The following is a 72,089-nucleotide window of genomic DNA, read 5'->3' as shown; positions in this document are numbered from 1 at the left end:
TTATTATTTGTGGATCAGCAATGAAATATTGGGGGAACTCCTGGATATCTTTTTTCTGTGCATGAAAAAAAATGTGAATGCTAAATAGTTCTCAATGAACACAGCTCCATATTAATATAATGAGTATCTGAATAAATTCATGTAAACCGTTCTGAGCTCTCTTGGGAGAACGGTATAGAAAATTGAATAAATAAAAAAAAAAATATAATCAAGCCTTGACTAAGCCCTACTGACCACCATTTTGTGGTGCACATAATATCTCAAACTACCTGTACCCAACTGAGCATCCCTAACTGGACATCAGTGGTGTAGTAAAGAAGGTACGGGAGGCGCCCCAGGCGCTGTCTTGGTGAGGATGCAGGCAGATATCCTGCTCTCCTCCCTCCCCCGCTCCTTCCTCCCCCCACCCCACTGCTGCACTTATATGCTGCTTCCCTACCCCGTAACTCTGTAATGTTCCTGGTGTGAACAGCAACCCCCAAGCTGCTGTCACACCAGCGTTGGTTCTTCCTCTGATGTCACTTCCTGGACCCACACCTAGGAAGTGACATCGGAGGAAGAGCCGACGCTGGCACGACAACAGCTTGGGGGGTTGCAGCTTAGGCAAGGAATGTTACAGAGGTGCGGGAGAAGGGAAGCAGCGTGCACGCGGCAGGAGGGGGAGGGGAAGGAGAGTGTGGATGCGGGGGCAGAGAAGAGGGTGGGGGAAGGGTGCCTCCGCCCCGGGCGCCTCTCACCTTCACTACGCCACTGCTGGACATGTTGAATATAGCATATGTGATAACACCACAATGAGCAAAACTCCCAGAAATGTTCATGGGGTGGCTGAAAGAATTTATAAAAAAAATATTAATTTAAAACAGGAATCTTTTATTTCATAAAAGAAAGTATAACTGCATACAATGTAATGGAAAAAGCATTGGTTTCAAGTAATGGTTAGTCAACTTGTGCTTACAAGAGTCTTTCAGTATCCCAAAGCCATTAAACAGAAAATAAGATAGCATTTCTCTTTTTAACCAGCTTTTGTGATTAAAGCCCTGCCATCCCTCTCCATTGTGGAGCTGAGATTTAAGAAGGATGGGGACAGAGGGGAGAAATAGATAATTTACACGCTTTTTTGGGTCCCAACGCTTCAGTGAGAGCCAGAAACCTTATTTTGTAAAACAATTTCAAACCATGCAACTGAGTCCATTGATTTAGCCACAAAATCAAATTTTACAGGGAACTATTCTTTGGATGGGGTTTTTCCCCCCACCCTCAAAGGCAAACTTGTTACATTGCATGCCTTTTCAGACTGGGAGACGATGGTGGAATTCCTGTGTTTGGCAGTGTTGCTGATGTAAATGGGTTGCACACAGGTCAAAGGTCTGCTAGGCCCCTACATCTGCAGCTTTGTACAGGCCTCACCTCCGAAAGCCTCAAAGTGTGTAGCCAGGCACAGCCTAATGTGTATTAGCAAGACAAAAGCTCAAGGAGGAGGAGAAAGAGGATGAGCTTTAATTTACTGAAGATTTATTAGGCCTCATGAAATCAGCCTGAGCCGCCTATTTTCTCTATCATTTAGCCACATCTAAAGGGGGCGGCTTTGTTGGGGGAGATGGTCATTTAGAATTATCCAGCAACAAATCTTATTGGAGTAAAGAGGATACGAGCAGAAGCAGGGTGCTCAGAAAAGTTCACCCTCTGTACACAGAGCGTCAGATCTGGAAATGTGGGAACTAGAGGTGGGGGGGGGGGGCTGTCCATTCAGACCTCATCGAGCCCTTCCTTCTGCCTTTACTGAGGAATTCTGGCTAATGCAAAACAAGAATCCAGCTCATTTATTTCTTTATATAATTCAGGTGACATTTAAAACAAACCCACTGCCAGTCTGCTTTCTCTGCTTTGAGTCCTCTGCTTTATTCTTTTTAATGCATTGGTGGTGAATGTTTTGAAAGCTCCTTTTGTACAGCCACACCCGCTAGTTAAAGAGTCCAGGTACATTTGGGGGGGGGGGGGGTGATACAGAATTGATCTTTCTTTGTGCAGACATCACATGGGTGGTTTACTACAGGAAAAAAAAAAATAAACATGTTTGAACACAGGGAATGAAGACATTATTTATATATTTATTTTTAGTATTTATAGGGTTACAAGACGTCCGGATTTACCCTCAAATGTCATCTTTTTAAAGGACTGTCCGGGCGGCTTTTCAAAACCCAGCACTTTGTCCGGGTTTTGAAAAGCTGTTGAGATCGGAGCCGAGTCTGGAGTGCATCTGCACATGAGCGTACGTGACGCAGGGAGGTCACATGCGTAAGCGCATTCGTGCGACATCATCACGTATCTAATGTATCTGGGACATAGAAGAATAAAGTGACTTGCCCAGGGTCACAAGCAGCAGCACGGGATTTGAACCCATAGGCTCGTTAGAGAGTGTGAGTATAATAGAAAGTGTGCACTTTTAATTACTGTATAATAAATAGATACAAATGCTTCCAGTATAATACAGAATAGTCACCTTTACTTAGTAACATTTTACATAGCATGAGAAAAAGGCCACCTAGTTCATTCTGTCTGTCACTTTGCCGGGTTATTCATGTCCATACATTGCAGTAGAATATATATCACTCAAGATGGTCCACCTTCTTTAATAGCCGTACCAGTGCAAGGGTAATAGCTGTACGAGGCAAACAGCAACAACCAAAGAAACAGAGTGGACAGCACACCAACGGAAACGTGGAAACATTTGGCAGTAGCAACAGTTTGGCACCTTTCACATTTGTGATTTCTTCACACTTGAGCTGCCATTGTGTATCACACGAGCTTCAATACATTCACCATTTGTGTACTGACAAGTCAGAACATTTGACTCCTGATGCAGGCCTGTTGGCCAAAACACGACTTGTGTCGAGTCATTTAAGCTTTCATCCCAGCCCGACTGGTGATTGTTTCCAAGTTTCCGTTGGTTCACTGTCCACTCCGTTCCTCTCATTGCTGGTGTCTTATTCGTGGAGAAGTTTTTTTCTTCTGTTTCTTCTGCACTAGGCAAACTTCGGCCTTAGGCCTGACCCTCATCCCAACTCCCATCCCCAGAACCCCAATTTATTTATAGCCACTTTTCCTCCTCCTCCTCCTTAAGGTCAACACTGCAATAATGTTCAAAACATGATTGATGAAGAGCGGACAATTAAATATAATAAGCAAATACAAAACACTTCATGATGCTGATCTCACATTTCATGAGATCAGTGGAGGGCTGGCACAATCATTAGGCAAGACTAGATGGTCACCTAGGGCAGCAGTTTTTGAGGGGGCGGCAAAGAGAAGCAGTCAAAGCAAAGCAATAGATCCTGAGAGTGTACAAATGCAAAGAACCAACAGCGTTTGCTTTTACCTGCAAGGAGAGTGGACAAACCAGGGTCTGGACCCTTGGCCCTGCCCCCCAGGCCTGCCCATTTCCTCCCAGCTCCGCCCCATTCCACCCCAGCCTCACCCCCTCAACCTGTTCTCTTGCTCAGAGCCATGTCAGGAGGGCATCTGTGCACGTACAGGTGTGACATGATGATGTCATGTCATGAAATGATGATGCGTATGTGCAGATGCCCTCTCCACGTGGTCATGAGCTAGAAGCTTTTTAAAACCCGGACAAAGTGCTGGGTTTGATAAGCCATCAGGATATGTCCGGATAAATCCAGACATCTAGTAACCCTAGGACCAAAACATTGTCACTTTGTCAAATGTGACACGGACAAGAGGTCATGGACTGAAACTGAGGGGCAGCAGGCTCAGGACAAATGTCAGGAAGTTCTGTTTCGCATAGCGAGTGGTGGACGCTTGGAATGCTCTCCTGGAGGAGGTTGTGACAGAGATTACCATTCTGGGTTTCAAGCGCAAGTTGGATGCACACCTCCTTGCAAAACACATTGAGGGATACGGGTAATCATGTTCTCCATCTGGGAGCACCTGACTTGGCCTCCGCGTGTGTGGGTCGCCGGACTAGATGGACCTAGGGTCTGATCGGGTGAAGGCGTTCTTATGTTATGTTATGTTATGTTATATAGAAAAAAGTAGAAGTCCGATATTCGGCCAGCAGCAATTAACATTTTGATGACTGCCACTGGCACTATCTCCAGAAATTCAGTGTCTGGCCATGTCCAAGCTCCGACATTGAATTTCTGGGTATATAGAGCTGGCGAAAACATAAGAACATAAGAATTGCCGCTGCTGGGTCAGACCAGTGGTTCATCCTGCCCAGCAGTCCGCTCACGCGGCAGCCCCTAGGTCAAGACCAAATGAGTCCAGTCTCACCAGTTTAGCACGAACTTGTCCAACTTTGTCATGAAACCCTGGAGGGTGTTTTCCCCTACAACAGCCTCCGGAAGAGCGTTCCAACTCTCCACCACTCTCTGAGTGAAGAAGAATTTCCTTACGTTTGTACGGAATCTATCCCCTTTCAACTTTAGAGAGTGGCCTCTCGTTCTCCCTACCTTGGAGAGGGTGAACAGTCTGTCTTTCTCTACTAAGTCTATTTCCTTCAGTATTTTGAATGTTTCGATCATGTCCCCTCGCAGTCTCCTCTTTTTATAGTTGGATAACTGTGATATTCAGCACTTAACTAGCTACGCTGAACTGCATAAAGATAGAACTGACTTTTATGTGGTCCTATTTATGCCATGAGCTTGACAAGTTTAGCGCTGAATGTTGGTACTTAACTGGTCAAGTACTGAATCCACCCCTAGAATATCCCCAAAATAGCCAGTGTTGTGTTGGGTGCTATTGTAGGCCGCTATGACTTGCACTAGCGGGGTATCAAATACTTATTAAATATACACTTAAGCATAACTAGACATTCTAGCGGCAATATTCAGTCAAGTGTTTCTAAATATGACCAGTTAGCTTTGAACAGGCAATTTAAATGACCAGAGCTATTTTTGGCCATTTAAATCACTTTGACTATCAAGATATCCAGGGAGGAAAGGCAGTATATCAAATAAAAATAACTGTAACCCATAAATATTTAAATGATGTCCAATTATGCATTTGTAATGGATTTTTTGGGAGGAACAGTGTTAAGATGATCATGATTGTGATAAGAATCTTGAAGTAAGGGGTTAAGGCTGAAGGTTTGCCTAGGGCAGTGATTTCCAATGTGCGGCTCCTAAAGTCTTCTATTATGGCTCTCAAGCAGTTGGCTGAAATGCTCTTCAAATCCTGTAAATAAGTTAATTTCAGTCTTTAGGAAGGCGCCAAAACCGCATCTGTTTTCATCATAGTCTTGCTATGATTCATAATGTCTATATTCTAACCTTATTAATTTTATGTAAGCCGCAATGTTTTCCAGTTGGCATTTGTGGGGTATAAGAAACAATTTGATATGGCATGGTTTGCCTACTTGATATAGCAACTTCAGTCTCTTGAGTGTGTTACTCAGGTGTCTCATTTGGGGAATTTGCTACTGTTGACAAACCAAAATAAAGTGAGTTTTTAAAACAAGCAGGTCAAGGCAGTTTACAAAATTAGTAGTATGTGTAAACTTGAAATCTTTTTGGTGGCCTTCAGATCTTCTCGTATTCACACCGCAGCCCTTTACATGAAAAGGTCAGGTTTTCAGGATATCCACAATAAATATGCATGTCATTTGGAAGCAGGAACTTTAGATCATTTATTATTTCATTGCCCATTTATTATGAATTTTTGGAAATCAATTTGGGACCAAATTAATAATTTGTTAGATAATCCGGTGGCATTATCCTATGATACTGTGATATTTGGCATGGAAATGAGAGCAAAAAGTCAGATTTCTATGAATAACAATAAATTATTACTCATAATGACTGGTGTTGCCATTCAGCAAATCACATATAATTGGAAGGATTGGAGAAGATTGAATTACAACTTTTGGTGGAACTCTCTATGCCATATCTATAAAATGGAAAGATTTATTGCATTACAAAAGGGTTATTTCAAGAAATTTCAGGATGTATGGAAACCATTAACAAAATATTGTACGGAGTAGTAGAGTTTGTTTCCCTTAAATTTATTAGCATTAATTGGGTAGGGTGGGGATATTTTATTAATACATATTTATATTATACTGGATTATATGGTAGGGAGGGGGGAAGGGGGAGGGATAAGATTTTAAGTAATGTGCAAATGATAGTCTGTAAGTGATATATTTATTGTTAATGTGATTGAATATATGTAACACTTAATGTAATCTTAAAAAGGAATAAAGAATTTAAAATAAATAAATAAATAAATAAATATGCATGAGATAGATTTGCATCTCAAGGAGATGCAAATCCATCTCATACATATTCATTGTGAATATCCTGAAAACCTGACCTGACTCCGGCTTTCGAGGACCGGAATTGCCTACCCCTGACCTACATCATGGTGTGCTTCAGTTCTGACCAAAAAAATAGGAAGAGAAACACATGTTCTGCTTTTATTAGAAGACACCTTTCACAACCATCCAAAGCCAAGGCGTTCTTGCTGCTAGATACTACAAATAGGTTTGTCAACCCTAAGCCCATACAGTGCTTTACACAGAGAAATATCTTTATAAAATATCAGCCTAAATCACAGGTGTCAAAGTCGGTCCTCGAGGGCCGGAATCCAGTCGGGTTTTCAGGATTTCCCCAATGAATATGCATGAGATCTATGTGCATGCACTGCTTTCAATGCATATTCATTGGGGAAATCCTGAAAACCCGACTGGATTACGGCCCTCGAGGAGGGACTTTGACACCCCTGGCCTAAATACATAACTAGAGCTAATGTGTGAAGGGAAAAATGCTTGAGTACCTGAATAAATTAATGTAAACCGTTCTGAGCTCTCCTGGGAGAACGGTATAGAAAATTGAATAAATAAATATTGGTAAATAAGACCCTATGGATGAAGTTATCAGCATGGGCTACCCTTAAGACATGTTACTTTACTGTTAATCCTAGTTATATCTAGATTTCACTGCACAAAATAGCACAAATTAGTGCTTAACAGCAAAGCCCATATTGATAACTTCCCTCCTTAGGGCTCCTTTTACGAAGGCGTGTTAGCGGCTTTAGCGCGCGCAACTTTTCATCATGCGCTAACCCCCGCGCTAGCCGAAAAACTACCGCCTGCTCAAGAGGAGACGGTAGTGGCTAGTGCGGCTGGCAGTTTAGCACACGCTATTACACGCGTTAAACCACTAACGCGCCTTCGTAAAAGGAGCCCTTAGTGTAAAGCATTTAAGCCTCTAGTAACCAGAGCTGATATAGTGATGTCATAATGCCTCATTCCATCAATTCCTATCAGCCAGTTCGTCAGTGATGCCACAATGATTTGATAACATACAACAGTAATTTCAAAATCTAGAGACACTTATTTTTATTTATTTTATTTCTTTTTTCTTTAATTCATATAAACCGTTCTGAGCTCCCTTGGGAGAACGTTATAAAAATTGAATCAATCAATTAATTAATTAAAGGGAAGTTATCAAAATGAGCTATCATTAACATGTGTTATTTTACTGTTAACCTCAATTATTAGCAACTAGGTCTCTGAGTGAAATGAGACCTGAGCTAAAATATGAGGGGTGTTCAATAATTTATTTACCTGAGTATGAAAGAAAGTAGCAAGCATGCTGAAACAATTCTGTGCGTGTTGTGACATGTTTCAAGGTTACTCATACACAGTTGCAGCTCAGTGCGAGTCTAACATTCCAAGAGACAGGATGTCAGGAGAGTCCTTGTGCGAATCAAGTAAGAAACTGCTAGATTCAGAGCATCGTTCAGTGATAAAATGTCTCATATGACTGCAGTTTGTGGTGAGTCTGTTCCATCATCCTACAAAGTAAAATTTGGGAGCAAGCAGTTTAAGTGGGGTAGAGAATCCATTGAAGATGACCTTCAAACTGGACATCCTGTGGAAGTAACTTCTATAGAAATGTGCAAGAAAGTTGAGGATTTAATTTTGTCAGGCAGATGTATTAAGGTTTCCAGAATAGCTGAAGAAATGGGCATCTCGGCAGGTGCAGTTTGGAAAATAATTAATGATGTCCAAGGTTAGTGCAAGATGGGTTCCAAGAATGCTGATGCAATGTCAGAAGGCCACGAGGCACCAGTGCTATCAGGAGAACTTGGAGATACTCTTTGAAGTCCAAGTGATTTTTTTTTCATTGTTTTGTGACTGGAGATGAGACTTGGGTCTATCACAGATATCCTGAGTCCAAAATGGAGTCAATGAAATGGAAGAACAAGTCACCCCCCACCCCAAAAATAAGTTCAAGGCAGAAAAATCTGCAGGCAAAGTCATGGCAACTGTCTTCTGGGATGATGAAGGACTCTTGCTTCTGGAGTTCATGCCACACAAGAGAACCATAACTGAGGAGAGTTACACCAACACAATGATCACTTTGTGGGAGTCCATCAAGGAGAAAAGATAAGGAAAACTCCCAGCGGGGCTGCTGCTTCTTCACAATGCGGCAGTGCACATGTCATGACAAATCACAGGCTGCCATCCGAAAATGTGGGTTTCAGCAGCTGAACCATCCACCCTACAGTCCTGACCTGGCTCCCTCGGCTTATTTCCTCTTCCGAGTTCTGAAAAAATCTCTTCGTGGACAGTGGTTTTCAAATGATGAAGATGTCAAGGAGGCTGTTGACATCCTGGTTTGAAGGTCAAACAGAAGAATTCTTTTCAAAGGGGTTAAAGTCATTGCAGGAAAAGTGGATGAAGTGTCTGGAGCTATCGGGTGACTATATTGAAAAATAAAACATAATTTTTTTTTTTTTTAAACCTCTTCTTTCCTACTGAGGAAGATAAATTATTCAATGCCCCGCATAGCATGACTTAGTGGTAAAACACACAGTAGCCCACTTTGATATCTGTGTCCCTAAATGTGTCATTGCTGAAATGACTCTGTACCAAGCAGAAAAATACAGCTTTACAGCCGAACCCCAGTCTCCATTAACCTTTTCTGACTAATGCAAATTAATCCTCAGTTGTGTTGTTTGTAATTGTTTAAAGTAGCAAACTTTTCCTTCTTTCCCATTTAGAATAATTGTCCAAATTAAACACTTTGCCTACCCTCTAAGGGCCTGCTGCAATCTCTTTCCTTGTGGTTTTACAATATTAATAAGATGTATTTCTTCTGCATTCAAGAGAAATAAAAAGTACATTTGCAGAACAAAGCTGACAATAATGTATTCTTCTGACACACAGAAAAATCACCCAGCCTTTGTCTCCATGCATTAGTCTGAGCTGAAAAGCTTTCTATGTCAATGTTGAAGAGAAATATAAATTATATTTCATCCAGATGTAAAGGAGTTGGAACCTGCATTTATATACATGTAGATCTGGAGATCCAAGTTCCAATCCCACGTGTGCACTCATGTTTGACCTGGAATCAGTCACTTAAGGATCTACGTACTTAGGTGCATTAGATATTTAATGCAGATTTTAACACACATTAAAAAATCCTTAATTAACCGCAAAAGTCCCTGCCATGCATTAAGTCCCATGGTTAAACACCTAAGGGGTATTCAATAAATGGGCACCTCCATTTAGCACCCCGAGGCTATGAAATAAGATCATATTCTTTAATGAAACCTCAATATTCAGTGCCATTTAAATGGCCAAGAATAGCTACTGGCTAGCTAAATGCAAAGCCACTTAAGTGCAAGATGGCCACTGAATATTAGGGGATATGATGTTCTGCTTTTTCTTTGTGGTTTACATCTTTTAGACAGGGACTTATTTTGTACCTGGGGTAATAAAGTGTTAAAGCCTGGATTCGCTATAAGGCACCGATATCAGTGCAGCCTAGAAAGCGGAGGCCGATCGTGTGTGAATCTTGAAATGGCACCCTACAGAGAATCGCACCTCCACGAAAGATAAGGCGCTGGAAGTGTAGGCCCGTGTCGTGAACCGTGCCTCCGTGGGCGTTTTAGGCCGCCTAATGCCACGTCTGACGTTAGCCATGCCCATAGTGGCGTTCGGCGGCCTAAAATGCCTATGCAGGCACAATTCCAGTGTGTATTATTTAGGCACCGGTAGGCGCTTTTACGGTGCCATTTTTAACGGCATTTGTTACTTAACTTAGGTGCTAGTAGAGCACCTACCAAGGCACCATTTCTAGGATTTCCCTTTAAGTGACTTGCCCAGAGTTACAAGGATCAAACTCACAACCTCAGAGTGCTGAGGCAGCTGCTTTAAGCACTAGGCCTCTCCTCCACTCCAATATTAGCAAATAGTGGCTAATGGAAAGCTGGATATGTCTCACGACTTAGCCAGCTATCTACGCAATTCACACTGGCCCGCGCTAAATATTGACATGGCTGGCTTTAGCAGTCAAAAGTAGACTGGATATTCAACGCAGGCTGATTTTTTTCACACATTTCTAGACAGGTAACACATCCAGTCCTATCTCTTTTGTGGCTAGGTAACTGTCCACCCTGCAAACTGACTGATATATTTAAAAGAACAAAATTCTGCAAGTTAAAGCCAATTTCAACTGCATAAATTTTTTCGGCATCAGCCTCAAAGGGGTCAACATTCAGCCCGTGTTGGTAAGTGGCTTGCAGGCAGCGTCCAGCCACGGGTTGAACATAAGAACATAAGCAGTGCCTCCGCTGGGTCAGACCAGAGGTCCATCGTGCCCAGCAGTCCGCACACGCGGTGGCCCAACAGGTCCAGGACCTGGACTGTAATCCTCTATCTATACCCCTCTATCCCCTTTTCCAACAGGAAATTGTCCAATCCTTTCTTGAACCCCAGTACCGTACTCTGCCCTATTATGTCCTCTGGAAGCGCATTCCAGGTGTCCACCACACGTTGGGTAAAGAAGAACTTTTAGCATTCGTTTTGAATCTGTCCCCTTTCAACTTTTCCGAGTGCCCTCTTGTTCTTTTTTATTCGAAAGTTTGAAGAATCTTTCCCTCTCTACTCTATGCCTTTCATGATCTTGTAAGTCTCTATCATATCCCCTCTAAGTCTCCTCTTCTCCAGGGAAAAGAGTCCCAGTTTTTCTAATCTCTTAGCGTATGAAAGGTTTTCTATCCCTTTTATCAGATGTATCGCTCTTCTCTGAACCCTCTCGAGTAACGCCATATCTTTCTTAAGGTACGGCGACCAATATTGGACGCAGTACTCCAGATGAGGACGCACCATCGCCCGATACAACGGCAGGATAACTTCTTTCGTTCTGGTTGTAATACCCTTCTTGATTATGCCTAGCATTCTATTCGCCTTCTTAGCGGCCGCTGCGCACTGTGCCGTCGGCTTCATTGTCATGTCCACCATTACCCCCAAGTCCCTTTCTTGGGTACTCTCCTTCAATAATATCCCTCCCATCGTATAGCTGCACCTTGGGTTTCTTCTTCCCACATGTAGTACTTTACATTTCTCAACGTTGAACTTCATCTGCCATCTCGTCGCCCATTCCCCTAGTTTGTTCAAGTCTCTTTGCAATTCTTCGCAGTCATCTTTAGTCCGAGCTCCACTAAATAGTTTGATGTCGTCCGCAAATTTTATTATCTCACACTTCGTCCCTGTTTCTAGATCATTTATGAATATATTAAATAGCAACGGCCCAAGCACCGAGCTTACCCATAATTCAATACCAATACATAAGTGGCTCCTGGCATTGAATATCCTGGAAGTCAACCAAGCACTGGCCAGTATTCAGATTGGTGACTAGTTAACTCGTAACAAAGTTTTGTTCTGCCATGGACCTCCGGCCCCAACCTAGCCACTTAGGCTGAATACTGGCAGCCAATTTGCTCATTGGGGTTTCACTAAACAGAAGCATCTCCTGCCCGATTAACCTTTTGAAATATTGACCCCAAAATGTCCAGTAATACATTCTTGACATAGATATATTCATGGACTTCTTGATCTATGACTATCACCCCCCCCCCCTAATCAAGCTGTGTAAGGGTTTTTTTTTTTTATCACAGACAGCTGCAGTAAAAGCTCTGATGCTCATAGGAATTCTGTGAGCATCAGAGCTTTTATCCGCAGCGATCTTCTATACAAACCCTTACGCAGCTTGATAAAAGGGGGCCTGAAACATTCTTTAGCTCTGAAGACCAGTTTGACTGATATGTTCCGAATTAATGTTACCCAGTGGTGTACCAAGGTGCACTGAGCCAACCAACTTCCCCCACCAGACATCAATTCTGACAACAGATAGGAAGTTCCGGGCCCGTCAATTGCTGCCTGGCTGGCCCGGAACTTCCTCTCCGACTTCAGAAATGACGTCAGGGAGAGGAAATCTGGGGAAGCAGGGAGAGCTTGGGGCGGCGGTGGTTTGGAGGCCTGTTCCCCGATGGCAGCGGCAGTGGCTTGGGAGCAGGCAGGGAGACAGAAAGGAAGTGGAGCAGGGAGACAGAAAGAAAAAAGGGAAAAAGAAAGAAAGAAAGAAAGGAGGGACAGGAAGACAGAAGGAAAGGGGACATGGAGAGAGAAAGACAGACAGAAAGAAAGGGGGGCAGAGAAACAAAAAGAAATAAAGACAGAAAGAAAGAAAGGAGAAGGGGCAGGGAGAGAGAAAGAAAATGTTGGCGGAGGAAATGAGGTCTGGAAGTATACAGCAGGCTGAAAAATAGAAATATTGGATTCACAGTCAGAAGAATAAAGTGCAACCAGAGACTCATGAAATCACCAGACAACAAAGGTAGGAAAAATGATTTTATTTTCAATTTAGTGATCAAAATGTGTCTGTTTTGAGAATTTATATCTTGTGTCTATATTTTGCACTATTATGGCCCCCTTTTAGTAAACCGCAATAGCGTTTTTTAGCGCAGGGAGCCTATGAGCATCGAGAGCAGCGCAGAGCATTCAGTGCAGCTCCCTGCGCTAAAAACTGCTATTGCTGTTTAGTAAAAAGGGAGGGGGTATATTTGTTTATTTTTGTATAGTTGTTCCTGAGGTGACATTGCATAAAGTCATCTGCCTTGACCTCTTTGAAAAAACCCCGGAATAGGAATGATAATTAACATTTTCTCTGCATACAGTGTGCTGTGTGTTTTTTTTAAATTTTATTGTTGGTAGATCATTTTGACTTGATTATTTTAAAAGTAGCTCGCAAGCCCAAAAAGTGTGGGCACCCCTGCCTTAGCGCCTTCATGGGGTTGGAGAGGTTATTACCCTATGTAATGTTATATTGTAGCACTCTGAATTTTATACTGTAACCCGTTCTGAGCTCTCTGGAGAGGATGGAATATAAAACTAAATAAATTAATTAAATTACTAAAAATATATTTTTTTTATATGGGGGGAGTGTTAAAAAATGATCAACCCCGGGTGTCACATACCCTAGGTAAGCCACTGACATTACCTTCTGATATAATAACATTTTGAGCGCTGAAGTAAAGGGTTCCTTTTACAAAGGCACACTAGCGTTTTAATGCGCATAATACCGCGTGCTAAACCGCCGGCCGCGCTAGCCGCTACCGCCTCCTCTTGAGCAGGTGGTAGTTTTTAGGCCAGTGCAGGGGTTAGCACGTGATGAAAAGTCACGTGCGTTAACCCCGCTAGCGCGGCTTAATAAAAGGAGCACAAAGTGTTACAATAGTCTAAGCATGAAAGTAAGAAGGAGTGATGACAGTAATAATAAAAATAAACACTGTATTATTGATCGGGATTTCTGCTATATAGCCCAGTTATTTATTTATTTAGTGCTACTCCTTCCCACCACACCCTATGTTTTACTGCAATTTGTTCTAGGCCGAGCACTTTCTTGAAAGCTTATAAACTAAAGATTCTGGTTACCACAGACTGACTAGCTTTCCTTTCTTCATTACATGCAGTACCATTGCCCATCCTCTGACCCCTCCCTCATCCCCTCCTGTATTTTCCTCAAAACAATTACACTGGCCTTCAAGAGGCTGACTGCCCGCTTCTATTTAGAAATCCCTGATTCTTCTGGCCAGGGATTATTTGCCATGCAAAGGACAGGACGCCAGGAAAAACCAATACACTTAAGTCACCAGCCAATCTGAACAAGCAAGTCACTCTCACAGAGAGGAAGCCGAGTCCTTCTAGTGGAGGAGTGGTTGAGGGGGCTACTAGACCAGAGAATGGCAAAGCACTCATGGTCCAAGAGAGCTTTTTATCCTATACAGTCTAAATCAAACAAGTCCCTGTAAAGGGCTGCCTGGACAAAGGCTTTATTTAAACACTCACAGGAAGCGAGGTGCCCTTCCTAGCTTCTGTCTTCAGATAACCCCCGATAAGGACAATTTCTCTAACTTCTCTTTTAAAGCAGTGGTACATTAACATCAATTTTATTTTTTTTTTTTTTCATTTCTGTCAGCAGCTAAAAAATTAGCAAAGTTATCCAGGGTTCATGTCAAATTGTCACAGCCTTTGTGTGACCATATGATGAGGTGCTGAAAAGTTCTCAGCCATCCAATCAACTTCCTAAATTCTGAGTGTTATTTGATTTCGTTACGTGCCAATTTGCAGAAATGAAATTCTTTCATTGGACATTGATTCAGATCATATCCACATCATTCTCTTTTTGGTTAGGCTGAGAACGTTTCAGTACCCCCTCGTATATAACAGTTACATATCGCACGTTATTCTTCTTCTAGGCCTGTCAAGCAAACCTAATACCACTATACAGCTGTCTGGAGTGAATATCCTGCAGCTGTAATAACTGAGATAAATAACAGGCTGCATGTTGCATGGGTCAGATCCTTATGGTGATTGGAGTGAAGTACAGTAGGTCAAAATAATTTTTTTAAAAAGCTTTTTTATTTATTCAATTTTTATAATCATTCATTCTTACACTTGTTTAATAAAAACACTCCAAGAAAAAAAAACATTTGCCAATTAATCAAATCAGAAATACAAGAAAATTCCAAATTAGAATTGAAGAACAATAAACCCCATTTCAAGGAAAGAAAAAATAGAGAGGACGAGGAAAGGAGGAAAAATGGAAAGCAGGTAAAATTTTAAATTAACATAGAAACATAGAAAATGACGGCAGAAAAGGGCCACGGCCCCATCTAGTCTGCCCACACCAATGACCCAGCCCCTAACTTCCTTCATGAAGAGATCCCACAGGCCAATCCCATCTTTTCTTAAAATCTGGCACGCTGCTGGCCTCAATCACCTGTAGTGGAAGATTATTCCCGCGATCAACCACCCTTTCGGTGAAGAAATATTTTCTGGTGTCGCCATGAAATTTCCCACCCCTGATTTTCAACGGATGCCCTCTTGTTGCCGTGGGTCCTTTGAGAAAAAAAGAGATCTACTCCTGAGCAGTATAAGAAAACAATCGTTCAATCCTATGACAGATTATCTACTTAAACCCTTTTTTACTAAGCGACATTAGTGAGTGCTGTGTGGCAACTGTACTGAAACCCATAGAGATTTAAAGGACTTTGGTGCAGTTACCGCTCTGGCCCATGCTAATCACCTTAGTGAAAGGGGGCCATATTTGTTTATTTATTTATTTATTGAGATTTATTAACTGCCTTATTCATGAAGAGATTCAACCAAAGCAGTTTACAATTAGAGAATGACACGGTGACAAAATTCATCACCGTTCCCGTCCCTGCGGATAACTGCGGGAAACCATCTTCATGTCATTCTTTAAGGAGAGAGGGAAAAATCAGAGAATGAATGGCCACAACCACTGACCCACAAGCTTTGTTTTGAAGAATGCTGGTGTAGAAGGACTGAGGTTGAAACAGACACTACAGAATGACAGTCTCTGGTATCCAGAGCAGATATTGTGATGTCATAATGCCTCATTCCACCAGTGCCTAAGAGCCAATCACATCAGTGATGTCACAATAGCTTCATTATCCTTGGCTCACATAAGAATCAGAGCATGAATGGCCACAACCATGACTCTCTAGCTTTGCTTTGAAGAATGCTGGTGTAGAAGGACTGAGGTTGAAATAGACACTAGAAAATGACATGGGATTATTTCCCGCGGTTATCCGCAGGAACGGGAACGGTGATGAATTTTGTCACCATGTCATTCTCTATTTACAATACACCGAATAGTAATCATTTACTCTTAACATTTTCCTTTCACTCCCCAACCCCTATACATCCTGTCTGTCCAAATTAGATTGTAAGCTTTCCTGAGCAGAAACTGTCTATTAAATGTTAAATGTACAGCGCTGCATACGTCTTTCAGTGCTATAGAGATGGTACCAAAATCAGGTACCAAAATCAGTGAGGATATAACTATAGTAAGCAATGGGGACCTAGCTTCTGATTAGAAAGTGTGTGGCACAGTGGTTAGAGCTACAGCCTCAGCACCCTGAGGTTGTGGGTTCAAATCCATGCTGCTCTTTGTGACCCTGGGCAAATCACTTAATCCCTCCATTGCCCCAGATACATTAGATAGATTGTAGGCCTACCAGGACAGACAGGGAAAAATGCTTGAGGTCCTAAATAAATTTATTTAAACCATTCTGAGCTCCCCTGGGAAAATGGTATAGAAAATTGAATAAATAAGTAGTGTGAAAAGTTTCATCCTCTAATAACCAGAGCTGGTATTGTGACATCATAATGCCTCATTCAACCAATGCCTAAGAGCCAACCTCATCAGTGATGTCACAATGGCTTGATTGTCCTTTACTTGGCTCATTTTTACTACATTTTGATTTCTAGAGTGGTGCAGTGGTTAAAGCTACAGCTTCGGCACTCTGAGGTTGTGGGTTTAAACCCATGCTGCTTCTTGTGACCCTGGGCAAATCACTTAATCCCCCCATTGCCCCAGGTACATTAGATAGATTGTGAGCCCACCGGGACAGACAGGGAAAAATGCTTGAGTACCTGAATAAACTCATGTAAACCATTCTGAGCTCCCCTGGGAGAACGGTATAGAAAATTGAATAAATAAATCAAGATAATTTGAGTCCTTTTGCTCCTCCTATAGTTAGCAAAGATGGGCAACCCCAACATTTTTGTTTCATTTCATTTCCTATGGCATTTGTCACACTCGTTCATTTTGTTTTGGCTAGTCTTCAATTTTGTTTTGGGGCCAATGGCATTAAAAATTTGCCCTCTTTCCCAATACTTGTGCACAAGTTTCAAGTTTATTCAGGTTTATTAAAAAATTGACATACTGCTTCTTAGTGGCATAGACAGGGGGTGGGTAAGCAGAGTGGGCAGACTTGATGGGCTGTAGCCCTTTTCTGCCGTCATCTTCTATGTTTCTATGTTTACAGTGCTGCGTACGTCTGGTAGCGCTCAGGAAATAACTAATAGTAGTGGTAGTATAAAAACAATAATACCAATAGGCTAAACACACGCTCTTTACCACCGTGCATACACACGCACTCCCATAAAACCACATCTGGAACTGAAAACTGAACTCAACCGATAGACCAGCAAGCAGGAAGGAGAATAAACATATTCAGGTTCAAAATGCATCCTCATATAAGGATTTAAACTGGGGTTGTTGTGTTTTTTTTAAACACTATCATTGATCCCTCTAATCTCAATTATAAAGGCAATGCATTCCATATGAAGAAAGTCTAAAACTATTAGGGCTCTTCAGCTTGGAAAAGAGACAGCTAAGGGGAGATATGATTGAAGTCTACAAAATCCTGAGTATAGTACAACGGGTGCAAGTGGATCGATTTTTCACTCGGTCAAAAATTACAAAGACCAGGGGACACTCGAAGAAGTTCCAGGGAAATACTTTTGAAACCAATAGGAGGAAATATTTTTTCACTCAGAGAATAGTTAAGCTCTGGAACGCGTTGCCAGAGGATGTGGTAAGAGCGGATAGCGTAGCTGGTTTTAAGAAAGGTTTGGACAAGTTCCTGGAGTTAAAATCCATAGTCTGTTATTGAGAGAGACATGGGGGAAGCCTCTGCTTGGCCTGGATTGGTAGCATGGAATGTTGCTACTCCTTGGGATTCTAGAATCTTGCTACTCTTTGTGGATTCTGCATGAAATGTTGCTACTATTTGGGGTTCCGGAATCTTGCTTACTCTGAGATCATGGAATGTTGCTACTCTTTGGGTATTGGCCAGGTACTAGTGACCTGGATTGGCCACCGTGAGAACGGGCTACTGGACTTGATGAACCACTGGTCTGACCCAGTAAGGCTATTCTTATGTTCTTATGGTCTAGTCCTCACAAACAACTTACGCCGTAACATTTCCAGACCAAACAACTGAAATGATGGAATTAACAGTTGATTTTGTGAACTAGACCTAAGTAACCAAGCAGGGACATGAGGTAAATAAACTAGCCAAATATTGTGGAATACCAGTATGCAGACCAGAAAAAGGAACAGAAACCTCACATGAAATACAACAAAGAAAGCACAATATAGGGGTTCAAGGAAGGTTTAGATAGGTTCCTAAAGGATAAGGGGATTGAGGGGTACAGATAGAAGCAGAGGTAGGTTATAGAAATGGTCAGGAACCACTTCACAGGTCATAGGCCTGATGGGCCGCCGCGGGAGCAGACCGCTGGGCGCAATGGACCTCTGGTCTGACCCAGTGGAGGCAACTTCTTATGTTCTTAATTGATTAATTCTATCCCACCCCCCACTTGTATTCTTTCTTTGTTGAATACCAGTATGCAACATCTTTAAAATGAATCCTAAATGAAATAGGGAGCCAGTGCTTCGAATGTAGAAGAATTACGCATGCATGTGCTTCACAGACAGTGCGCATTATTTTAAAATAGGGCACACTATTATCAGCATAATAACCTATAAAGGTTCAAGGTGATTTATACATGGGGAACTTAAAGAAGAAGCTGTGGCAGTGAGTTGCAATATAAGGAGAGAATATGCAAAACAAGAGCCGATACAGGCAAGGGGAGCTTACAGAAAAGGACATTGTGCCAATCTAGGGTCAAATAAGAGTGCCTGAAGTCATAGGGATCATGCTGGACATCGATATAGGCAAGTTTATAGAAGATGGAGCCTGGTTAGCTTTGGGAAGTCTATAAGGATTATCCTTCAGATAGGCAGTTTTTATAGAGAAATAAATGTTCTTTGCAGAGTACGGTACTGGGGTTCAAGAAAGGACTGGACAATTTCCTGCCGTAAAAGGGGATAGAGGGGTATAGATAGAGGATTATTGCACAGGTCCTGGACCTGTTGGGCCGCCGCGTGAGCGGACTGCTGGGCACGATGGACCTCAGGTCTGACCCAGCGGAGGCATTGCTTATGTTCTTATATTGTTATTTCATAATATATACTTTTACATGAGTTGGTATTTATAAGAAGCCATTTGCTTGTATATGTGATCAGAACGCTCAAGAATTATTCTAAAAAATTATCCACTAAGAGAAAAAGATAAAGCGATTTATCTAGTGGATGATGTAATAGAGATAGGATCTGGTTGCCATAAACCTGGCATTCAAAACGCAGTTAGATGAGCTGGTTTGTAAAAGATAGGACTACCATATTTGTTAAGCCAAAAAAAGAGGACACCTGACTCCGCCCTCAGCCCCGCCATGTCCCACCCCACCTACAGAGTCTTACCCCACTCCCTCCATCTCGCTAGTCTCACCCTTAAGCTGCCCCATCCCACAGTGCAGCTTCTCTCTCTTTCTCTCAAGCCCCCCACCCGGACCACCCCGGAGTTGGGTATGGCTCTCTGAATCTCCCCTGTTCCCAGTACCTTCTCCGGCTCTGCAATTTCAAAACTTTGAGCAGCCGGCAGCTTTAGCAACATGATCCTGCTGCTGTCTCCCTGCCCCAGAAGCCTTCACTCTGCAGCACTTTCTGTTCCCATATAGTCAGGATGCTGAAGAGCGAAGGCTTCTGGGGCAGGCCGACGTCAACAGGATCATGTTGATAATGCTGCTGGCTGCCCGAAGTTTTGAAATTGCAGCGCCGGAGTTGGTCCTGGGGACAGTGGAGACTCGGAGAGCCATATCTGAGTCTGGGGTGGGGGATGGACTGGAGAGAGTCATAAGAACATAAGAATTGCCGCTGCTGGGTCAGATCAGTGGTCCATCATGCCCAGCAGTCTGCTCATGCGGTGGCCTTTAGGTCAAAGACCAGTGCCTTAACTAAGTCTAGCCTTACCTGGTTCAGCTTGTCTAACTTTGTCTTGAATCCCTGGAGGGTGTTTTCCCCTATAACAGCCTCCGGAAGAGCGTTCTAGATTTCTACCACTCTCTGGGTGAAGAAGAACTTCCTTACGTTTGTACAGAATCTATTCCCTTTTAACTTTAGAGTGCCCTCTCATTCTCTCTACCTTGGAGAGGGTGAACAACCTGTCTTTATCTACTAAGTCTATTTCCTTCATTATCTTGAATGTTTCGATTATGTCCCCTCTCAGTCTCCTCTTTTCAAGGGAGAAGAGGCCCAGTTTCTCTAATCTCTCACTGTACGGCAACTCCTCCAGCCCCTTAACCATTTTAGTTGCTCTTCTCTGGACCCTTTCGAGTAGTACCATGTCCTTCTTCATGTACGGCGACCAGTGCTGGATGCAATATTCCAGGTGAGGGCGTACCATGGCCCGGTACAGCGGCATGATAACCTTCTCCGATCTGTTCATGATCCCCTTCTTAATCATTCCTTGCATTCTGTTCGCCCTTTTCGTCGCCGCCACACACTGCGCGGACAGCTTCATTGACTTGTCGACCAGTACTCCCAAGGCTCTTTCCTTGGGGGGGGGGGTCTCTCCCAGGACTGCACCGGACATCCTGTATTTGTGTATAAGATTTTTGTTACTGGCATGCATCGCCTTACACTTATCCACTTTAAACCTCATTTGCCATGTCCAAACTCCAGGACAAACTCCCTCCAGTCTCAGAAACCATCCGGACACAGACAGTCCTCTAAAAGAAGGACATGTCCAGGTAAATCTGGACATCTGATAACCCTAGTAAAATGAGATAAGTATGAAATTACATCTTAATTAAACATTAATATGAAAAATTAAGCCCAAATAGCCTCCTTCTATTTGCATTACCCTAGGCCAGGGGTAGGCAATTCCGGTCCTCGAGAGCCAGAGCCAGGTCAGGTTTTCAGGATATCCACAATAAATATGCATGAGATAGATTTGCATCTCAAGGAGGCAGTGCATGCAAATCCATCTCGTACATATTCACGGTGGATATCCTGAAAACCTGACCTGGCTCCGGCTCTCGAGGACTGGAATTGCCTACCTCTGCCCTAGGCCTTAATAGCAAAAACTGTTGCTTTTATTTTTTGTCTAGTCCTAATTAAACTGCATATTACAACTGAAAAAACTGGATTCCTTGGCAATGAAGAGATAACCTCAAGACCTCTCTCTGGCTATTTATGTTGCAAGCATCACTGTTTCAGTCTAATCCAGTGGTTCCCAACCCTGTCCTGGAGGACCACCAGGCCAATGAGGTTTTCAGGCTAGCCCTAATGAATATGCATGGAGCAGATTTGCATGCCTCTCACTTCCATTATATGCAAATCTTTTCATGCATATTCATTAGGGCTAGCCTGAAAACCTCATTGGCCTGGTGGTCCTCCAGGACAGGGTTGGGAACCACTGCTCTAATCCCTCTCCAATATTTCAATCAAGTTCAAATAGTCCAAAGACACATTTGATTCTCCAGCAAGAACCTGCCAATTCTTTTTCTTCACCGAAAGAGGAAAACAATATACTTTAGAAATAAGAGGACAAGGTTATTCAGGTACTTTGAAAATATTCAATTTGCATCTGGAGTTATTACAGGCAATTTGGGGATATGAATAAACTGCAAAATCTTATACCTAACTACATTTTCCAAATTATCTTTCAAAGGAAATCAATATCATTCTTCACTCAAAAGTAGAGCTGTACCAAAGAGCATATTTTTCCCCTCCTTTACAAAGCCGCACAGGCCACAGCGGTAACAGTTCCAAAGCTCATAGAATTACTATGAGCGACCGAGCTGTTACCGTCCCGGCCGGCGCTAAAAATGCTAGCGCGACTTTGTAAAGGAGGGGGTTTATTATTTGGCTGAACACGAATATTGAATACAAATACCGAATAGGAATAATTGAACTTTAACACAACATATAATAAATGAAGCCATGTGAAATCAGAGAGTAACACGTGTTTATTTCAGTAAAATGTAGCATAGTAGGGCACTGGATTATTTGTATTCAAATTTCAGCTGAATACAAATAATATATTTTGGGTACTCTTCAGGGTCGAATTGAATTGAATACAAATATTCGGTACAGCCCTATTAAAAAGGACTCGTTAGCAGAAGTTTTCTTAACAGCGTTTTCAGCCACTTCCACAGTGACTGTCAGCTTAGTCATCAAAATGTGGGAACAGGCCTAGGAAAACTGCAACTGGTTGTAGACTGCTCAAAATTTTGAAGTCAAAGAACAGCCTTACTCAGGGGTTCTCAACCCAGTCCTCGGCACACACCCAGTCAGTTAGGCTTTCAGGATGTGCACAATGAATATGCATGAGATAGATTTGCATACAGTGGAGGAAGTGCATATTAATTGCAGGTATCCTAAAAATTGGACAGACTGGATGTGGGTTGAGAATCACTGGCCTAACTAAAAATGGCTTCCCAAAGATTCTCCAGTGTAATCTGATAAGGATTTGGATAGAGAAAAAAATGCTGAAAAGCTGTGGAGATTCTTCAGCCACTTCTATCTCTCCAGAGCCTGTAGCAACTTCCACACTGGTGGGTCTACGTTTTCCTTGAGAAATGCTGACAGTTTCTTGTGTTAACTCGTTCACCAGGGTCTCCTGCCCATTTCACATTTTCTTCTTTCCTTGTGCTCACCATCCATCTTCCATCTCTGTACCTTCCCTTCCACTGCCATATCCAACATTTCTTTCCCACTGTCTACCATCTCTCTTTCTCTCTCCCCCTGCTTTCTGCCCTGGGTCAAACCTCTCTATTCTCAATGCAGCATCTCTCCATTAGCATGTGCAACATTTCTTTCTCTCTCCCCATGCACAATCTCTTCCTGCCCTCCACCCTTCTCCACATTTCTCCCTCCCCTCCACCATATGCAGGATTTCTCCTCACCCCTTTTTACCTCTTTTTGCATCTCTCCCTTCCTCTCCTCCACCCCATGCCCAACAATTCTTCCTCTGTCCCCCCATGTGCAACAACTTTCCATCCCTCCCTCCCAACCTCCTATGCAACACTTCCTGACTGAACTCCCCACCACCACTACCACAAAACCGTCGAGCCTCCCAAAGCAGCAGTGGTCAGGTTGCATCTTCCCTCACCATAGTCATAACTGGGCTGAGTCTTGGTGCCATAGCACTTGTGCCGGTGCAGCTCCAGCTTTAGCATGTCTCACAGAAATTGCCACAGAGAACACTCTTCAGGGCTAAGCATGAGCTCACACTCTAGCATAGTGTCTCTCAAATTGTGTGCCACGGCACAGCGGTGCGCCCCGAAGAAATTCTGTGTGTGCTACGAGAGATTCCAGAACTTTATTTTTTTAAATTCCCTTCATAAATATACACTAGACTAGATGACATGTACATTGCATACGCAAGTCTGTCAATGTTATGAGCATCTGTGTGTGTAAGAATACAACTATACAAACGTGATTGGTCCTTGGAAGGCAGAGAGGGGGGCATGAACTCAGGACATAGAAGGAAAGGAGAGGGCATGAACATGGGACACAGAAGGGTGGGAGGAAGGGGGCACTAACTTGGGATATAGGAGGGAGGAAGGGAATAGAAAGGGAGAATTGTTGGGCATGAGTGTGTGAGTGAGAGGGAAAGAGATGGTGCACATGGGGAAAGGAAAAAAGAGGAAAATTGGGCAGTGAGAGAGAGAGGAGCGAGGTAGAGAAGCATGGGGAAGAAAAGGACGAGAGGGTGAAATGTTGGGTATGGTGGTGGAGAGAGAACAGAGGAACAGATTGAAGGGGATGCAAGGGGGAGGAATGTTGGACATAGTGATGGAGAGACAGATGTGGCATGGTGCTGGAAAGGGGTGATAGAAGGAGAAATGGGCATGGGGCTGGTGGGCAGTGGTGAAAAATGCTGCACATGATCCGGGGGATGAGAGAGGGAGAAATGCTGGATGTGCCAGTAGAGGGGGTGGGAGAGATGCACCCTGGATCTCTCTCTCTCTCTTTCCCCATTCCATTTGCAGCATGGAGGGAATGAAAGACAGATGGACAGTGAGAGAGGGAGACATGTTGCCAATAAGGGTGGATGAGAGAGGAAGAAAAGTTGGACTCATGGAGGAACATAGAGAGATGTTGGTTGGGAGGAGAGGAAGCGTGCAGAAGGCAGAAAGAAAGAAATATTGGATGCAGAGTCAGAAGGAAGTGCAAGCAAAGACTCATGAAATCACCAAACAAAGGTAGGAAAAATGATTTTATTTTCAATTTAGTGATCAAAATGTATCATTATTGAGAATTTATATCTGCTGTCTATATTTTGCACTATATTTGTCTATTTTTCTTTAGGTGTTACTGACGTGACATTGCATATTTTAAAGTCATCTACCTTGACCACTTTGAAAAAATGAATATAAATTATAACTGACATTTTCTCTGCATACATTGTGCTTTTTATTTTTTTAATTTTGTGGTTGCCATTATGAATTAATAGGATTATATTGTGTGTATATGAAAAATGAATGGAAGAAATTGCATTACAATTAGTACTATTATTATGGGGGTGGGGTCAGGGGCAGAGCTTGGGCTGGTCTGGGGCGGAACTTGGGTGGGGATACTCGGTTGATATTTGTTAGACTTAGGCCCTGGGGTAGTTGTCTTGAAGAAGTTGAGAAACACTGCTCTAGCAGGACCAATGACTCTCCAGCCTGTGCTGAGCTCTGCAAGAGAACTTAACCAACTTCAAACCCCTTCCCCCCTCCCATCACCACCACCACCAACACACACACATATACACAATGAATATTGGTTGGCACTGGAAATGAATATCTCCTAATTTGTCCCATATCTATAGCAATATGTTAAAAAAAAAAAAGCTACAGGCTGAATACCTGTGAAATATGTCGGCTAACTGGCTGATACCCTTGTGTGCTGTGACTCCTGCTTCAAATCCACCTCTGTCTTTATAGCTAATAAGGACACTACAGGGATGAATAGGTCACTCAGCCAGCCTTAATTCATGGCTCTCAGTTATTGGATTAAACTGTTGTTTTCCACGTGATCTCCATATGTAGTGTGTTTTTATTACATAGTCACTGACAGGCTATCTCTTAGCTTCCTAGTTTCTCATTAATACTTATGCTCTATAGATTAAGCAGCAAAATGTCTTCAATATATAATCTAGAAACCCATTTCACATTCTAACTGAACAATTGATCTTTGCCATTAGTACTTAAATGAAGAAACATAATTCCTTTTTAACCTCTTTTTTGAAGGGAAGAATGAGCTTGCCATGTATAAATAGATGTGTGTGTGTGTGTGTGTATGTGGGGATAGACAGATGCATGTGTGAGAGAGATAGAGAGAAGTGCAGTACCTGGCAGAACCCCAAGTACAGAAGAGCAGGAATGTGGCAGGTCAAAAAATTAATTCCACGGTTCCACAAAGATTTCTGTAGAGCCCTTGAAGTAGTTCCCAAACTTTGCACCCCCTTTTCCTATTGGTTGCCAAATGTCAAGGCTATCATTGATGTTTAAAGAAAATAACATTTTTTTTCTGCCAAATGGTTAAAGTATCCCAAATCTTTTTCTTTCTTTCTTGTTTTCTGCCATTTGTCTTCTTACTCCACCGCTGATATATCCAGCTGGAAAGCAAACATATTTAATTACATACCTGGAGGATGAAGCAAAGAGAGGTGGGCTACTGTGGGTGCCTACATATATTTTAATATTTGCTCTGTATGCTACAGTATTACTTTTTTTTTTTTTCTTTTACTGTTTTAAGGTTTCCTATTCCTGAATAAAATAGAGTCACCCCTTTTGCAATGTAAGTATTTAATGTGTCTGTTTTGATTTATACATTAAAATGTCAAGATTGTGCACACTTAGGGCTCCTTTTACAAAGGTGTGCTAGTGTTTTTAGCGCACGCACCAGATTAGCGCACGCTACCTGAAAAACTACCGCCTGCTCAAGAGGAGGAGGTAGCGGCTAGCGCATGCAACAATTTACCGCGTGCTATTCCACGCGTTAAGGCCCTAACGCACCTTTGTAAAAGGAGCCCTTAGTAGGTTATTGGAATAAAGTATGGGAAACTATTTCTTTTTTTTTTATTAAGTATTTTCAACATAATACATCCATTTAAACATAATAAGATATGGATTTCACAGAAAATTATACACTATCCCAAAATAATTTTAACCATAAGGTAAATATCCATCTAGCCCACAATTGAAGGAAGACATCTCTTGTAATTTAAATACACATCTTGTAATTTAAATACACATCAAAAAGGAAAATCAAAATAGGTATAAAAGGAGAAGAGTAAACTATTTCTAAAATCTTAAACATGGCAGAGCCTCTGAGTTTACGCATTATTATACTGGGTCATCATGGCCTCCCGCATGCGCTGCCTGATCATAATGCGGGACCGCTCAACATTTTGATATTTCTAGCCCTTAAAAACATATTACATTGCTGGAAAGACATGTCTAAGGTGATTAAAAAACACATGGTGGAACACGCTATGCCTTACAGTAAAATATGAAAGCGTTATGGCGGAAAAGCACAAGGCCATGAGTTCCTATACTAAAATATGGAGTCCGGTTAACCCCTATTGCAACACAGGCTGACGACATTCAGTTCATGTGCTGAAACATGGATATCATCATTTAAACCTGGCTCTTACTTTATGGCTCACTCCCAGTGTTTCTATAGGTGTCTCTCTGTGTTTTGGATATTACATGTACTTTTGGCTGGTATTATGCTGCGACTTTCTTCCTTATAGATAGGCATGGGTCTGCCTGCTGAATTACATTATGTGGATAATATTTTGTGACTCTTTGCATTGGTATGGCATGCATATTTCTTGCCTTGTTAGCATTTATTGCACTTTATATACTAAACTCAATAAAAAAAATTTGAACTAAAAAAAAAAATGTCAAGAAACGCATTTGTCATATTATGATTCAGATATTATAACTTGGATTCGGATTTGTCCTAATGTTGTTGTGAGGTTTTTATAGTTTCTGAATAAAAATTGTGTGCAAACCCCCCCCCCATCTCAAATCCTAACAAATAACCCTAGTTTGATTGCCTGATATTGCTACTGCTTCCCCCATCATTGATGGTTCTAGCTGAGCTGATTGTACACGCACTCAGGGTCACAGAGGGAGCACAGGAATCAGACTAGAGGCTTCTGGGGTCACAGCTCTGTACTCCAACTACTAAATCACATCAGCCGCCCTGTGTGGCGTTACAAATACTGGCAGTCTTGTTGCAGGTGATACTTTCTCATTGGCTCGAGCCAGTACATTTGCAGAGTGGAAGAAGGGGCTAATGGCTAGAGCAGTAAGGCTGAGAACCAAGGAAACGAGGTTTAAAGCCCACTGCAACTCATTCTGACCTCGGCTAAGTTATTTAACCCTCCTTTGTCTCAGGTACACATTTAGGGGCTGATGCAGAAGGCTTGCTCAATTGGCAAGGCAGCTGCATGCATTTTTATGGCCATGCAATGCAAAGAAGTGCTTCACACAGAAAATAGTGCTGCACAAAGCCTTGCTTTAAAGATTAGCACCTGCTGCGTAAAGCTTTACTTGGGCATCCCTCCTACCGGTAGTCTTCGAGGGGGGTAGGGATGGGTTGTCGCTAAACTTATTGCGGCAGGGAGATCCCTTGTCACAATAAGCTCAGCGGCAACCCAATTCTCTAACCAGCGTCTGTAACATGAACGTCAGTTAGAAAATTGGGTTCTTTTTTAGGTGGGCTTAGGCACGATTCTATATAAGATGCCCCTGTGCTATTCTTAAAAGCCGCTTAGACAGCTTCTGAGACCTGGCGTCCTATACAGAATCCGGGCCTAAGTTTCTAGTTTGTGCTTAACTTTTGGCGCAGTGTGGAATTATGGGATTAGTAACAGTAAATGATGGCAAATAAAGATCTGTACCAAGACGGCCAGCGTTGTACCTGTCACTGTAGGTTGTACCCCTGTATACTCTGTTTATTAAAGTATGAAGGTTGTTTAAGTTTTGCTTTTCTTCCACCCTCCTGTGTTTCTTCCACCCTCCTGTGTTTATCCCATGCATTTTTGAATTCCATCACTGGTTTTGAAGGCTACGAGGGGTTTATTTATCTCTGTTGTGGGAGGGCGGTCAGGTGGGAGGAAAGGAAGGAATGGGGTCCACTATGATTAAGGCTCTGCATATGTCAGGGATGGGTGGGGGGGTTAGGACAGCTAGACCACCAAGGCTTTTTGTGTGTCAGGTTAGGTCAGGTCAGGTTTGGGGGGGGGGGGCGGGGGTCTGCTAGACCACCAGGGACAATTTATTTTTTTTATTGTTGAGGAGAAGGGATGCAGATTCAGCAACTTTTTAAAAATATTCCCCTTCCTGCTGAAACGTAACCTAATCCCGCTCACGCACTGATAGGAAGGGGGACATTTTAGAAGTGAGCTAATTATTTCTGCAGCACTATGCATTATGGCTTTCTAACAGGGCACAACTTTTAATACAGCAATAATGTGTATGCTCATTGCTCACCATTGCGGAGCACTAAGGGCCTCTTCTAAACCGCGCTAGCGGTTTTAGCACAGGGAGCAGCGCTGAATGACCCGCGCTGCTCCCGATGCTCATAAGAACTCTATGAGCGTCGGGAGCAGCGCGGGTCATTCAGCATGGCTCCCCGTGCTAAAACCGCTAGCGCGGTTTAGTAGAAGAGGGGTAAATCTTTTATGGTAGGCTTGTGTTAGCATGCTATATGCTCAGCCATCAGTCCAATAAATTGATGAGGGGACCACAAATAAAGTACTCTATATTGTATGAGTGATTAAAGGAGATATAGCAAATCTGAAATAAAATCACTCTACTATGCTCAGCTGTTGTTTTTTTTTTTAAAGATCATATCAACTTATAATGAAACATGTGCTCAAGAGACATGGAGGCAAAAACAAGGGGCGAACCCCAAGAATGTCGCCTCACCAGCCAATCAGCGCATATCTAATATAATAAAATGGTAGGACGCGCATGCGCACTAAAAAAATCGTGTTCCCTGATCCGTCGCGAAAACACGATTGCGCATGCGCGGGTTTTACGTCACCACTTGCTCGCGGCGACTTTCAAATGATAAAAAAAAATTACACAGCTGCGGCGGCGTTCCTCACCGTGAATGGTAACGGCTCCTCTCTCGAACTGCACCAGGATCGAGAGAGGAGCTGCAGCGCCGGCTTTCAACTTAAAACAAAAAAACCCAACTGGAGATCGGCGCTCTCACCCGCTCCCACTGTGCAACCCCCCCTCTCCCCCCCATGGGAGGATGCGCCGCAGCAAAGTGCTGCACAGGTACTGGAGGGGGAGAGACATATCGCTTCTGCACCGGTACAAACATCCCTCCAGCGTTGGCAGTCGCTGCACGTTAAACAGGCTGCTTCGGGCTTTCTCCTGCAGTTGAGTCCCTTTGCCGTGTCACTGATGAAGTCATCAATGACGCGACAAAGAGACTCAACGGCAGAAGAAAGCAGAAGCAGCCTGTTTAGCGTGCAGCGACTGCCAACGCTGGAGGGAGGTTTGATATTAAAGTCATTTTGCTGGGAGGGTCGCAGAGTCCACGGGGGTTGGACTGGGAGGGGAGAGAAGCGTCTGCCTCGGGTGCTTCAGGCAGCAGCAGCATTTACAATTCACTGCTGTTGCTGGCTTCAGGCCTTCCTCTCTGGCCGGTCCTGCCTAATTCCTGTTTTCATGAAGACAGGACCGGCCAGAGAGAAAGACCTGAAGCCAGCAACAGCAATGAATTGTGAATGCTGCTGCTGCCCAATGAAGTAGTTAAATGAGGAAAGGGAGCAGAGGGGGAGAGAATGGCTTGGAGGGAAGGAGGAAGGTATGGCAGACCAAGGCAAAAGGAAGGAGGAGATGGAAAGAGGCCATATGGGAGAGAAAGAGAGAGATGGAAAGAGAAGAGAGGGCAGTGAATGGAAGGGGCAACATAGAGGGTGAACAGTATTCTAGCACCTGTTAATGTAACGGGCTTAAAGAGTAGTTCAATATATTTTAGTTGATATCAAGTATTTAAATCACGCCCTCATAAAGTTAGAAGTTCAAAATAACAAACGTATCTTAAAGTGCAGGTTCCGACGTAGCCCGTTTTGATCCTGCATCAGGGAACCAAATCCTTAATTCAAAACGTTATATCAAAAGGTGGTTTTGTCGCAAAAAAAAAAATACCAAGCGGTTTAAAGACATAACCCACAGGTTTCCTTCCTCCATCAGTTAAAACAGATTTAAATACTTGATATCAACTGAAATATATTGACTATGCGATGATTGGCGGGCGAGGCGATATTCTTGGGGTTCACCCCTCGTTTTTGCCTCCATGTCTCATTATAAGTTGATATGATCTTTAAAAAAAAACAACAGCTGAATATACTCAGCCATCGGCGCACAGTTCCAACACAATCTTTCTGCACCCACCCCTTAGGGCTCCTTTTATTAAGCTGCGTTAGCGTTTTTAGCGCACGCAGCATTTTGGTGCGCGCTAAACCCGCATGACGCGGCTAGAACTAACGCCAGCTCAATGCTGGCGTTAGCGTCTAGAGCGCGCTATTCCGTGCGTTAATGCCCTAACGCGGCTTAGTAAAAAGGAGCCCTTAGTTTGTTAGCCTTCTGGAGACAGAAAAACCCCCCAATAATTCCCTCACTTAAAATTATTAATACACGTCGGCAATTCATTTTTTTCTGTCACAGCCCCTCAAACATGGAATTCACTCCCTATCTATTTAAGGGAAGAACGCAATTTGGACAGATTTAAGAGCAAATTATAAAGCTTTCTTTTTAAGGATGCATTTGATAATTAGAAAGCCTTATTTCAATTCCACTTCATAACTTCTCTGAAATACATAGATCTCTCCCTTCCCATTGTTTTTCCCCATAAGTGTCTTATTTACTATCAACAACTTGTATTTCTCTTCCTTTTCTTTCCTTTTGTTTTAATATGTTTGTAAGATTAGTCTTTAGTATGTCCTATAAGATTTATTTTTTGTCGTTTGTTTTGTTGTCCCCTAAAAATCTGTAATTTTATTGATGTGTACATCGCTTAGAATGTTGAATAAGCGATCAATCAGATTTATATTAAACTTAAAACTTGAAATGTAACCTGCCTATACCTACTCCTGAAAAGGCACGAGCTAAATCCAAATCCCCTGTGATGAGCTCAGCAGGACCGTACTGACCTGAAAACACAACTCTGAAAAGCTGGCCACAAATGTAATAAATTAGTCTGGGACGAAAAGATACAGCCTTGAGCAGCTCCTGTACCGAACCCAAGAATTTAAGTGAAAGCGGATTGATTCTAGATGTCGGCATCTCTGCGCAGTCCTGAGGAAAACAGAAGGGCCTGAGCTCTCACACTTCCAACAGCATGATGAGGTTGGCAGCCCAGCTGTCTTGAACTGGCGAACAATCACGGCTTCAAACTTAAAGCATGTAAGTCGCTCCAACAGCACCTTCATACTTCACTATCACGTAAATAGAACAGCATCCAAAAGAAAATACTCAGGTTTTTTCTTTTGTCTGGATGACCTTCAGGTTGATAATGTATGCAAAATGTTTTTGCAGTTCATTGTCTCCTGCGAAGCATGAAAGAAGCATTCTTTGCATGCTATATTCAGAGTTTTAGTAAATTAAAATCTGTTTATCGCGTTTCTTACGCTCACTCCTGTCACTTTTTCTTGGGTTTCTCCCTTCCAAGTCTGACAACCACGGATTAAAGGTTATGTTACAATGGCCCTGACAGTCCACGTTAACAGCCTGGAATGTCTTAACAACTCGGGTACTGGAAAAGCATTCACTGAGGACTCTGAATGGCTCTGCCTTCCACAGAAGCTGCATCTGCACTGTGCTATCAAGCGAGACCTTTTGTTTTATAAGACACTTTTTTTGTTGTTGTTTTTCTTTTTCCCTTGGAATACAAAATGTCACGCTCCCTTTTGTTGATGCCATTTAGTTTGCCTTTGCCACTTTGGTCATAAAAACCTCCTTCCTGGACAAGAAGGTGATGATTTTTTTTTTTCCATCAGATGAATGAAATGTGGAATGAGGAGGAGTAGAAGGACAAAGACATTTTCCGACCAAACTGCACAGTCCGTAGCTCCAATAACCTTTTAAAATACATGACTTCCAGCTTCACAGTTGTACAGACTAGAGAATGGCACGGGGACAAATTTTTCCTTATCCCCGCGGGAACTCATTTTCCCGTCCCATCCCCATGAGTTCTTTGCCTGTCCCTGCTCCATTCCTGCAAGCTCAGTCCTCATCTGCACAAGCCTCAAACACTTTAAAATCATAAGTAGCAACATTCTAGAGCTCAGATTGTGATGTCATAATACCTCATTCCACCAATGCCTAAGCTCCGTCCTAATCTGCACAAGCCTCAAACACTTTAAAATCATAAGTAGCAACATTCTAGAGCTCAGATTGTGATGTCATTATGCCTCATTCCACCAATGCCTAAGCTCTGTCCTCATCTGCACAAGCCTCAAACAATGCCTCTCAACTGCCTCACTGTACATCAACTGTAGCGCTGCCGATCTTTCGGGGGGGCCCCAGCTCTGCTGATCTTTCCCGGGGGGCCCACGTTGCCAAGGAAAAAAAAAAACAAAACGAGTCCTCTGTTTCATCGGGCCCCCCTGACAACTTCGGGCCCTAGGCAAGTGCTTAGTTGGCCTATTGGTTAATCCTGCCCTGCCTGTTATAAAATCAGGCCTCTAGTAGACCTATAATAAAGAAAAGGGGGGGGGGGTCAAACTAATAAAAGTGTGAAACCTGTGAGCAGCTGTGGGTTCAACCCTGGCTCTGGTCCAGTCACAGATCTTTCATGTACATTGTTCAGCTAAGGTTGAAGACTTGACAATTATTGCTGCTGAAAAGTCTCATATTGTATCTGCAATTCATCCTATTTTGGAATAAACACACAGGGGGGAATTCTAAAACCGGCACCCCGTCGGCACCTAACTTAATTTAAAAACGCCGTTAAAAACAGCAAATAATATTATGGTTTAAGTGCCTACCGACACCTAAATAAAAGCCACCGGAATCGCGACTAGGTAGCCGCTTTACGCTGTGGAACGCCAAAGTAGGCATGGTCAACGCTGGAAGTGGAGTCAGGCGGGCTAAAGCGGCTACCTAGTCACAATTCATGCCAAGATAGGCGGCTGAAGATAGGGTTTTCCAGGCCTACATTTCAGCCGCCTATCTATGCCATGGGATTCTAAAGCTAGTATTCTCACTAAATTATGTAAACTAAGGAAAGAAGGGCGATTTAAATCTCATAAATATCTCAAACACAACCCCACACAGAACAAACGAACCTGCTCAGCAACGCTACAAGGCTTAAACATACTTACATCCACAGCAGGAGAAACACTCAATCAAACAGAAAACAAAAAAAGAAGTGGAGAAAAAGCCTCAGTTCAGCTTCATTTGGTAAAAAACTCCACTTCACATACACTCCTACACAAACAAACCGGTAGGGTGAAGAAAGCACTGTAATAGCTTGCAAAGTCAATGTTCAAAAGCACCAGGGGTACATAACCCCATACGTGAAAAAAATGTGGCAACAGGGCCCAAAGGCACAGTGATCCGAAATCATAGCATTAGGCCAAAAAAACCACTTAGCTGCTAAAGTCCATCACATATGTCTCAATTCAGCGTAGTAACACAGCAGCTAGAGTACCCCACACGGCTTCATCTGCCAGTCCACGGATCCTTCGGTGCTCCTCTAGTATACCCACCACGTCATGAATCACAAAAAAGGTGGGGTTGTGTTTGAGATATTTATGAGATTCTAAAGCTAGCCCACAGCTGCCATAAGTTGATCGTGGCAGGGGAATTTCCTTCCTGATCAGCTGAGTTAACAGTACTCCCCGAAGCTGCAGCTTCAGCAGGGTTTTCTGGGCCTACATTTCAGCCACCTATCTTAGCTGATTCAGGTGCGATTGTGTAAGTGGCACTGTTGCGTGACTGACAAGTGATTGGCAGCCGCTTTTAAGGCAGCCACTGACATGGGCACCGGTTACAGAATCCGGGGGACAAGGTCTAATTCTATAAATGGTGCTAATAATTGTGCCTGTCCAATTTCCGTGCGCAACGTAATTGAATAACATGCCAATTAGTGCAGATAATTGGGTGCTAATAATCATCAGCACTAATTGGCATCAATTAAAATTTATGTGCGTATTTTTAGGCACCAGGATCCGTGTGTAAATTTTACACGCGGTTCCAAAAAGGGGGGCGACTCCATGGGATTCAAGACAAAGTTAGACAAGTTCCTGCTGAACCAGAATGTACGCAGGTAGGGCTAGTCTCAGTTAGGGCGCTGGTCTTTGACCAGAGGGCCGCCATGTGAGCAGACTGCTGGGCACGATGGACCACTTGTCTGACCCAGCAGCGACAATTCTTATGTTCTTATAGAATACTGCTTAGTGAGTTTTTATTAGTCGGCACTGATTTTTCTGTGCCATTTATAGAATTGAGTCTACATTGATGATAAAATAGGGAAAGACACAATAAAAAATGAAAGCCTTATGCCCTAACCCTCTGGGAAGTTGACTTTTATTTAAATTTTTTTTAATATTGAGAAAATTACTCAAGAAGGGAAGAGGGATTTTTAGAGGCTCTGTTTTCTTACAGTTTTTCCCATTGGCACAGAGCAAGAGAATGTTTGGAAGACAAGACCTCCCATTTTTTAAAGGCAGAGACATCTGTGACTGTACAAAAAAGAAGCTCCTTTCTTTACTAAGCAGCTTATTTAAGCTGTAGACAAATACGAATGTGGAGAAGAGAAAAGGAGACTCCCTCTCTATTCAGTTGGGTTTCTGATCTTTTCCCTGGACATCAGTTCAATCGGATGGACTCCGGCCTAGAACTTCTCAGAAACGGAGAAAAGAAAGTGTTAAAGACGGGAGGAGAAATAGTATATAAGGCTTTAAATGCAAATTCCTTTCTTTTTCTTTAGATGGAAGAGGTCAGGGTTTGTCGGTTTTCTCCCACCTCCATCTCCCTCTCTTTCCCTCTTTCAGCTTTAGCTCTCCTTTCCTCCCCTTCTACCACCCCCCCCCCCCTTCAGTTTTGTTTAGGGCAAGGGACTGTAGATGCGACAAGGGCTTTGTGTGTATCATTCAGCAGAGTGAAAGGACCAAGGAGTCCCAGTGGAGAGAACAAACTTTTGGGGGTTAGTGCGGTCAGCTTGGAATAAATGTGCAGTATTGTTTGTATTAAAGGCATGCACTCAGCAGGGAGCCCCTGAGCCACTGCATACAACGTTAAAGCCTATTTATTCCCTACTGAAATACCTAGCCGCTGCCTCACAGGCAAAATGTAAACTGGAAATCTGTCTACCTACCATGCACTGTTGAGATATTATCTTCAAGGCACAAAAGAGTTCTTCTTAACAGCTACTCAGAATAAGTGAATACTGGTGTGTAGCAAAATAAATAGCGTACTGAAGTTACAATTTCTTTCTTCGTTGCTTAAGATAGACAATCCAGGTCATTAAAGGCCGAAGATAGAAACAGTTTTCTCCATAGTGTTTGAAAACAGGCCTTTGTTCCTCTGGAAGTGGCGCAGGCCTTTTGGTTTCGCCTCGGTGGAACAAGTCACACGGGCGGGGGGAAGCACGGTGGTGAGAAAGGATGGAGCTTTGGGCTTCTGAAAGGTGGAGATGGGCAAACATGAAATCCAACTGGAAAAGCAGCACAAAGGAGGAATGTTACATCTTGCTCATCAGCTATCCAGCCACGGTTACAGACACAAATTAAGAGAGGGAACTGAAGAATTTCCAAAGTTTCAAAAACAGACAGTCTTAAAGAACCTTCTTAAGTTATCCTAGGCTCTCAAACCTTTATTCTCCCTGTCTTTTACTATTCTCTGCATTTAAATCTATTAATTTTTACAGCTCAGTTGAATCCCTTGTTAAATTCTAATGAGATGCTGAGGGAAAAAAACCATTTTCTCCTGTCGTAGTTTTGTTGACTCATTGCAACCTGTTCCTTCTACAGAGCTACCAGACTTTATTTATTTCGGTCAAAGCAAGGAATGTTTTCCAGTTTTGGTCTTCATCAAGTTGCCATCTGTTCCTTTTTAATATATATATATATATATATCCTATATAATAAAATGCTAGCCGCGCATGCGCACTCATACCTGCATGATCTGTGATCCCTGATCCATGATCCGTAGGTCCGTGGCTAACGCTCCCTCTCTCACAGACCGCAAGGTGATGTGCAGTCTTGGCTCTGGTTCCCTTATTTTAAAGTTCACAGCGGCGGCGGTGGCTCCTCTCCCAGCTCCCTTACACTTATAGCGCCTCCTGCCCCCCCCCCCCCTCTCCGGGACGAACCGAGAAATGGAGCCGGGCCGGCCTCCGTGACAGACCAGAGGAGTCCAAGTCCTTTGCCGCCCCTCCCCCCCTTCCCTTCCCTTCCTGCGGACCCGACTATGAACCTGACGATTCAAGCAGTGTGTGCAGCAGTCTTCACATGCTGCTTCGGGCCCTTCCTGATTTGCTCTGCCGTGTCTCTGATGATGTCATCAGGGACGTGCCAGAGTAAATCAGGGCAGTAGAAGGGCCCGAAGCAGCATGTGAAGACTGCTGCACACGCTGCTTGAATCGTAAGGTTCGTAGTCGGGTCCGCAGGAAGGGAAAGGGGGCGGCAAGAACTCTCTATTCGAGTAAAGAACAAACTCCGGGGAGAACGGCAGAGACCGGGCCTGTACTAACTCCCGTGGACAGGGGGAGCAGGAAGAGGTGCTGATGGACAGGGGGGGGGGGAATGAAGAGAGGTCTACTGCTGGACAGGAGGAGCAGGAAGAAGTGCTGATGGACAGGGGGGAGGTAAAACAAAGGGAGAAGGGCTGCTGCTGGATAAGGGGAGCAGTGAAGAGGTGGTGGTGGACATAGAGGAGGTAAAAAGAAGGGAGAATGGACAGGGGGAACACACAAGGGGTGGTGGTGGACAGCCAAAAGAAAGACAGAAATACAGAAAGCAGCTAAGGAGACAGAGAGAGAAAGAAATAAAGACAGACATACACATATATTCTAGCACCCGTTAATGTAACGGGCTATAAAGCTAGTATATATATATATATATATATATATATATATATATATATCTTTTAAAAAAAAAATGCTATATTTATCGTCTGTTCCTTTATTAAGGGGACATAAAGCTTAAGACACATCTCTTATTTCTTCTTGTGATATCTTATGGGAGCTGCCCCAAGTTAGGAAGCTGTGCTAAAAATGCATTTAAAATCTTTTATAGTTGGATGGTCACAGATATTCAAGTGGCTTTGGTTTATCAACCTCTAGTACTTCTCCTTCTTACTTTCCCTTTTTATTTCTAAAAAAACAATTTTATTCAAAATTTTTATTTTATCGAATAAAACTGGTTGTTTTGGGTTTTTTTGAAGTAAAAAAAGACTTACTGTGTTGGCCCACCAAAAGTAAAATTAAGTAAAGGAAAACCAAGGAAATATTTGGGTAGAGATGGTATAAATGGGATATCATTTTTCTTACGAGGTGGCCTTGGAAAACCTGTTATTTCAGCATGAAAAGATTGCTTGTATCTTATATATTATTAGCTAGTGTGATGGTTAGTTTGATATTTGGAGGGGTTTTCGCTCATGAATTCTTCAAAAATGTATTTAACACAGGAAGATAACATTTTTTATACTTTCTGAAACTGTCAGAGTGAGACGGATGCACTTAAAAGATGATCCGTTTCTTTGGGGCTCTTTTGCTGATCGGCTCGAGAAAATAGACATAGCAAGCCTTTATGCGGGTCTTTCACACATGCCAAGCCCGTTTCTCGCGTAGCAGTATAAGAGGCAATTTTCTATTGCATCGTTTTCTGGCCATATGCTAATGTTAGTATTAGCACGTGTTTACAAAATAAACAGTTGAGGGATCTGACAGCTAGGAAAAAGCAAAAACAATGTTACCGAGCTCAATCACCATATAAATTGCAGGAAATGGAAGAAAAAGCCTCAGAAGTCCACTGTGTGCAGTGCTATTTTTTTACACCACATTGCCAATGCTTCAAGGGACAAACTCTCATCCATTGACTTAAAAAAAAAAAATAAATCTATAACCACTACAATGTATCACTTTCATGCATTTAAACATTGTCATGGAAGTATTGTGTCAATTTGACACTTAAGTTATAATCTCGACGGGGACTTGTTTCACAAGTCGCTTCTTCAGGAAATGTAAAAGTGCTGTGTTTCAGAAGTGTGGTCTCTACTTTTCTCACAACATCCAAACTGCAGTGGTAAAAGTAGAGGCCACACTTCTGAAAAAACACACTTTTACATCTCCTGAAGAAGCGACTGTTAAATCAACACAATATTTATTTTTAATTTATTTATATACCAATTTATTTGTCTTCTCACTTTGAATTTTACAGACCATTAAGGATCACAAGAAGCTCCAACTTATTTACTTATCCTAAACCAAATGGGGTCAGATATAAGACCTTTTTTTGAAAGGACCTTAGCATTTCAGGCAGGCAAAATACAATGTTGGCTCGGTGAATGCATCCATCAAGCCATGTCTTATTGCTCCTCTCGTAAACTAGTAAAATCTGCTCTATTTGATAAATTTATCACTTAACTAGATTGTTTTAAGATTGTAACTTTTTAAATCTTTACTCTGTTTTTACCTTACTATATAGTAACATAAACATAGTAGATGACGGCAGATAAAGACCCGAATGGTCCATCCAGTCTGCCCAACCTGATTCAATTTAAATTTAAATTTATTTTTTTTTTATTTTTTATTCTTTGCTATTTCTGGGCAAGAATCCAAAGCTCTACCCGGTACTGTGCTTGGGTTCCTACTGCTGAAATCTCCGTTAAAACCTACTCCAGCCCTTCTACACCCTCCCAGCCATTGAAGCCCTCCCCAGCCCATCCTCCACCAAATGGCCATATACAGACACAGACCGTGCAAGTCTGCCCAGTACTGGCCTTAGTTCAATTTTTAATATGTATACATTTCGCTGACTGTTCAGTTTTTTTGATGTAAACTACCTAGAATTCTTGAGTAATGGCGGTATAAAAGAATAAATTTATTAGTACTGTATTATTATTATTATCACTTATATCCTAAGTGGTTTGAATTCAGCTACTTTATCATATTTCCCTTTCTGTCTCAGTGGGCTCAAACTCTATCTAGTGTACCTAGTGAGGGGATTTGAACCCACAGCCTCAGGGTGTTGAGGCTGTAGTTCTAACTCCTGCACTACACACTCCCACATCTCTGACAATGTTTAAATGCATTACAGTGATACACTGCAGCAGTTTTGGAGGGGGGGTTTTTAGCCAGTGAATGAGAGTTTGTCCCTTTAAGTGTTGGCAATGTAATGTAAAAAAAAGCACTGCACACAGTGAACTTCTGAGGCCTTTCCCTCCATTTCTTGCATTTTAGTGTTAGTGTGTGGCTCTTTTAACGAATTACCATGGGAGCACTTACCACCTTTTATTTAGAAGGCGCTAAGGTCTCCCACTTTATGGACGCATCAACCTGTTAGTGTAACAGTAATATCAACGTGCTAGCTGATTAGGATATCCATGTCCAGGTTGAAAAGGTGATGGCAAAAGCTATAAGGATGCTAGGTTGCACAGGGAAAGGTATGGCCAGTAGGGAAAATGAAGTATTGATGCCTCTCTATAAGACTCTGGTGAGACCTCATTTAGAATATTGTGTACAATTCTGGAGGCAGCACCTTCAAAAAGATATAAAAAGGATGGAGTCAGTCCAGAGGAAGGCCACTAAAATGGTGTGTGGTCTTCGTGAAAAGGTGTATGGGGACAGACTTAAAGATCTCAATCCGTATACTTTGGAGGAAAGGCAGGAGAAGGAAGATATGATAGAGACGTTTAAATACCTACGTAATATAAATGTGCATGAGTCGAGTCTCTTTCATTTGAAAGGAAACAATGCAATGAGAGGGCATAGGATGAAGTTAAGAGGTGATAGGCTTTGGAGTAATCTAAGGAAATACTTTTTTACAGAAAAGGTGGTAGATGCATGGAACAGTATCCCAGAAGAGGTGGTGGAAACAGAGACTGTGTCTGAATTCAAGAGGGCCTGGGATAGGCACGTGGGATCTCTCAGAGAGAAAGAGATAATGGTTACTGCGGATGGGCAGAGTAGATGGGCCATTTGGCCTTTATCTGCCATCTTGTTTCTATATACAGTAATACTGTAACTATAAGCAATCTCTTAAATGTGTTCCTCAGGTATCTCATTTATGGGATTTCCTATTGTGAACAATCCAAAATAAAGTTAAGTTTTGAAAATATATCCTTGAAGTGTTGCGAAATCATAGTATTCATTTTTAATAGTCTAAACTTGATATAGCAGTTTCAAATAGTCTTTTCAGTGTGTTACTCAGGTGTCTCATTTGTGGAATTTGCTACAGTTGACAAACCAAAATAAAGAGAGTTTTTAAAAATATTAATGTTTACTGCCCGGTCTGAACGAGCAGGTTGAGGCGGTTTACAAAATTAGTACGTGTAAGCTTGAAATATTTTGGTGGCCCTCGGAGTTTTCTTGTATTCACACTGGAGAATACTGTGGTAGAAAATGCTAGTATAAAACCTACCTAAATTGGCATACCTAAATATAAGCAAACACAAAGAAAAGGGAAACTGAAGAAGGCAGTACTCCTGCCGAAACCAGAATCCTTGTTGGGACTATATTCATATAAATAAAGCTTGCCATGTATTACTCAGCCTTGCCCTTTCTGTTTGTGCTGCAAGTCCAAATTTCACTATTTACAGTCCATGTTCTCTTCATTAAAATATGTTATAAAAATTATCTCCACTAATAAAATATATCACTCTCATAGAGAGGAATAGACTTTATAAAGAAGTATTAATTTTTTTTGGGGGGGGAAGTTAGCTCGCTTGATTAAAACAGCTCTGTAATAACAATTACTTAATCAAGACTAAGACACAGAACATATATAAGCAAACAGAAAATTTATTTCAGAGTGTTACAAAAACAAGCAGGTAAGCAGTTGTTACAAATGGGACCTTTTGAGCTAAGAATTAACAGACATACACAGCCAAAGGGCACGTGACTTTTCATCATGCGTTAACTCCCACACTGGCCTAAAACTACCGCCTGCTCAAGAGGAGGCATAGCGGCTAGCGCGGCTGGTGGTTTATCTTGTGCTATTACACGCATTAAACCACTAGCGCGGCTTGATAAAAGGAGCCCAAAGTTTCTTTAAGATTCAAGGTTCAAAATTACTCACACTAGTGGTTGAAATGTCCTTAGAATTCTGAGCACATGTTTGCAGAACAGCACATGTTTGCAGGGGCTAAAGCTAAGTCCAGCACTGTTCCAAAGGAAGATGGAAAGAGAGAGGAAAGAAAGAAGGGGAATGTCTGATATGTGGCCTTTGTCTGAGTCTCATAAGCATTTAACCCTAGGTATAAATCTCATAGGCATCTTTAAAAATAAAGGCTTTAAGGCTGGAGTTGAAGTTATGAGAGTTAGTTTCTTGTCTCGGGGCTAAAGGGAGGCCATTCCATAATGTGGGTGCAACTACTGAATAGATAGTCTTGCTTGTTGTATCGTAGAATAGCTGTTGAACAGAAGGGACTGTTAGAAGATGTGGTTGTGAGGAACAAAGTGATTGTAAAGTTTCATATGGGATCAAAAGCCTTTCAATAAACAAAGGGATATGATTAGATTGAACTTTGAATGCAAGAAGAAGAATTTTAAATGTAACTCTATGGGTGATAGGTAACCAATGGGCTTTTTTCAAGAGTGGAGTAACATGATTATAGATGCATGGAACAGTCTCCCAGAGGAGGTGGTGGAGACAGAGACTGAGTCTGAATTCAAAAGGACCTGGGATAGGCAGGTGGGATCTCTTGGAGAGAAAAAGAGATAATGGTTACTGCGGATGGGCAGACTAGATGGGCCATTTGGCCTTTATCTGTCATCATATTTCTATGTTTCTAAACTTTTTTGCATTAAAGATAATTTTTAATTACAGTGTTTTGGATAAGTTGTAATCTCCTGATAGAGAGAATTGCAGTAGTATAAAGTGGAAATTACCAATGAATGAATAAGAATGTTAAGTGATTTTGAGTCTAGAAGTGAGGAAAGAGACCTTATCATCTTGAGTTTGAAAAAATACTTTTGCATTACTGAGCTTATTTAAAATACTTTTGCATTAAAAGACAGTGTTGTCAAGAATCACTCCTAGGAGTTTGATAGTCGATTCTAACTAAATTGGGGTTGAAGAAATGCATAATGAAGATGAGAGTGTTTCATTTCCTTTTGTCAGAAAAAGCATGGCTTTTGACTTGGTAATGTTGAGAGAAAGAAGATTTGGGCAAAGCCAATTGCTTACAAGATTTAATTTTTGGTTAATTTCCTGAATTTCAGATGGATTGTGCGCTTGAACAGGATGAATAAGTTGTATATCATCCAAATACGCAAAAACTATAAATCCAATAGATTGTGCGATAGTCACCAAAGGGGCAAGAAAAAGGTTAAATAGCATGGGTGATAAGATGGAACCTTGGGGAACACCTGAATCTTGCAAATATGCTTCTGAAGAAGTTTTAAGGCAGACCTAGTATTTCCTATCATAGAAATATGAGCTAAACCATTTTAGAGAAACCCCCAAAATACCCAAAGATTCGAGATGGTTTAGGAGAATTGAATAGTCAATTGTGTCAAAGGCTGCCATTAAGTCCAAACGAGACTGCTTCCTCCGTGTTTCTAGCTCGGTTGGGATCAGGGCTGAGATTCAGCATGAAGAGCCATCATTAACTAACTGGAAATTTTTTAAGTTGTGTAGCTTGATCAATGTAGTGATGGTCCTCAGTTGAGAGCCATGTGCCCTGGCAATCATGGCCTTAAATTTGGCTACTAGATGTTGTTACTTCATGATGACTGATTCCTTCATGGAGCTATATAGTGCTCCTGTCATATCTGCCAAACCCGTATCTCACCCTTTACAAATATAGCAAGCAGCCTGTAATTCCATGGTAAAGTGGGTCTGAACTCCTTTGCTGACTCTGTGCAGAAAGTTGAACTCTCAAAACCAGTATTCCAGTAAAAGTCTCTCTTACAACAACAAAAAAAAAAAAATCAAGAGGACAGATTTTCCTATAAACCACATATACCTCACTGACATGATCCTAATCCTGGGTCAGTTGAGAGGGGAACTATTATACCCAATATGATATGATGGTCCTGATCCCTCCTGAAGTTCCTGTTACAATGAGTTCTAAGCAGAGAATGACACGGTGACAGAATTCATGCCATGTCATTCTTTAGCGTTCATCTCAACCTCGGTCCTACTATACCAGCATTCTTTAATGCAAGGCTTAAGAGTCACTGGTTATGCCCATTCATACTCTGATTATTCCCTCTCTCCTTAAAAAAATAACATGTAGATGGTTTCCCGCAGTTATCCTCAGGGATGGAAATTGTGATGAATTCTGTCACCATGTCATTCTCTAGTTCTAAGTATGTCAGGGCTTTGAGTTTGCTTAAGGGCTCTAACCCCTTCTAATACCAAACCAGCTTTAAACCCAGCCCCTTATTCACTCAGCACTTATTCCTAGAGGAAACAGGCTTCTCAACACAGACTACCAAAGCCATGCATTCATTCCATAAGCTTTTAAACATACTTCCACCACTGCATGTTATAGTCCTTAGAGCTACCTGCTACATTTCTCCCACTTCCTAAACTGCACTGCTCATTCATACATTCTTCATATATTCCTTCATTTTCTTATTCCAATCCATTTCATTTTCACTCTCTAGAAAGTCAGGGAAATGGTCCCCTATCTCCAAAGGAATATCTTCACCAAAGAGAGTCTTTCCTCTCCCTCTGAACCTGAGGACATATCCTTTTCTTGGGCAGCTTCTGGATAAATCTGTTCCAGTTGCTCCTTTCTTCAGGCTGGGTTTTGCCTTGGAGCAATGTTCCTGTCAGCTTTGTTATTCCTCAGAACAAAGTTCCTACGAGGCATAGGCACTGACACTTGGCTTCCTGTATGGCGTTCTAAGCCTTCTCTGAAGCTTCGTCCCCTCAGAGTTCCTGGCTGCCTACTTGTGTTCCCAGCTGTGTCTAATTTATTACTCTGAGGCTTCGGGCAACCACAGGCTGTGCTTTGAGCATTACATTTCTCTCTGTTCCACCTCTTTCCTTAACCCTTTCTGTATCAGCCAGTTTTGCATGTGGGCTAACGTGAGAGTCAGAACTCTCTTCATAAAAGGAATGATAGGGGCTGGTAGTAGGAATCCTATTCCACACTGCAGTATCCTTTCTTAGATGCAGTCCCTGCCCTTCTTTAGGACTGTTGTCAGGTTTGCTGGGCTGGTTCCTCTCCCTAAGAACAGGGACAGTTTTCACAATTACTGGGTTTAAATCAGGGTTTTCACCAGTGACAGGTTTTTCCCTGTCACAATATGTTCTTTGGAGACATGTCTTAGCAAGCCCATATTCTGCCTACCTATACACCCCTCTTGCAGTGACATACTATAGCACTTAGGTATGACCTTATTAAGTAGCACCTAGTATGCTACATGTGTAATTGCCTTTTAAAGACTTCAAAAAACAGTATTTGTGCATTATTTTCTGCTCCCACCCAAAAATACCGCAGGAATACCTCTTTATAATGCAATAAATATTACACTTCTTATAGAAAAATGTTGAGGAAAGAAAGTTTTCTTATAGACAATTTAGTTTGGTGGATGTGACTTACCTATGCAGCTTTGACAATTGGTCTTCAAAATGATTTATTCAAGGTTCTAGCAAGTGTCGCTTGAAGAAACAGAGTTGGACCCAGGAGTGGCTTGAGAGGGATAGGAAGGAAGATGGGGCCATTTGCAGAGACTCACTGTGGGGGCTTCCTTTGCATAAATCAGCAGGGGCTCAACTCTGAGGCTGAAAAGTGGGGCCATGTGTGAAAACCAGTTGCTTAATCGTAGAGCTGGTCTTGACTGCATCATTGGTCTCCTGACTCTTAGCCCTTTATCCTATTCACTAAGCTTTGTTTCTTCTTGCAGAGCTCCTAAATCCTGGATTCATGTTTTTGAAAGTTTGCTTTAAGCCCATTTAATGCACCATACCATCAAGATCTAAGAACTACATCTGGTTCTCTGTTTTCATGTAAGTAAATTTTCAAAAAATTATAAATCAGGAGAAGGCCAGGTTTTTATTGTTGTGTCATGTGATTTGAAGACCTTAAATCTGGTTGCGTGGTATGCAGCCTTGACAGGGAAAGAGAGTGGCTAACGCCGCCATAATTTTCTATACAAGATCATCAAATAAGAATTGACTTATTTTAACGGTTCTTAAACTTGTCCTGGGGAACCCCCAGCCAGTCAGGTTTTCAAGATATCCCTCATGAATATGCATGAGGTAGATTTGCATATAATAGAAGTGACAGGCATATAAGTCTGCCTCATGCATATTCATGAGGGATATCTTGAAAACCCGACTGGCTGGGGGTGCTCAATTTTGGGCACAAATGCCTGAGCTGTGCCTAACAAGTAGTTATCATGTGATAATTGATTATGGGCAATAATTGGTATTAAAGCAGAGACTTATCTGCTCTGGATATTAATAATACTGTAAGACCCCCCTTCAATGTTATTTGCAGAAGTAAAACTCTAATTACCTAATATTCTCTGCAGAAATACAGATAGAAGATGAGTGGTGGCAGTGACCAAGGGAAGTAATAACAAGCAACTCAGGAGTCCACTGGTCTGACCTAATTTGACATTTCTCATGCTTTTTAAGCAGTCCTATTTATGTGGTTATCTTAGGCAGTTAAGGCTGTCTTTTACTACGCTGCGTTAGAGGTTTCTATAGTGGTCCAGAGCGTTAAATGCTCCGGTGCTGCTCCAATGTTGCTACAACACTCCTAGGAATTCTATGAGCGTCGGAGAATTCAATGCTCCAGGCTGTGGTAGACACCAGAATGTGCCCCAAAATAGCTGGTTTCAACTTGGGCTAACTGGGCATTTTCGGCAGCATTTTTTGGTTAAGTATCACTGAATGGACAGGCAATTTAAATGGTCAAGAGCCGTCCGTGGCCGTTTAAATTATTTTAAATATTGGATCCCAAGTTATTTTGATACTAGCTCTTTAAGCCCGTTACATTAACGGGTGCTAGAGACGCTTCCTCCCTTTCCCCTTCCCCTTGCATTTCCCTTTGCACGGTCTCCCTCGTGATCAGGATGGGGTGGAGGGGGCTGCCGTCCGGGGGCCGGCGGAGAGGAGCTAGGTGGCTGGAGGAGTAGCAGCAGTCGCTGCCGATCGCAGCCTCCGTCCCACCTAGATTTGCTTTTTTTTCTGCATCGGGAAGGTGGAGAGCGGCCTGCAAGGTTTGCTACAGTGGCTGGCGAACCTCAGCAGGCCGCTTTGAAGAGCAGCGGCAGCGGGAGGGAGGAGTCTCTGGAACACGCGCCTCCAGCTAGCACAGGCACCGTGAGGTGTGACACAGAAGCACACCTCACGCCACCAGGAATCACGATCTTTGAAAAGCGCATGCGCGCTTAGCCTTTTATTATTATGGATAATGATTTCCTTCTATGATTAGAGAGTTGATTATTTTTATTACTAATTTATTTATTTATTCATTTATTTAGCCCGTCCTCCCAAAAGAGCCCAGAACTGGATTACAGTATAGTCAAGACAAATATGGACAAGACGTATTTGGAAGCTAGTGGTACAGTGACCGAGTTATGGTAAATAGAGAACATCTGAGATACACTAGGTAACTATACATGTTATAGTAGAAATTAACAGCCGAGATATATTAATTAACTACATATGCTATAGTACAGTGTTCATCAACCACTGGTCCATGGACCAGTGCCGGTCCACAGAAATTTCCTGCCGGTCCACAGGGCCAGCACGTGCTTCAGGCCCAAAATAGTGTTCTTCAACGGCCGGTCCACGGTGCGATCGATGCAGCATTATCTTCAAGCCAGCTCCCTCTTCCTAACTGATTCAGTGCACAAAGCCACGGGTAGTGGCTCCTACGGGCATCCTGCGCCTGAAACGGAAGCCTTCTCTCTGACGTTGCAACATCAGAGGGGAGGCTTCCAGATGAAGCACGGGACGTGCAAGGTGCAATTAGTATTATTATGGGGGCGGGGTCTGGGGTGGAGATTGGGTATAGATGGGCGGAGTCTGGCCCACGACTTAGCCCCGTGTTCTTCAACCACCGGTCCACGGACCGATGCCGGTCCACAGAATAATTCTTTTATTTTTGCCGGTCCATAGGTGTAAAAAGGTTGAAAAACACTGCTATAGTAGATATAAACCTCTGACATACGCTAATCAACTATAGTAGTCTTAGATACTCTAACTATACATGCTATGGTGAGGAACTTGTGCAATGGCCTAGTTGAAAAGGTCCTGGATGGAGAAGGATTTACAACCACAGTCGGTATCGTATTTATTTATTCATTTAGATTTTTATTAACTGCCTTTTCATGCAGAGATTCACTCAAAGTGGTTTACAACACATTGAATAGTCATCAGGTACTCATAAGTATTATCCCTCTCTGTCCCGGAAGGCTCACAATCTAACTGCAGTACTTTGGGCAATGGAGGTCACAGGGAGCATGCTGGGATCTAACTCAAAACCTCAGGGTGCTGAGGCACCAGGTCTCCTCCAATAAAACAGTGCAATATCTACGTGTATGTATGCCTTTCTGAGAACTGAAAAATCTAGTCGCAGGCCTCAGACAGCAGTATGAAATTGCATTTCCATAATGATTCATGCTTCCTAAAAGTTCATATAATACGTTGAGGCTTTCACATTCACCTGAGTAGGTGTCATTTACCAGATTTACAATCACATTAACAGACGTGTAGAATTGTGCTGAAATGAATCGGCTGTCAGAAGATGCTTAAGAAGTAACCCCCATCTAGATAACTCAACTGCTCAGTCTATGGTTTGGCACCCAGGAAGACAAGAGGAATTTGCGAAGTAAGCCTTCCTGTAAGTATAGACAAAAGCATCTTAACTGAAGTTCTTCATGGTGTTAGTTACAAGCTTGCATATCTGCCCTGTGGCGATATCTACTACTTTCTCCAACCTGTTGAGGTCTATGCAAAGATAACTTCATAATTCGAGTTGTCAGGAGAGAATTTTTTGTTTCTTTTCTGTGTCAAAAGTTTTCAGGTGAATCAGCCTATTTGTAAAAAAATTAATCTGCAGATTACAACTCAAACATTAATCTTCATAGTTCTCCATTAACTTGCCAACACTAATATTTGTTCTAAGCAGGGTTTAATTGGGGGGGAACGGCAAGGAATGCAGATCTACCACTTATTTTCAGACTGCAGAGAAGCAAGGGCATTCCGCTCTAGTCCCTTCCAAGACGAAGACTAGTAGGTTATGAGCCTGGAGTAAAGCAGAGAATAGTTATTGTAATCCCTAATCCATCCCCTCTTCTGTTGCTCCTGCTCCTGGCCCACCCATGCCTTTCCCAGATCCACAGTTCCACTTCTTTTTACCTGAAAATTAAGCCCTGGTGCAGGGCCAAGACATGAAAATCCTTACGCATGGAAACTCGTTTCTGGGAATTGTAATTCATGGGCTCATTTCGTTCACATTTTGGCCCTGATTCTATAAAGGGTGCCTAAGTCATGCCTAAAGTTAGGCATGCTTTAGGAATCCAATCTAAGTAGTTAAAGAGCCAATTAAGGATCTTAACAAGCAATAATTGGCACTTAGGTGTCCAAATGACATAGACACCATTTGTAGATGCAGCTACAATTTCATGGGCGCTCATGTTTAAAACTCATGCCTAACTCAATAGGCATGGGCATGGAATGGGTGTGGTTTGGGCAATGACTCAATGTGGGCATCCTTTGATTCATTTACATAACACTGAGCAACCTAGGGTGCCAATATGATGCCTATATTGTAGGCGAATGAAAACCAGGTCTACTTTTGAGCTTAGTTAGGGCTTCAAATAGACGAAACTTAGGCACTCTTTGGATGTTCTTCCGGAACATAGGCACAGTTTGGATGTCCTTAATGCAATCTGCTAAATAGCTATCTGCTTTATTTTTGCTTTATTAAGCTCAAAATACATTTAATAAGGCACCACATAAACGGGGCACATCAAAACATGCCTATGCAATCTATATAATTTTGTCATGTGCTTTCTTTGCTTTCAAGAATGAGCTGATTGGAGCACTGTTTAGCACTGTGCCGATAGGATTAAAGAGAGTCATTGTCTGGGAGTTTCAGTGGCTTTTCTCTCATTTCAACTTCTGATTGCTTAAGCATGGTTTCTGGAGAATAGAGGCAGTTAACACTTTTGTTTGGAACGATCTTCCCTCAGTTATCAGAACGTCATTATCTATATCACTTTTTAGAAAAAATCTGAAAACTTATCTCTTTCAGAGATTCTTAACTGAGGACTGATCTAATTTATTGAAAATTTTTCTATTATCTTCATTATTGTTTTATATTATATTCTTTTAAACTTTGTTAACCAGTTCCAGTTCTTGCTGGAATGATCCGGTATACAAAATGGAAATTAGAATAGATTAGATTATTGTGCATATCTTGGAGACTGATGGCTAGACGCACTAAAGTTTCTGATCGTCTAACGATCATTGCTAAACCAGTTTGACTAGTTTAGCAACCAATTGAATTTGCCAACCTGATGCACAAAATGTCTCACTTCATCCAAGTCTTATGTTCGTATGTGTAGAGACCAGTACGGTACCTTCATTAGTTAAAATTCATAATACTTGGATGAGGTGTTTCATTCATTGCAGGCTACACCACTCAAGTAACTGAATATTTTGAATAAAGGCTCCTGAGGCAGGTCACATTGGCCGAAACACGTGTGTGTCGAGCCGCCGCACAAGATTTTTATAATTGTTGAATAAATTGCACACCAACATTATTTCATATCTCCACTGTGGTTTGTTTGTTTCTGCTTGGATTGTGGAGATTTTTTGCCTGGTTTGTCTGAGCACACAAAAGCTTAAACATCATAAAACAGTAGAGAAGGGGTTTGTGGATCACAGATTTTGGCTTGGCCTTTCTCTATTCATTGTATCTTGCTTTGTTCTGTTTTACCCACATCTATCTCATGTTACCTCACCCACCCAGCTCCTTTCTTAACCATCAATTACCATATTTCCTATCAACTACATAGCATCTCCCCCTCCCCCCCCCCCCACACACACATACACGTCTGTGTCCTGCACCTGGCGAGAGACCAAGAAGAGTGACCAAATCCAGTATGGGGATAAGGAAACCGATGCCAGACTTGTACATGGTGAGAGACTACTACCACTATTTATTAATTCTATAGTGCTACCAGATGAACGCAGCGCTGTACATTAAACATGCAAGACCATGGTCCCTGCTCAAAAGAGCTTACCAAGAAGAGTGGCCAAATCCAGCATGGGGAAATAGAGTCTGATGCTGGACAGACTGGTATGGTCTGTGTCCTACATATGGTGAGAGACAGGTAAAGGTTCAACAACTCCAGTGCGTGATCATTTTATTATCAAATACTGAGAGTGTGGGAATTGTGCAGCTCTGGGGGGAGGGGAAGGCATCTTGACTAGTAAGCTGGATACTCTCAGGAATGCAACATATATCATCCCAATCATGGTTGCATGATGGTAACCTCACAACCAGCATTTAAACATGGGTAACCCTAGGCCTATATAGAGTGTTGGGCATAGCTCTGGTCACCTTGATGGACAGACTGGATGAATCATGAGGGTCTTTTCCTGCCATCATTTACTGTATTAAAGTTGTTTTTTTTATGGTCGGATCACTCCTGCAAAATCCCCCTTTTTGATAATTACTTTCTTTATGTCCCTTTATGCTCTTTTTTTTTGTTGTTCTTGCTGTTGTTTGTATCGATTTATGCTCTTTCTTTCAAATTCCTTTAATTCTTTTTTTATGTTTTAATTTTGTAAACTGCTTAGTTCTGTTTTTGCAGTTTTTAGCTAAAGTAAATCTGAAATTAAAAAAAACAAAACATAATACAAACATACAATGAACTTTTCCTTCAGGCAGTACCTGCATACATGTGGGAGTAAACTAATTAGACTCTATCTACAGTTTGAGACAACTTGTTCCATCCCTTTTCATTGAATTCCTATCTTTAAATAAAGCAGCCTTCAACTTTAATTTGTGGGGGGTTTTTTTTCTTTCAACCATATATCCAGTATAAAAAAGAAAGACAATCAGTGATTCAAATCAAAGAATTCCCTATTGGGTTCTTTTCCTTTCTTTTTAGAATTCTTTCCTCCCTATTCAAAGCAAACCCATCATGTTTACCCTACATCACAAGCAAAGAACATACAGCTGTGTGAAAGTACAGTACACTTCCTTTTCACTAACAAGGGTTTGACAGATGACACATGGAATGACCCAGTTCTTCACTCCTTAAGCCTTCATCTGAGGGTGGTTTCTGAATGAGACATCTTGACACCTCTACACCTGTGAAAGATGCTGCCATCTGTTTTTACTTTGAGGTGAGGTAGACAGTAAAAAAAAAAAAAAGATGAAAGTGTTTAATTTCTTATGGTGATAAAAGCCTTCAAGAACAGAGTGAAATGCCCATTCAAGGAAAAAATCATCTATAGAATATTCACCTGGATGAATGCACCTACCTTAGAAATATCACGTACCCTACCCCATCACAACTGCAGTGTGATTCTAATTAATCCTGGGGGCTGAGGGCAAGATTCTCAAAACTTTAACGCCGTCGCTAAACTGTTTTCCAGCGGTTTAGCCTGCACGCATTTTAGCGGCGGATTATCAAAACGGATTATCTCTGTCTTTAGCGAGCGGCGTGGGCTTTTGGCGATAAAAAGCAGCGACTGGTCCGGGGGTGCCATTACAGTGCCAGCACTTGTGTTTTGACTGTGGCTAATGAAAAAAAAAGTGTTTCTATATATTTTATAAGTGAAGGGTAGTAAAATCATGCTTCTTTTGAGTTTATGTTTCATGCGAGCTTGTTAAAAGCCAACATTTCTTCTTGAGCACGTGTATGATACCCTTGTATTCTGTGTTTCTGGCTGTGGGTCTTGATTAAATTTTACATTAAAAACAAATTACAAGATTTACCTGAATTATAGTAGTTTTTTTGGAGAGAAAGGCATGTTTTATGTGTGACTGAAAAAAGTTGACGTTGCTTCTCCCCTCCTCTCCCTTCCATTCGTCCAATAGTGCAGCAGGAGAGTGTGGGGGTCTTTTTTACGGCATTTTTCTGCGCATGTGCTCATGAGCAATGGGCATATGCAAATGTTGGAAATCTTTGCTGCTGTCCGCCGAGCTTATTTGCATGCATGATTTTTAAAGAGTGTCTCAGGTTTTTTAGATTCAGTATCAAAACGGCTGCGTTAGCAGACCGTCGCTTTTTAATGCGGGTTTTTGAAAATCCTCCCCTGAGTGCTTTAGAACCAGCAAAATGGGTGTCTTTATTCCTTAGTAATGCTTTCTTGTATTTACAATAAGGAAAAAAATAAATACTGTACCAATCATTTTCCAGGTCTACCTTTATTTATTTATTTGTAGCAGGTAAATGTATAACTTCCCTATCCATGGCCAGGATTCATTAACCTGCCTGATCGGGCCTGATCCGAGCAGGTCTGACCAATTCAGGAAACAAAAATATGCAGATGGGGGCAAATCGGAGGAACGCCCCCATCTGCCTGCACTGCTCGCGCATGTGCGATCAGTGGGCATGCGCAGACCGCACAAATCCATCCCAGCCGCAACTTTTTTTTTTTTTTTAACTTTAAACTTTTTCAGCCCATGAGTTTAACCCGCTTCGTGCTGATTTCAAAGCCCATATGTGCAAGCTTCGGAGCCGAGCAGACTGGGATGGGTTTTGTGTGTATTGTGTCTGAAAAGGAGGAATCCTGTTACTTAAAACTTTAGTTTTTAGCCCTGCGAGCCCGTGGTATTAACCTGCTTTAAACCTGTGGGTTAAAACCATGGGCTCGCTGGGCGGGGAAGGGCAGGTGAGCTTCGGGGAAGGGCAGGAGAACGGCGATGCGGCAGGAGAGATTCGGGGAAGATCGAGGCAGAGCAGGGCGGCATGAGGACGAGCAGCAGAGATAAGAAGCAGGGCAGAGCAGGGCAGCATTTGGGGCGAGCAGGCAGGAGAGATTGCAGGGCAGAGAGCAAGGATTTTCAACTGGTCCCCAGCAGTCGCTTCTTCAGATGATCGGCCAGCCTAGTCGGATTGGAAATTTAGTGTCTTGAATCACGTCGCTGTCCAATTTGGATGCATTTTACCTCATTTGCATGCACAGATTCAAAGCGGATCGCAGGAGAGGTAAGTGAATCAGGCCGGATGGAAATTTGATAGTAAAGGGGTCGCAAACCGATCGGTACACGATCGGTTTGCTTTGTGAAATCTAGCCCCATGTGTTTTCGACCACTATCCCCCAAATTCTATAAAATCCACCTAAAGTTAAGTATGCACAAATGTGCACCTAGTTATAGAATAAGGCCGGTTAAGTGCATAATTAACGGATTGGTGCTAACTTGCCACTTAATTGGAGATAAGTAGCAACATAGTTGGCATTAACAAGCACTAATTAGCAGCTGTGCGTGTAACTAACATCCCTATTCTGGAAACTGAGCACCTAACTTCTCTCACCTGCAACTGCAAAGAGGTCGTTAATGTCAGAGGAGAATCAGTTTGCCAGAAGCATTTGGACTAACCTTGCGCGGTCTTCATGAAATAGTTGCATTTGCACCTTGAAGTACCATATTTAAGTGCCACCATTTATGCCAAGCCATAGACATGGCATAAGTGGCAGCGCCTAATGTTTCTATAACAGATTTGGGGCACAACTCCGCTGTTGCAGAATATTAGCTTGGCGCACAATGTTTTGGCAACTATCAGGAATAGCCCAATCTTCCCTGCCGTATTCCATTCCCTAAACTGTACTGCACCATTCTTCTTGTAACTTCTGGAAATGTCCAGAAGTCTCTTTGTAATTATCCTGGAAATGTCCAGTTGTCTCTTTTGTAATCTGCCCAGAACTGCAAGGTTGAGGCAGAATAGAAATCAGTAATGTAATGTAATGTAATATAGTATGACCCATTTTAATTTTCCTCTAAATGAATAATATCGGGCTGAAAATGTCTTAACTAGTCAGATACTATCCACATAGGAGAGGATGTGGGGACTAAACATTATAAAGGATGCCCACATTAGGCGCCACTAAGCTCCTTAATGCGGATGCTCCCTAAGTGGATGCTTTGTGATGCCTAACTAAAATCTACGTGCAACCTATACTGTTTTAATTAGCTTAAATGGCGTGGTAATTGACCGTACCATTGAAGTTAATTGATAAATTTTAAAAATAATTAACTAAGAGAACTCAGAGTGGTGCCTAGTGATACCTAAGTCAAGGCCCTCATAAGCCTCACGATGCCTACCTAAAAAAGTAGGCATGGTTAGGGGCGGAGAATAGGCATGGTTGACATAGCCATTGCTAGGCTTCTGAGTTAGGCGCCGGTATATTAGGCCAAGTAAAATCTGACCTAATGTACCAGTGCCTACGTCTAGGATGCCTAGCAACACCTAATTATGATTGGGTGTCATTAGGTGAGATTCTATAAAGGATGCCTAGTGGTTGATTGACAGCTGTGTAGAGCAGTGCTATTTACAGAATCTGGCCCTATAGGCTCAATTCTATAAAATGAGCACAAAACACTCTTCTCTATATGGCTCTCTTGAGTTGGACACCTTTTCTAGAATACCACTTAGCTCTGGGATTTTTGCCTAACTTTTAGGCATGAGAATTTACATCATTTAAACTCTGGCGTAAATCCCCATGCCTAAATTAGGCACAGATCAAGTATATTCTGTTACAGTGCACACAAATTCTTGGAACACCCATGCCCCACCCATGGACATGCCTGCTTTTCAGATCTACGTATAAGAATTTACATGTGCATCTTTATAGAATAGCGTATAGCAAGATGTGCACGTAAATTTTAATTGGTGCCCATTTAGTGGCCAATTATTGGTGCTAATTGCCTCAAGCAATTAAATTGCATACACAATTGGGCACAAGCACAAATTTGTGCATGCAACTTTTAGCCCTACATATAGAATTTGGGGCAATCCGTATAGCGGTGAGCCAAATTGACAAGTTAAAAAGTGATAAATCATCTGGTCCGGATGGTATACATCCCAGGGTACTGAAAGAACTCAAACATGATCTGCAACCTATCGCTAAAATCATCTATAGTACCTGAAGATTGGAGAGTAGCCAATGTTATGCCAGGGAGATCTGGGAAATTGCAGACCAGTAAGCCTAACTTCAGAGCCGGGCAAAATAGTGAAAACAATTATAAAAAATATAATTATGGAATAAATAGACAAACATAATTCAATGGGCAATGCATTCCATAATATTGGACTCTGCATGGTCAGCACAGCATGATGAGAACCTTAAAGTCTAAACACCAATTGTAAAGGGGTTTTGTCCAATTTTTACTTTTAAGGTATATAATAACTGAACAAAAAAGTCACTACCTCTGTGAACTGTCACTGTACACAACAATTTAATCAAAACGAGCCAATGATTAATGACATGTTGCCTTATTGGCTATAAGTATCTGACTTGTAATTATATATTCAGTCAGTGTGTCTGAGGCTCGTTTTAAGTTGTTGTGTACAGTGACAGTTCACAGAGTAGTGATTTTTTTGTTCAGTTATTGTAAACCTTAAAGTCTAACCATATTCATGGCAGAAACTTCAAGGAACATCTTATTCACAGACCATAATGATTGTGATGGTTGATAGGGATGTAGAAGTGAACAACACCAGACTCTTTATCACTCAAAAGTTTAAATATACATAAAACTTTAAATTCAACACATGATCTGTCTGGAAGGGTAGGACCTGCAAGCTATAATGATTTTTGAGATTCTGCCAGTCAGGGAACCCACTCTGAATCGTGCCTAACGAACTTATTGCACTTCTTCGAGGGAGTTAACAAACAAATGGACAGAGGAGACCCCATAGACATCATATATCTAGATTTCCAAAAAGCCTTTGACAAGGTGCCCCATGAACGTCTACTCCAGAAGCTGAAGAACCATGGGGTGGAAGGAGATGTACATAGATGGATCAGAAACTGGTTGGAAGGTAGAAAGCAAAGGGTAGGAGTGAAAGGCCACTACTCTGACTGGAGGAGGGTCACGAGTGGTGTACCGCAGGGCTCGGTGCTCGGGCCACTGCTATTTAATATATTCATAAATGATCTAGAAACAGGGACAAAGTGTGAGATAATAAAATTTGCAGACGACACCAAACTTTTTAGTGGTGCTCGGACTATAGAAGACTGCGAAGAATTGCAAAGGGACTTGAACAAGCTAGGGGAATGGGCGACGAGGTGGCAGATGAAGTTCAACGTTGAGAAATGTAAAGTATTACATATGGGAAGCAGAAACTTGAGGTACAACTATACGATGGGAGGGATATTATTGAAGGAGAGTACACAGGAAAGGGACTTGGGGGTAATGGTGGACACAACAATGAAGCCGATGGCACAGTGTGCAGCGGCCGCCAAGAAAGCGAATAGAATGCTTGGTATAATCAAGAAAGGTATTGCGACCAGAACGAAAGAAGTTATTCTGCCGTTGTATCGGGCGATGGTGCGCCCGCATCTGGAGTACTGCGTCCAATTTTGGTCACCATATCTTAAGAAGGATATGGCGTTACTCGAGAGGGTCCAGAGGAGAGCGACACGTCTGATAAAAGGTATGGAAAACCTTTCATACGCTGAGAGATTGGAGAAATTGGGTCTCTTTTCTCTGGAGAAGAGGAGACTTAGAGGGGATTTGATAGAAACTTACAAGATCATAAAGGGCATAGAGAAAGTAGAGAGAGACAGATTCTTCAAACTTTCAAAAAATAAAAGAACAAGAGGGCACTCGGAAAAGATAGAAGGGGACAGATTCAAAACGAATGCTAGGAAGTTCTTCTTTACCCAACGTGTGGTGGACACCTGGAATGCGCTTCCAGAGGACGTGATAGGGCAGAGTACAGTAATGGGGTTTAAGAAAGGATTAGACAATTACCTACTGGAAAAGGGGATAGAGGGGTATAGATAGAGGATTACTGCACAGGTACTGGACCTGTTGGGCCGCCGCGAGAGCGGACTGCTGGGCACGATGGACCTCTGGTCTGACCCAGCAGAGGCACTGCTTATGTTCTTATGTTCTTATGATCTAAACTGTTCAAAGTTGTTAAAATGCATGCAGATTGTGAAAAATTGCAGGCAGACCTTAGGAAACTGGATGACTGGGCATCCAAATGGCAGATGAAATTTAATGTGGACAAATGCAAAGAGATGCACATTGGGAAGAATAACCCAAATCATAGTCCACCATGAGGGTCAGCTCCCAAGAAAAAGATTTAACCATCCCTTTTTTTTAATGGGCACAGATGTGCATGTGTTACCCACGCACAATATCTGTCCCTCTCAAAAATAAAAAATTCATGTACCCCCCCCCCCCATGTCTGCGGCTGCTCCCCGCCCCCCAATGACACTGCCCTCCCTATAATGGCTCCAAACTTAAATAAATAAATCAACCCTCCTGCCACGGCCACCCGGACCCCCCCCCCCCCCACACACACACACACCTTTAAATTACAGAATGGCAGGAGGAATACCCACTCCCTCCTGTCGCAAGGTGACCCCCGCCAAACTGACCCCGATGCCATAACTCATGCAGTGAGTCCCCTATGCTGTGACCTCCTCCCATGTCAGGAGGACCCCCACCTATGCCACAACCCCCCCCCCATGCCAGGACTCTCTCCCCCATTCTTGATCCCCATACTTCCAAAAAAAAAAATTGGCAGGATGGATTCCCCTCCCTCCTGCCTTGGCCACATGGCCCCTACGGCTCCCCCTCCATGCCTCCCATCCCGCCCCCATACTTTATAGGAAGAGACAGCAGGAGGGATGCCCAGTCCCTCTTGCCTGGCAGGCCCATCTCTCCAAAATGGCGGGCCTTCCCCTTCCTGGTGCATCCTGGGATGTATCGGGAGGGGTCTAAGGCCCTGCTAGGCTCATATGCCTTAAGGGCCTGTACAAGGGAGGGGCCTTAGGCATCTAAGCCAATCACGGCCTTAGGCTACTCCCAGTGTATCCCAGAATGCACCAATCACTGCAGGTTGAATATTGGGCCCTGTCTACCAGTGCTGGATAAATATAGGTAGTACATGGAAATAGACCTCATGCATATTCATTTGGGAAATCCTGAAAAGCTAACTGGGTTGCAGCCCTCAAGAACCAAGGTTGCCTACCCCATCTTTAGAGCTGAAATAATGTATAAAATAAATCTGCCACATATAGCCCTTAGGAATTTTTGAATTTAAATTGAACCAAGAATATATGCTATGTCACAGTTGTTATTGTTCGGTGCCATCGACTCATGTTCAAGTCCTGGCGACTCGATGAATTAAAGATCTAAAAAGAAATTGGGTTTGTGCTAGTCTGGTAAGGTCCTCCAGCGTCATCCCCATGTTTGTTTGTTTTTTTCAACGTGTCTAGCCATCTGATTGCAGATCGCCCTCTTTGCCTGGTTCCTTTGATCGTTCTAAACATGATGTCCTCCTACAATGATCTTTCTCTTCTGACAGTGTGACCAAAATAAGACAGTTGTAACTTTGTCATTTGGGCTTCGGGTGACATTGCCTGTTTGATCTCTTCCAGCGTCGATTTGATAGTTCTTTTGGTGGTCCAAGGCACGCATAAAATCCTTCTCCAGCACCAAAGCTCAAATGAGTCAATCTTCTTTCTGTCTTTCCGCAGTGCCCATCTTTCACATCCGTAATTGAACACTGAGAAAATGAGTGCGTGGACAAGTCTGATCTTCATTTGGAGTGTTATTTCCTTGCCTCTGAATACTTTGTCGAGAGCTTTCATTGAAGAAGGTCACAGGGTCTTCTTAAATTTGCATTTTGGAGGTCATTTTAGAAATCATGTGGAGCTTTTTCATATGTAAATAGCAGTGCTTATATGTATAATGACCCATCCTGCGGCAATTGCTCTTTCAGGGGCTCTTTAAAGCTTAGCACATGTTAACAGACATGCCACATGGTCCATAGGTATAAAATAGCTTTAGTAAAAGGGCTACTTAGAAGACTACTATGCAAAATTTTCAAATTTGCACTGACGATCGGTGCATATTTAATAAAGATTAAATATTTGCATCTCTTCTCCAAAGCATGCATATCAGCTAACTGCTTGTTTGAACTTGGGGTTTATATGGGCAGGTTAAGGGGCATCAAAAGCCTGAGTGACGCTACTCATTTTTAAAAACCTGTTTCTCACTAGAATGGCTGTTCATGCTTGAAGTGTCGGCACTTGTACGTGTTTCCTGATATCTTTATTCGAGGACTGGCAATTATGTTCACAAACTCATCCTAGAAAAAGTGCTACATACCTCATTGCTGAATGTCACTACAGTCACCGTCAAATTACTCCCCTTGGGAAGCTATGCACCAACGCCAGCGCCTAGTCCACCCTTGAAAGCAATTTTGGAACTCTTTTTCTGGAATGCCCATTAGAGCTGTTGTCATATTACCCTTGATGTCCTGAATGTCATCAAAATGTCTTCCTTTCAACATTTCCTTTATTTTCAGGTAAAGAAAAAAAGTCATTAGGGCCAGATCAGGTAAGTAGGGAAGGTGTTCCAATACAGTTATTTGTTTTCTGGCTAAAAGCTCCCTTGCAGGCAGTGCCGGGTGAGCTGGTGTGTTGTCATGATGCAAGAGCCATGAGTTGTTGGCGAAAAGTTCAGTTCATTTTCATCTAACTTTTTCACGCTGCCGTTTCAGCACTTCCAAATAATAATAATAATAATTTATTTCTTATATACCGCCAAAGCCATAGTAGTTCAAGGCGGTTTACAACAAAGAAGGGCTGGACAATCAGCGAATATAGGTACAAACAGCGAATAAAGATACAATTTATATAGGTAAGCAGGATACAGGATACAATTTATGTAGGAAGCATAAATTGGTTAACTGTTTATCCAGTTGGTACAAATTCATAATGGACAGAACTTTTTTAGTCGTGGAGAATTGGCTGACTTCCATTTGACACTTTGTCGTATTGGTACACCCATGTTTCATCACTAGTGATAACAAGGCCCAAAACATCATCTTGCCTCTCCAAAAGGTCTTGTCAAACTTCAACTTCCTTTGCTTTTGTTCATCAGTTCATCCTTTGGGACCACTTTTGCACAGACCTCATGCCAAGATTTTCAGTTAAGATTTTCCTGTTTCTCTATCGATGCTTACTTGGTCTGCTATGCTTCTCACAGTCAGCCGATGATTTTGACGCACAATTCACAAATTTTTGCAATGTTTTGATCAGTTCTGCTCATAACTGGACATCCTGACCTTTCTTCATCAGTAACGCTTTTTATATACTTTTCTTCATGGCATCATCCCCATAAACTTGGACTAATATGTCCCTGATTTCACTTCCACTCTTGCCAAGTTTAACAAGAAATTTAATGTCTGTTCGTTGCTCTAATTCAAGCTCCGACATTCTCATGACGGCACACAAAAACATGCAACAATAAAGAACGTCTCTCAGCAAGCCACCGCTACACGTCGCCACGATCACAGCTGTGAGACACTGATATACCAAGGTTATGAAACCTTACCGAGCTGTTTCTGCAGTGCTGCCAATGTAAGCGCATGGAGGCAAGTTCGCAAACTTAGGGCTCCTTTTACTAAGGAGTGCCAGCGTTTTTAGCGCACGCTAACCACGCGCTAAATGAAAAATACTAACGCAAGCTCTGTGGAGGCGTTAGCGTTTAGCGCGTGCGGTATTGTAGCGTGCACTAAGTGCTCGCTAAATCCGCTACCGCACCTTAGTAAAAGGAGCCCTTAATTGTCAGACCTCGTATGTATTTTATACAAGGCTCTACCTTCAGTATAATGCATTTCCTAAACTCCTATCTGGACACCCTTTGGAAAATCAGGTCACCGTATTTTGTGTAAATAAAAATGCACGAAATTACCTTAAAAAGTACTATTGTTAGTAAAAATTGATTTCCAAATTGTCATAGTTCTCACAAGTCAACTGGACACTTAGAACATGGTATTCAAAGAAAGAACAATAATTTTATTTCTCTAGCACCTGATGGCAATCAGAGGTTTCCAGATTAGACTCTTGAAATGACAGATGTGTCCTTGGTAAAGCTTTTTTTCTCTTGCAGTTCATTGGGTCTGGGGAGGAAGAAGTGCTCCCTGTCTTGTGAAGCTCTTCATTAGCCCATAGTTAACTGGCTACCATTAATATTGATGAATGCACAATGCTGACGGTTAATCTGTCCAGCAAAAGCCGGAAAAAGGCCCGCAGGTACAGTTATTCTTCCTGCCTTAGGATCAAATCTGTTTTACATAAATTAAACTCCATCGGCTTTGTATCTCAGTGATGAGCCCATGTAGTCTTAAAATATAATCAAGATTTTCTATGTATCGGCTTAATGACAGGCACCTGAATTGTAATGGAAGGTACAGGGCCTGTCACTTAAATAGCAGCTTAATGGGTTACAAATCAAAGCATTTCAGAAAGACAGTGGACATGAAGTGGATGACCCACAAGGAAATGTGAAGTCATAAAACACACAAAAGGAAAAAAAAACCCCAAAAAGGCAGGGCATACTAGGGGGTGTGCTGGGCAAGCATTTTCGTTCTCTTTAGGTTCCCCTGTTGTTTTCAGGAATTTTCTTTTTGTTTTGCTAAATTATTCATTTTTATTACGCTTTTTCACAATCAACCAGCACTCCATTATGTTCTACCCTTGCCCTCTGTCCCAGTGTGTCACACACTTTTTAAGCCACTGGCGCACTGGTCTCAGGGCTGTGGTTGGAGGGCACCCAGAAATGTGTGGACGTCAGCGTGATAACATCGCGCGCGGGTGCGGAGGTCCTCCAGCCGCCCTGAGCCTCCTAAGATTGCCGGCGGGAGAGGGGCGCCACAGAAGGAGAGGTGAGGAGAAGGAGCAGAGGCGCAGGCTGACTGACTATAGGACCCGTGAGAGGCACGTCCTTTAATTAGCCGGCGCCGGTGCCTCTTCTCCTTGCCGGCATCTCAGGGTATACCTGGAATCCTCCGGGGAACATTAGTGTGCCGTTGCACACAGTTTGCGATACACTGCTCTATCTTGTCAGTTACTGTAGTTTATTTATTTTTAGCATTTATATACCACTTATAACCTAAAGTCAGTGGTCTCAAACTCAAACCCTTTGCAGGGCCACATTTTGGATTTGTAGGTACTTGAAGGACCTCAGAAAAAATAGGTAATGTCTTATTAAAGAAATGACAATTTTGCATGAGGTAAAACTTTATAGTTTATAAATCTTTCCTTTTGGCTAAGTCTTAATAATAATATTGTAATTTATAGCTAGAGAGACATATGATCAAGAAACTGTTTTATTTTACTTTTGTGATTATGAAAAACATACCGAGGGCCTCAAAATAGTACCTGGTGGGCCACATGTGGCCCCGTGGCCGCGGGTTTGAGCCCACTGACCTAAGTGGTTTGCATTCTATCCCTTTTACCTTTTTTTGTATCAAATCTGTGTATGATATGGCTATAGTTTTTGGGGGGAGAGTTTCTGTGTTTTCGAATGTAAGCCGCCTAGAACGTTTTCCGTTGGATAGGATAGTAAATTTAAAATGATATATAGAAATAAGCCCACCCCCCAAGTGTGATTTTAGCACCGGCCGTAGCAGTAACAGCTCTAACGCTCATAGAATTCCAGGGCTCATAGAATTCCAGGGCTTTATAAAAGGGGAGGGGGGAAGTAAATCATAAATGAAATAAAGGTGATACCTATTTTATTGGACTAAGGGCTAGATTTACTAACCTGCTTCTCCGTGCCCGATCCGTGGGCGACTGCAGGCAGGCTGATGAATTCACTAAAGGCCTGCATGCAAATGAGGATGATTGTTGGCACGCCCCCCACCAACCTCACGGATCGCTGGAGAGCGATCCTTGAGCATGCACAGACCATCTTCCTTGGCTGTAGATGGTCTGCGCATACACTGGCCCTTCGTGCCCGGCACAGCTTTTTTACTTTTACTTTTTTTTTTAAACTTTACTTAGCTGACTGTTTTTTCTACTTCGCGAGCCCGTGGTTTTAACCGCCTTTAAACCGCGGGTTAAAACCACAGGCTCGCACTGCGGGGAAGGGCAGGCAAGTCGGGGCTGGGCAGGGCAGGAGAGTCAGAGCTGAGCAGGGCGGGAAGAAAGAGCTGGAAAGTCGGGGGTTGAGAGCAGGAGATAGGGGCAGAGAAGCGGGGCAGAGAGCAGGGCAGTCAGAAAGGACTTGAGCGACTGGTCCTCAGCAGTTGCTTGTTTTTGGATCAGTCAGCCCAGCTGGTGTCCCTCATTTTGTTTAGAGAATTGCTGCCTGCCTACATTTGAATGCCGTTCCCCCTCATTTGCATGGGCGGATCAGAGGATGATCGGGACAGAGGTTAGTGAATCGGGTCGCAAACCGATCAGTACATGATCAGTTTGCTTAGTGGATTTAGTCCTAAATGCATTTTTTGATTAGCTTTCGGACATAACCCTTCTTCAGATCAGAAATAAGCAAATGTTGACAAATACCAGAATATATAAGTGAAACATAAAAGCATTCCAATGGCAATCTCACAGAAGGAGGGAAGGGGTGAATATGGTGAGAAACAAAGAGAGCTGGGTGGGTGAGAGACAAGGAAAGGCGGATGGGCGATAAGAAGGTGACAAAGCAGTATCATTTTATAGTTTGTAATGCAAAAGAAAACCAAAATCTTTTGTTAAGTCCTGCCTGATGGGCGTCGAAATATTTTATCATTTTGATTTCAAAGGTCTTAAGTTCCTGGATTGTCTTAACATTTCTTTTTAGAATTCTCACCATAAAATCATTGATGTAGTGTTCTGGTTTTCTGAAATATTATCCTACAGAGGTAACATCCTGATTGGTGTTGCACTGTTTAACATGATATCTGTGTAGATTGTGTCTAGTCAGGAAGTCACTAAAAACCTACCTCTTCGACAAATTCCGCTAACGCTGCCTTCCCTCCTTCCCTGCACCCTCCTGACCTCGATATGCCTCCATTCCCTCTGACTTCGCCCCCCTCCCAAGCCACTATGGCCTCTCTTACTCAATCTCTGTTTTTATCTAATTGCCCTGCCTTTTCATTGCCTCATATTTAACATCACTGTAAACCGCTATAACATGTAACATCGCTGTATACATATAGTCTCTTCTTTAGTACATGCCTTTTATTACTGCCATCTATGTAACATCTCTGTAAATGTAACAACACTGTAATATGTATCATCGCTGTAAATGTACAGTCTCTTCTATTGTTAACCGCATTGAACTTCCATGGTATTGCGGTATACAAGAATAAAGTTATTATTATTATTATTATTAGTCTTTAGCATCTGGCTTGTTTCACTAATGTGACACCCATCTTTACACTTCTTGCATTGAATGATATACAGAGCTCCCCCGGTCATTCGCGGTCAGAGTTTTGCGATCCCGGTCATTCATGGTATTTTCAGACCGCGAATGACCCGGCAGGAGAGAGCAGCCAGCGAGTGAAGGAAATCACTAGTGGTATGCTCCGACCGCCTCTTCCTGCACTAAAGTCGGGCCTCACCAATCAGGAGCTGCGTGTCAAAGTGTAGCGAGAGTAGAAAGTGCCCAGGGTGGTGCTACCCCCACCCCCGCCCCTCAACCCTACTCCTTCCACACCAACATCCCCCCCACACACATACACACACACATTCGCGCCATCCCTTCCTATCCCCGTACCTCTTTAAATCTTCGCCAGCATGAGAAGCTTCTCCAATCTGCTGCTCACGCTGGCTTTCTCTCTGATGTCACTTCCTGACCCCCCCCTCCCATGATCCAGAAGTGATTTCAGAGGGAGCCAGGCCAACTCAAACAGAAGGCTAGAGTAGTTGCTTTTGCTGGCAAAGATTTTAAAGAGGTAGGGGGGTGCGGGGAAGGGAGGGTGCGAGTGTGGAATGGGGTCAGAGAGGTGCTCCCACCCCACCCCCCTTACTACGCCACTGAGTGTGTACTTGCTTCACCTACTCTCAGCACAAACTCCTTCTCTGGCACACCTACTGACAAAATATGCACCACTATTTCGCAGCATGTATTTTTGTGACAGTTGGTATTTTTTGAGTTAATTTGTGACACACATGTGGCCACACCCATACATAAATGACTAAAATACCCCCAAATGGGGTACTGCTCAAGCATAGGCGTTAGAATGAAGGAAACCACATGGGCCATGGCCTCCCCCAAAATTTGCAGTCACCGGTTGGTGCCCGCTCTCCCACCCATTTCCCGGCATTGTACTTTTAATCTTTAAGGCAGCCACCGCGCAGCGTCAATGAGCAGGCCTGCCCCGGAACCTTTCATTCTACTTCCGGGGGCAGGCCTGCTCATTGATGCAATGCGGCAGCTGCCCCCAAAGATTTAAAGTACAACGCTGGGAGGAGGTAGGGGGTGGAGTTGGGACTCTGCTGGGGCTAGGGCGGAGCTTCTGGGCCCCTCCAAACCAAACAGCGTTCAACTGTCTATGTGCTCAAGTATGTGCCCCCTTATAAAATTACCCTCCATAATGTAGTTAGTAAATTAGACCCATTGCATAAATGTACAGCACCTTGGATGAATCTCTTCATAACGGCAGATAAATCACAATAAATTAAATAAATAAATAAATAAAAATGGAACAGTGGTAAGTAATGTCAGTTAATATGTGTTAGTGTGTGATAAGACAGCAGCATCTTCTAATCTATTATTTACAAATCGTGCAAACTATAAACAGAATGAAATGGAACAGGAAAATAAATTACACCACTTTGTTTCTTTCATTTTGAAAGAAATGAACCTGTTTTGATGTATTTTTTATTTTGCTTCTAAACAAATGCAGATCTCTAATTGTCAGAGTGTTTAGCCAATCTATACTGATAAAAAGAGATAAACAAGATCCTTCAGATTTTCCGCAGTCTAGTTTGATCCATGATTGCAAACACCCCCCCCCCCACCCACACACACACACACACATACACACACTTTTTACAAAACTACAGAAGTGGCTACAACGCAGCATACGCTATGATGCCTATTAAATCCCTATGGGCATCGGAGCAATTACCGCAGCAGAAGGCAATACAAGTGGCTTTGTAAAAGGAGCTCAAAATAACTCTCCAATTAACATCCAGAATTAGAAGGTTTGCAACATTTTAAAACAAAACAAAACTACAGGGGGAATGTACAAAGTGCAGAAATTTATTCAATAAAAATCATAAAAACATATATGGCATAGATAAAATACAATAAATGGGTCCAAAAACGGGTCCTTGTATTCATGTGGACCGGACCCGACACGGTCCGTGTTTCGAAAAACACTTCTTCCTCAGGGGTCCTATGGAAAATGGTATCGTGGGCAGGTGTAAATAGCAGGGTAGAAATATCATGCTGCATCGATAATATGAATGATGTAAAACATAAGACCAATGGTGAATGCAGGAGCAATGTGAAAAGAAAAAAAATGTGATATGAAGATTATAAAGAAAGAAAAGAAGGGAGAAGATATGATGAAAGTGTATAAGAGGGATGATGGAGTGTCTTATGAAGGGAATACAAGATAAAGACTGCCAGTAAAATGTACTCCAGTGTCTGTGAAGCAAATAAGAGATGAGGGCTAGATAGAAAAGCATGCTGGGATATTATATAATGTGACCAACCCATAGAGACAAAAGATTAAGAAAAAAGAGAGTGAAAGGAAATATATATGTACCCGAAAGAAAAAAGTTACTGATCTAAGATGGCCGCTGCTAGATCACTGCAGTGAAGACGCCTCCGACAGTCAGCTTTACCTCGAATAAAATGCCGAAAAGACGGGGAAAGAATGCTGGTGGTGCCTCACGGTGATCGATAGTCCCTTTGGTTACCATCGATGACTTTCTGCGATGCCTACAGCAGGAACAAAGAGCGTCGGGAACTTGCCCGCTTGGAACGCCGCCGGGGAGTAGTGAGTCAGCAAATACCTTAGGGCTTGATGTCACCTTAAGCCCCGATGTAAGGACACTGCCTCTTCAGCCGCTGCCGCAGGCAGCCAGCTCACCGCGGGACCAGAGTACACCTGAAGAGGAAGCACTCTCATCTCGAGAGGAGAGTATGTCGGGAGGCTCGTTGACCGGAACATCTCAGAGTGATTTGCTCATTCTACCAGGACCTGCGAACGGGACAACTAAGGCTAAGGAGGAACAAGACTTCACTGAGGTAAACCAACTATTAGAACAACCTCTGACCACACAAGCATACCTCTTTTCAGTGGTTAAACCCCCAGAAGTCACCCTAGAAGCGCTGTAGGACTTGGTGGTGAATTTGGGTAATTCTTTAAATCCCCTAATAAAAAATTTGGACAGAGAAACTAAAGAACAGAAAGGAGAAATAAATTCCCTAACACAAGATACATCTCTGTTAAATGCAGATATACAGAAGACAGATAATGAATTAATATCAGCAAAAAATAATCAAGACCAATTGGTTAAAGACAATATAATTATGAGGAGGAAATTGGAAGCTCTAGAGAATAATAGTCGAGCTAATAATTTGAGAATCATAAATTTTCCTAAGATCTTATCAATTTCTCCCCGAGAAATGGTAAAGCGATCTTTTATGGATATTTTTCTATCTCCTCTCACATGGGCTTATTATCTTCCTGTTAAATCCCAAGTGGGGAAAAAAGAAAAGGTTGGAAAATCTCAGGACGATTCAGTTATATTGGAGCAATCGGATAGAGAAGTGATTACTCCAGCCACCCTCTTGCTGTCTGTGGCTTTGGCCCCAGACAAGGTTTGGATCCTAAAACTTTTCTTCAAAAACAGATCCAAGGACTTCGTGGGATACCATAGGGAGACTCAAAAAAGAAAAGAATTTCTAATTTTGAAACCTGGAGTGACTCAAATAGGGAGTCTTTTCTTTTTGAGATATCCGTTCTTTGAAATATGTTTTTGTAGACCCATCTCATTTGATAAGTTTTCTCTCAATGAAACATCTTGAGAATGGAATAACAACTGCGCCTAATAAGGATTAATTCTCTGTGCTGCAGTAGTTATAGGGCTTTCTTTGATAAATAGGTGAGCTTAACTTCTCTACTCTTTAAGTCTTGGATCCGCAATTAGAGGACTAGTGTGTGATCAAGTGAGTTTGTTTTTCTTGTTTTTATTTTAATAATTTGATTTATCTTTCAACTTTTGAAAGTAATTTAGGTTAATATGTCTTTTGATTACACTTTTCTGTATAAGATGTTTATGCTTGGTAATTGTTTAAAATTGTATAAATAAAAAAGAAATATACGTACCAGGATGTTGGTACGTAGAGTGTCAATAAACCAGACTGTATAAAATAAAATCAATACAAATCAATCAATCAATCAATAATAATAATAATAATAATTTATTTCTTATATACCGCTATACCGTGAAGTTCGAAGCGGTTTACAATAAAGATACATTTGACAGTACATGGGATAGAAACGGTTTACAATAAAGATACGTTTAGTCAGTACATGGGATGCAAGTGGGTTACAGTAAAGATATATTTTGTCAGTACATGGGATACAAGTGGGTTACAGTAAAGATATATTTTGTCAGTACATGGGATGCAAATGGGTTACAATACAAGTGGTTTACTATCAAGGTGCATTTTGTCAGTGTAAGGGATACAGGTGGGTTACCATAAAGATACATTTAGTCAGTACATGGGTTACAATAAAGATACGTTTTGTCAGTACATGGGGTGCAGGTGGGTATACATTATGTCAGTACATGAGATTCAAGGTGGAAAGTATAATTAGTTTCGGACCTTGGAATTAGGGGGCGAGGTGGAAGGGTCATGGCGAGGAAGAGTTGGGTATGGGAATTTAGAATTTGTTAAACAGTCGAGTTTTCAGGGATTTTCTAAAGCCCCCGCGTATGTAGTGACCTCAAGTATGGGCTTTCCAAGCCATGTGTTCAGCCTAGCTGCCTGGAATGATAACATTCTATCTAGAAACTTTTTGTATTGGTAAGTGAAGCGTGGATTTCCAAAACTTCCTGTCCCAAAAGCTGTATAGAATCATGCACACGTTACATTAAATGGCATGGACAATTCAACTAATGATAAAAGTGCCAGCTTGCCGGCCGTGTGGTACATTTTCTTTAAAAAGGCATAAGGCCTATCTAGAACTGTAGAACTGTCTTCCGGACCTGCGTGAGTGCCGCCGTTGTACTTGCCGGTGCAAGCTAACTACGAAAGTGAAAAGGCAAAGAAGATGCTCAAAAGTGAGATCCCAACGTGTGTGGTGAATAAAGAGAGGAACTGAAACCGAGCGTGGCACACCACGTATAGCGCCGTGAGGTGAGCCGCAAAAGAAGGTCTTATAATAACCCCTGGGGACAGTCGAAGTGAAGGGCCAATCTAACAAAAGTAAACCCAAAACAAAGGGCTCCTTTTACGAAGGTGCGCTAGCGTCTTTAGCGCACGCACCGGATTAGCACTCGCTATAGCGCGCGCTAGCTGAAAAACTACCGCCTGCTCAAGAGGAGACGGTAACGGCTACCGCGCACAGCTGTTCCGTGCGGTAAGGCCCTAAAGCGCCTTCGTAAAAGGAGCCCAAAAGTGTGACACACTATCCAAAAGTATAAAAGCTGTTTTGGTTTTTTGCTTTGCATTTTCACTGTAGTTTTCGTTGGTTCCTTTTGTCTGGAAAAAAAACAAAAGGAATTGACCCCAAAATATCCACAAAGAAGAAAATCCAGAGAAAACCAAAAAAACTCTGTGGAGTGACGATGTTCCTAAATGGACTTTATTTGAAAGAGTCAAAGTTCCACCAAAATCATCCACATAAAATAATTTCATCCACAGAAAAATAAATTCATCCACATAAAAATAAATCATCCACATAAAAGCCTTAAAGGACCTAGTCCGCTAGGGATACAGAACCCAACACGGTCCGCGTTTCGACAAAAAGTCTTCTTCAGGGGTCCCTGGGGGTCCTATAAAGGTGAATATGTGGGAAATAATTGTGTGGTGAACCGGAAGTGAGACACCACGCAATTGTTTCCCACGTATTCACCTTTATAGGACCACCAGGGACCCCTGAAGAAGACTTTTTGTCGAAACGCGGACCGTGTTGGGTCCTGTATCCCTAGCGGACTAGGTCCTTTAAGGCTCTTATGTGGATGATTTATTTTTATGTTGATGGAATTATTTCATGTGGATGATTTCAGTGTACCTTTGGAACTTTGACACTTTCAAATAAAGTCCATTTAGGAACATCGTCACTCCACAGAGTTTTTTTGGTTTCCTTTTGTCTTGCAACATTTTCAACCATCCACGAATTGGTGATTAGATTACTCAATATTCATATTGGTAGTAGAATGGAATGAAATAAAGCTACCTTTTTTTTTTTTTTCTCAGTGCTTTCTCTGTACTTTAATCGCATATGACTGAAAAAGTAAGAGTCTAGTGAAATTTATCTTTCTATGTCATCCCGGGCAGTGTTCTTACTTAACATCATCCGTTCAAGTGTGATAAACAGTACAGCAGACACTGAAATGAAAGGCGCAGTCTGAAGTGGATGCTGTACCCTCCTCCTCCTGAAACACAGGGCACTACATGGTTGAAGCTAGAAAACCTTCGCCGATTAGGTTCTGAACTGGCGCTCATGCTAAACTAAATGGGACCTAAAGTCTCCAAAAAAAAGAAAGCTTGAGATTGATTAGAATAATTATTTGGACCATACTGTAAAGTGTGTTACCTCATTTAAAGAAATATTTAAGGAAGCAATATAATGAAAGACTGAAATCCTGAATAATGTCTATGCGGTTTTATATTAATGAGTTTCAAGCCCCCTCTAGTGGTAAGTGTACAGGATAGTTCATAGTTTCATAGTTTATTAAAATTTTAATTAAACGCTTATCATTACATTTGAAGCATTGTATAATAAAATGCTATAAATATAGATGGGAGAACAAACAACAAATAATAGACATTTTTGAGTAAAGAAAACAAACATAAAAGGATAAAAACAATGGGATTTGAAAAAGGTAGGGATTAATTTCAGGAATAAAAGAATAATAATAATAATTAAAGATAACTCAATAGTAAGCATCTTTAAAAACACAAAAACATTTTAAACTACTTTTGAATTTATCCAAGTTTTGTTCTGCTCTAATATGTAATGGAAGAGATTGAGGGAGTATGACAGGTGCCGATTATTTTTAGCGAAGGAACGGTGAGAGTATGTTGCAAAGCGGACCTGCTCCCAGATAGCATCTGCGCATGCACGGATGTGATGCAATGATATCACCGCACTGCATCCACACATGCATGGATGCCCCTTTCCGATGCAATTTTGTCAGGAAGCTTTTCAAAACTCGGATAAAATGCCTGGTTCTGAAAAGCCATCTGGACCCTCGGACATGTCCTCAAAAGGAGGACATGTCCGGTGAAATCCGGATGTCTGGTAACCCTACTCTTATTATTCCAAGTGCCAATAAAATTTTTTGTAATATGCCAACATTCTGGCACTTTATTCTTTGGTTCACCATACCTCCCCCTCAGCTCCTCACCCCTGTCTCGTTAAAATAAATTTTGACTTATCCTCTTTAAGTGTCAGAATGGACAGAGACTTTACTGATTTCTATCCTTGATTATGTTTGGCATAGGTTGAAAGAGGTGGGGGAGGAGTTTCTTATTTGCTGTCGCAATTGACATGGTTAATCATGAAGTCATGCTATATTACCTGCATCAAACTGGAATTGCTGGTATGGTACTGGAGTGGTTGTGATCTTATATTTCTATTCATATGTGACCATCTCTGGGAAAAGGTGGCCAAAGGCTTCAGAAACAAAAAAAAAAATGGGCAAACAATTTGTAATACAATAGTCCAAACCCCATCCTTTGATATGAAAAAATAATCAAGTTATAGAAGTTTAAA

At 42.2% G+C, this 72,089-nt stretch overlaps 1 long non-coding RNA gene across 1 annotated transcript; it reads left to right on the top strand.

The window, feature by feature from the left end:
• The first annotated feature begins 25,769 nt into the window (after positions 1 to 25,769).
• Positions 25,770 to 48,037, top strand: LOC117367488. Its single transcript, XR_004540774.1, has 4 exons — positions 25,770 to 25,820; positions 45,087 to 45,189; positions 46,674 to 46,801; positions 47,903 to 48,037. It is a non-coding gene; the product is annotated as an uncharacterized LOC117367488 (long non-coding RNA).
• Positions 48,038 to 72,089: the final 24,052 nt, after the last annotated feature.

The sequence above is a fragment of the Geotrypetes seraphini genome, chromosome 10, assembly GCF_902459505.1.
Source record: "Geotrypetes seraphini chromosome 10, aGeoSer1.1, whole genome shotgun sequence".
In the NCBI taxonomy this organism is placed as follows: domain Eukaryota; kingdom Metazoa; phylum Chordata; class Amphibia; order Gymnophiona; family Dermophiidae; genus Geotrypetes; species Geotrypetes seraphini.
This window is presented reverse-complemented; position numbering and strand designations above follow the sequence as displayed.